At 42.3% G+C, this 72,089-nt stretch overlaps 2 long non-coding RNA genes across 2 annotated transcripts; both read left to right on the top strand.

The window, feature by feature from the left end:
- The first annotated feature begins 6,312 nt into the window (after positions 1-6,312).
- On the top strand, positions 6,313-34,828 carry LOC311289379. The gene is made up of 3 exons (XR_014627112.1): positions 6,313-6,360; positions 6,706-6,856; positions 32,785-34,828. It is a non-coding gene; the product is annotated as an uncharacterized lncRNA (long non-coding RNA).
- A 1,588-nt stretch (positions 34,829-36,416) lies between these two features.
- Positions 36,417-37,331, top strand: LOC311289380. Its single transcript, XR_014627113.1, has 3 exons — positions 36,417-36,525; positions 37,019-37,093; positions 37,191-37,331. It is a non-coding gene; the product is annotated as an uncharacterized lncRNA (long non-coding RNA).
- Positions 37,332-72,089: the final 34,758 nt, after the last annotated feature.

Raw genomic sequence — 72,089 nt, forward strand, 5'->3', positions numbered from 1 at the left:
CTGGACGGGACCAGCGGCGAAGAGGGCTCAGTGCTGGACGGGACCAGCGGCGAAGAAGGCTCTGTGCTGGACGGGACCAGCGGTGAAGACTTTGTGCTGGCGGGCATGACGCTTGCTGTCTCAGGCGCGGCGGGCATGACGCTCACAGTCTCAGGGGCGGCGGGCACGACGCATACTGCTTTGGCTTCGGCAGATCTGGTGAGAAGTGCGGTCTTGGCTGGACTGGCGTGAAGTGCAGGCTCGGCTGGACTGGCGTGAAGTGCAGGCGGTGACATGGCGTGCCACGTGAGGAAGCTCTCCAGACAACTGTTGCAACATACGACGGGAGCGCAGACCACCTTGTCGGTTGATGTACGCTACTGTGGCGGTATTGTCTGATCGGACTAATACGTGCTGACCCCTGAGCAACGCTCGTAAGCTGCGCGCACATGGCGACCGAGTCGATTTCCATACCGAGAAAAGAGAATCCTCTGCACGGAGCAGAGTTTGCTCTTCTCCCAGTTGACCCGAAGGCCCAGACAAGCTAGGTGCCGGAGCACTAGGTCCCTGTGTTCGCAATCCTTGTCTCGAGAGTGAGCTAGGATCAGCCAGTCGTCGAGAGGAACAAGAAAGGGAGAACCGCGTACTGGTATGCCTGCCCCTCGAATTTTATATATATATATATATATACTGGTATGCCTCATTTGCATATGTAAACATGACATTTCAGAAAACTTGTAATACAAAAAATGTCTGTCTCTATGTAAGTGAAAAACTGGAAAGGTTTTATGGTGATATCTACAGTATAACTTACATTTTTTACCCTATCCACCTGTAGTGTTTCGGCTGTGAATAATGCACCTATTGTTTCAATAACAATTACAAGAAAATGGGACCCTTATTTCAATGTTATACGGTGGATCCTTATTCAGGAGACATTGAACTTTCTAAAAATGTGGTATAACAACTTTTCCTCAAAAATGCCTACAGGGTTACACAATCTTGAAGATTCGGACCTGACTAGAAGGGTCAGTTCTTACAAACTGCTCTTTCAGGGCCACATCTGCTTGGAGATCAACCAATTGCATCTGGAGAGGCCCAGCATTTACCCATTTAAAGTGCTGTGTGACGGGACCAGCGGCGAAGAGGGCTCTGAGCTGGACGGGACCAACGGCGAAGAGGGCTCTGAACTGGACGGGACCAGCGGCGAAGAGGGCTCAGTGCTGGACGGGACCAGCGGCGAAGAAGGCTCTGTGCTGGACGGGACCAGCGGTGAAGACTTTGTGCTGGCGGGCATGACGCTTGCTGTCTCAGGCGCGGCGGGCATGACGCTCACAGTCTCAGGGGCGGCGGGCACGACGCATACTGCTTTGGCTTCGGCAGATCTGGTGAGAAGTGCGGTCTTGGCTGGACTGGCGTGAAGTGCAGGCTCGGCTGGACTGGCGTGAAGTGCAGGCGGTGACATGGCGTGCCACGTGAGGAAGCTCTCCAGACAACTGTTGCAACATACGACGGGAGCGCAGACCACCTTGTCGGTTGATGTACGCTACTGTGGCGGTATTGTCTGATCGGACTAATACGTGCTGACCCCTGAGCAACGCTCGTAAGCTGCGCGCACATGGCGACCGAGTCGATTTCCATACCGAGAAAAGAGAATCCTCTGCACGGAGCAGAGTTTGCTCTTCTCCCAGTTGACCCGAAGGCCCAGACAAGCTAGGTGCCGGAGCACTAGGTCCCTGTGTTCGCAATCCTTGTCTCGAGAGTGAGCTAGGATCAGCCAGTCGTCGAGAGGAACAAGAAAGGGAGAACCGCGTACTGGTATGCCTGCCCCTCGAATTTTATATATATATATATATATACTGGTATGCCTCATTTGCATATGTAAACATGACATTTCAGAAAACTTGTAATACAAAAAATGTCTGTCTCTATGTAAGTGAAAAACTGGAAAGGTTTTATGGTGATATCTACAGTATAACTTAAATTTTTTACCCTATCCACCTGTAGTGTTTCGGCTGTGAATAATGCACCTATTGTTTCAATAACAATTACAAGAAAATGGGACCCTTATTTCAATGTTATACGGTGGATCCTTATTCAGGAGACATTGAACTTTCTAAAAATGTGGTATAACAACTTTTCCTCAAAAATGCCTACAGGGTTACACAATCTTGAAGATTCGGACCTGACTAGAAGGGTCAGTTCTTACAAACTGCTCTTTCAGGGCCACATCTGCTTGGAGATCAACCAATTGCATCTGGAGAGGCCCAGCATTTACCCATTTAAAGTGCTGTGTGACTTCCTTCGAGAACCCCCTGACATCTGTGATCAGAAATGGATTCTGAATGAACATGGTGAGCTGCTCTCCAAAGCTGAAGCTGTCAAAACGGTTGCTGAAGTTTACAATCAGCTTATCAATAAAGTTAACAAAAGAAGACAAATCTCTCTGTCCCTGAACCTGTTCCTGCACTGCTGGGAAGTGCACACAGTCTCCCTGCAGGTCTTCCTTGAAAACCCCAAGTTTCCTCTGAAAGGAGGGGACAGCTGTCATCAGTTCACAAATTGAATTGTCCTTGCCCTGTAACCTCAAATTCAGTTCATTCAGATGTGAAGTGATATCAACCAAAAAGGCCATATTATCCATCCATTTCTCATTTTCTAAAAAGATAGAAAACTGTGTTGCCTTCTGACTTCTTAGCTCTGCCAAAAAAGATGCTAATTCCCTCCTGATGGACCAAAAGCGCGCTTCCTGGTAGGAAGAGGATGCTCTGAGAAAATTGATCATTTTCATCATTGTATTCATCACCTCAGCATGCTCATCTGACAGGGAGGCACAGAGGACAGATTGATGAATGATGCTATGAGCTCAGGATTGTCCTCTTTCAGTCTTGCTACAGCTCCTTTCTCTCTCCCTATCATAGCAGGGGCTCCATCTGTGGTTATTGAAACCACTTGTTTTGGCTCTATTCCTCTTTTTGTTAACATCTCCTTAATGGCCAGGTAGATGTCTTCTCCTCTTGTCTTCACAGAATGCTTTCTGGTCTGTGTTGAAAAACCTGGCATACACTAACAGCTGAGCATTGTCACACATGTCAGTGGACTCATCCACAGCTAAGCCTACACATGGTGCCTTATGCATGGCTTCATCTAGCTGGGTTAGCACATCCTGAGTTAATATTTCACTTTTCTTTGTGGCAGATGATGCTGACATGGGTATTTACTTTATTTTATCACAAAGCTCTTGTTTTTGTTTTCCCTCAAGTAGTGTTTCAGCTACTGCACTCATGCATTCTTTGACAACCCCTCCATCAGTAAATGGATTTTTGTGTTGACCCAAAATCCAAGCAACTCTGAGGGAACAATCATGAGCACGTTGTTGGGCAGTGAATGTTTGGCTCAAGATCCTGGTGGACTGGTCATATTGGGCTCTGAGACTACTTATTTTCTGTGATCTTAATTCAGATTTGAGTGGGTATGTTTGTTTGTAACCTTTGTTTTGTCTCATAATGGCGTTTCACATTGCCACTTTTAATAAGTGCCACGGTTTCTGAACATATGAGACACACTGGTTTAGTCGGAAGTATGAACAGAAATGAGCCTGTCCATTCTGGATTAAATGCTCTATTTTCACTGTCCACTTTTCTTTTTTTGGAGAGCACCATTTGTTCCTTATTTTTCTCTACCTTTCTCTGTCTCACTCGTCTGTTTCTCTCCCTTCCTTAATCTCACTCGTCTTTTCTTGAACTTTCTCCGCCTCACTCTTCTGTATCTCTCCCTTTCTCCGCCACACTCTTCTGTATCTCTCCCTTTCTCCGCCTCACTCGTCTGTATCTCTCCCTTTCTCCGTCTCACTCGTCTGTATCTCTCCCTTTCTCCGTCTCACTCGTCTGTATCTCTCCCTTTCTCCGTCTCACTCATCTTTTCTTCAACTTTCTCCGTCTCACTCGTCTGTATTTCTCCCTTTCTCCGTCTCACTCATCTTTTCTTCAACTTTCTCCGTCTCACTCGTCTGTATCTCTCCCTTTCTCCGTCTCACTCATCTTTTCTTCAACTTTCTCCGTCTCACTTGTCTGTATCTCTCCCTTTCTCCGTCTCACTCATCTTTTCCTCAACTTTCTCCGTCTCACTCGTCTGTATCTCTCCCTTTCTCCGTCTCACTCATCTTTTCTTCAACTTTCTCCGTCTCACTTGTCTGTATCTCTCCCTTTCTCCATCTCAGTCTTTTCCTCAACTTTCTCCGTCTCACTCATCTGTATCTCTCCCTTTCTCCATCTCACTCATCTTTTCTTCAACTTTCTCCGTCTCACTTGTCTGTATCTCTCCCTTTCTCCGTCTCAGTCTTTTCCTCAACTTTCTCCGTCTCACTCATCTGTATCTCTCCCTTTCTCCGTCTCACTCGTCTTTTCCTCAACTTTCTCCGCCTCACTCGTCTGTATCTCTCCCTTTCTCCGTCTCACTCGTCTGTATCTCTCCCTTTCTCCGTCTCACTCGTCTGTATCTCTCCCTTTCTCCGTCTCACTCGTCTTTTCCTCAACTTTCTCTGTCTCACTCGTCTGTATCTCTCCCTTTCTCCGTCTCACTCGTCTTTTCCTCAACTTTCTCCGCCTCACTCGTCTGTATCTCTCCCTTTCTCTGTCTCACTCGTCTGTATCTCTCCCTTTCTCCGTCTCACTCGTCTGTATCTCTCCCTTTCTCCGTCTCACTCGTCTTTTCCTCAACTTTCTCCGTCTCATTAGTCTGTATCTCTCCCTTTCTCCGTCTCAGTCTTTTCCTCAACTTTTTCCGCCTCACTCGTCTTTTTCTCAACTTTCTCCACCTCACTCGTCAGTTTCTCTCCCTTTCTCCGCCTCAGTCTTTTCCTCAACTTTATCCGCCTCACTCGCCTGTTTCGCTCCCTTTGTTTTCCTCATGTATCGCTATCTTTCTTTTTTATTTCTACCGTCTTTTCCTGTGTAACTTGCCTCTCTCTCATCTGTCTGCACCGTAAACTCGCAATGTTTACTGCCTGGAATGCTCAAACTTGATTGGCTGAGGGTTAAAATTAAGATACAATTAATACAAAACGAAATTCACTGTTTTTTGTTCAAAGGACTTAGTTTGTGGACAAAACGCCTATGGTTTTGGCTGTAGGTCCAGGTCCGTATTGGACGGCTTCTGGGTCCGCGGTCCGCCTGTTAGTGACCTTTTTTTAGGACGTTCCAGTTCAGCCCGCCGCAATTTCCGCCAGTAGTGGGCACTCGTGCAACGTAAGCAATGACGTACATCCGAGTGAACGAGACGGAGGGAAGTTAGCGAGTGAAAGGCATGACAATTTTGGACTGGAACGCAGCACCGAGTTAGCCAGATCATGATTAGCATGATGATATCATCTTGGATGTGTCATTTGATCTCGGATGTAATAAGCAACGTACGAAGAACGAGCCCCAGGTCTATTAATTTGTAGTTGTTTGTGTGTGGGTTGTGAAATGCTTAAAAACCGCAAAAATAAAGTCTCAAAATCCAAATGAATCAAATGAGATTGACATCAATGAATGAACGCGTGTCACCTGATCCACAAATGCACTTTGCAAATGGCATTCTGTCCTATCCTTATTTTGACACTGAATTAATCTCACTTCTTAAATCTCTTCGTTATATAAATAATAAAAAATCCCTAAGATTTATAAAAAAAATATGAAGAAATATTTAAAGAAAATACATGCACTTAAAAGCTTTCCTTGTATGTGCATGTTATTGTGTCAATACAATTGTAGGGTATGCCTGCTTGTCATACCTCTTTGTCATATCATCCTTTGTTTTTGTATAATTATGTTTTTTTTTTTTTTATGTATATGTATTTGCATGTAATTCCTTGACAATGTTCTTATTGAGCATAAAAAAAGAGTACTAGTGAAGAATTTTTTTTACATTTTCTTTGTTGCATGCACAAATTATGATACACTAATACAAAAGAAAACATTTATATTCATCAAAAATGTCTCTATTTGTACAAATTGCTACATATTCATTTAATTTTGAATTTTACACACGCAAGTTCAAAGGCATCTGGTTGTGGATAGTAAAACATATCTGCAACATTTATCAAGTTCATGGATAATTGTGCTTGCACGTGTAAATCATTTTGATACTATATTCATCCAATACAATTCCTATCGGAATCATACAGGATATGCATTGTCCTATAAACCTATAGGAATGGTTCCAAAATATGGTAGAAATTCTATTGGATATTGGATATTCTATTCTATTTATTTTTATTGGAATCCTTTAAGGATTTTTTGACAAGGGGTTTTAAAAACTGAACAGGACTTTTATTTTGGTTTGGCGACATGACGTCATAAGGCTGCACCGCTCATTCGTCTTGATTCGGCAGAAGAAAGGGTTTGTGTTTTAAAGCATTTCATTGTTTAAGTCAATGCAAATCGTTATCGTTTTATTCTAACTACGAAGAATGTGTATAATAGTCGTGCTTTATCTAAAATTACTGGTCAAAACTGTGAACATGCAACAACACGTGTAATGATAACTTTTACAAACCAATTGCAAATGTTTTAATGAAACAGGAATCTACTGACGTTTTTAAGGAGGGCTTGGCTAATCGGTTATTTATGATCATCATCACTATGACTGACTCTCTTATTACTGAACTAGGGAGCTGAATGAGATTTAGCTTGGAATTATTATTTTACTTTTTATTCTTCTTTTGTCTCATTTTATACACAACAGAGTATCCAAACACACAGAAAACTCCTGGCGAAGCAACTGAGATCCACGTTACATACTTTTATAAAGATGGCATTTATTAAAGAGGAGAGTGAAGACTTCAAGATTGAAGAAGTATTCAGCATGAAACAAGAAGATACTGAGAAACAAACAGGTAGGTTTCTTTCTCAAAACTGAACTCTGTCATTTGATCCATATTAAAATGCCTTTACAGAAATTAATCATATTTTTGCTGAGTGTCCTTATTAAAGTGGTTTTATTTGACATGGAGCGGGTCACCGTATGTGGACAGACATGTTGAGATCACATGAGACAAATAAGTGCACCTGAGAAGATCAAACTTCCATGTTGGTCATTATTATTTTGACGTCATTCAGAAAACCAGAATAATCATACTGAAGTAGCCTAAGAGCTAATCATTAATCATTTAAGCTTCTCATTAAACATTAAACACAATATCAACTCTGACCATTACAACCATTCTTTTTATCACTTAATTATGCAACCGTATCAAACAAATACACTTATTTAGCATAAAGCAAACTACAAAAATTGAGTAGGGCCGGCAGCTATCAATTATTTTAGTAATCGAGTATTCTACTGATTATTCCATCAATTAATCGGATAAAAAAAAATTGGGATAATAAAAAAAATAGATCCAAGTGAACAACAGCCTTTAAAATTACTTAAATCACAAATTTATAATAACAAGCAATAATAATGGGTTCAAATAGCATATCAAAGTATGTAATTATATTTAACAACAATGTTAAAATACAACATGTAAAATAAATTATATAAACATAACTCAGGGCTCCAGACTAACTTTTTTTTGCTAGGAGCACAAGCAGAAAATTTAGGGGCACACCTTAAATCAACCTGCAACGCAGTTATTCACATTTTCCCTCATTTTGACTGTATTACTAACAAATCCCTTGGTAATAAATAGACTTAATGTTAGGTTAGCCATTTCCATAACACCAAAAAGGAGGACACTATGTGGCATTTAGTGAGGCAAGAATAATTGCATCTCTGGTGTACTTGCAACTACAATACAATTTTGTCCATATTTCGATGGTATCATGATACAGTGATTCTGAAATAGTCTATTCATTGCCAGACAATTTGATCTACAATATATCTTGATGTAGACCTATGTGTAACAGAAGAGGCAAAAAGGTGTTTGTTCACAGTATTTGTATTTATTCAAGACATTGCGATGTCTGTTTTAAAAACTGACCACTGAGATGAACCTGTCTTGAAAAGTGCACAGTGCCTGAAAACATAACATTTCTGGACTTCTGTAAATAACAGAAATACATAAATAAACAAATAATGAATGCGAAAAATAAATAAATACACATTTCAGTTCTTAACAAAGAAGTTCACCCTCTGCAGCAGCTCAGGCAACAACAGCACCTCTAAGGGTCATCATGGCCAAATTCGTGCTCTTTTGTCCATTCCGGATTAAATGAGGTCTGACGTTTCGGCATGTTAATGTTATGTGACATGAGGTAGCCAGCACGTGGACTCCATGACGTGGAGGCTTGTTTACGTTTTTAACCAATGATATATCAGATATTTATTTGACACCACTTTTAGACAATCATTTGTTTGACCAGAGATCTTACGGCATTAGACGCTATGCTGCTGCGTCCCGATAAAGAGCGGGGTTTTTTAGGCTGATTCAGCGCAACTCCAAAAAGGAGGACAAATGAGTGTCCGGCTTTAGGCTGCGCCAAAATCCGGACGTATGGCCACCCTACTTAATGTACAGAAATTACAACTTGCAGAAGATGAGACAGAGTTCTTTATTAAACTCATAAAAGTCCAAATAATTACGGCAGTACTATATTCTAAACCACAAAGAAATGCCACAATCAAGAGCTTGAAGCAGAAATGAGGGAGAAACACCCAGAAACGCTTCATATGTGCCGCTCACAAGTATAAGGGGATTTTCCTTACCATTAATGCTTGGATAACACGCCTACGTCTCCTTCGATTTAAAATAATGGTTAGTGCAGTGGCTTGGATGTAGCCTATGTAAATCTACCAATATCTGTTGGCATAATTATTGTAATGGTTTATCGCAAGAGGAAAAAAATTACGTTTCAGGCGAATAACATCGGTTAATGGAAACACCCTCATTTCGCAATAGTTTTTTTATCTGCATTTAGAAAATATCGCAACTATTTGTGCAAATCTATAGGCTAATGGAAACGCGGCTACTAAAGCACAGCCTAATTTGGTGTAGATAAAATTAACTTTAATTATTATCATTCATAATGTCTTAATATCAATTCAAAAGCAAAACGAGTGAAAAAAATAGATATTGTGGAGTGAAAATAGCCAATAAGTGTTCTCTGCAGCAACTCTGTTTACAATGGTAATTTCATCTTTTTTATTATTTTTAAATAAGTGTGAGGTATTCCTACATCTTGAAACTTTTAGTTTTAAAAAAGCTTGAAAAAGATGTGTAGTACTCGTAAGCGCATGACTATTTCTGTCACAATCTAATAGTTACGGTTAGTGTTACTACATTAAATCCATGGTGAATGTTGCTGATTTGTGGACTTAAAGCCTTCTATTAGTGCTACTTGTTCATTCACAGGACTATGTTTCTCCTGGTTTCCACTATATATTCCACTAAATATTACAGGTTAAATGTGTTTCTTTTAGAGATGCACCGATTGATCGGCTGGTGACCGGAATTGGCCGATTTTCACGTGATCGGCCATGACCGGCGACCGGCCGGTCAGTCTGACATATGCCGATTTTATGCCGGTCAAATGCACTCGGGTGCCGCATGATTAACCTTTTGAGCTGTACGGTCTCATATATGGGATTGTTATGTCTGTGGCCCTGAGAGTACGGTGCGGCGCCACATTTATAATGTTCAGTGACGTCGCATAACTGCCAGATTCAAACTGTGCTTTCGCGCGTTGGCTGGCGCTGAGCCAGAGTCGGACGCGTTCAGCGCTGTCATATATCACAACTACCGTTAGGCAGGGTTTTCAACCTCATAATGTTTATTTTAGGTTTCAGATATTTAAATACACATAAGCACGAGTAAAACAATACATTTGGAGTTTGTAAAATACACACTGATGTCTGTGGAAGCAGCAATAACAATCTATTCAAATATAATTTGCCGACATGTGTTATTCATATCAGACAAACATAGTGGAAGTAACTATAAAGTTTACTCTATTCTTCTCAGTTCACCGGCCACTTTCTTGCATTTATTTCGGGAGAAACTGATAAATTCACGTGCTGTAAATCCGACTGACATGACAACATTGCGGCGCGCCCATCTCATATAGATCAAGATTATTTATAAAGGTTTTTAAACGACCAAACACACTCACTTAAACGTATTTGAGAATCGGAATATCAGATAGGCTAGTTGATGACATGGTAAGCAAGTTTGTGAATATTTTGAATAAAAAAGGAAAAGCGAAATAAAAGCGACACATCTGTCATACAGTATTATTGTGGCTGCGGTGTATGGAGTGACGCGTCGCCATGGAAACATTAAAGGGAACGTTCGCCTTAAAAAAAACTCACTCTGGGGGTGGGGGTGTCAGTTAGAATATTTTAAACTTAAGCGTGAAAGGGTTAAAGAAAATATCGAAAATAAATATTTGTGTGTGCTGTAAAGTGGTTAGAAAAAAATTAAATCGGAATCGGCTAAAATCGGTATCGGCAGGTCAAACTCAATGAAAAATCGGAAATCGGAATCGGCCTAGAAAATTGTAATCGGTGCATCTCTAGTTTCTTTAGCTATAACCTAGAAACATACTTATTGTTAATTTCGCGGCTTTACTTCCTGCTCACTACTGCGCAGGTCTGGTCCCGAGATCGCTACTGCGCAGACTTAAATCCCAAGATGTCAGCGCCATATCGGGATACTGGCGGCTTCAGTTCTCACCAATGGAAGAGAGCGAAAGGGGTGTCGTCGTCCATCTTTTTTTACAGTCTATGGCAGGGGTGGGCAACTTCGGTCCTGGAGGGCCACTGTCCTACAGAGTTTAGCTTCAACCCTAATCAAACACACCTGAACAAGCTAATCAAGGTCCTCAGGATTACTAGAAAATTACAGGCAGGTGATTTTTTTTCAGGGTTGGAGCTAAACTCTGTAGGACAGTGGCCCTCCAGGACCGAAGTTGCCCACCCCTGGTCTATGGTATTAATATATGAGCAATATAATTGTACCTTGATCATTCATGTTAGTTCACAGTACATTAACAAAGGTAATAACAGATAAAATAAAAATGAGAACTCAATTTAAAATGTATTAGTAAATGTTGAAATTAACAAACTAACAATGAACAATACTTCTACATTTATTAACCTTAGTTAATGCTAAAAATGGAATCTTATTGTAAAGTGTTACCATTTCATATAAATCCAAATAGTAATGCTGAAAGATGGCCATCTTTAAATATCTGCAAAGGCCAGAGCATTAAAATTACATAAATGTAGGCCTATATTACATGTACAGTCTCACTGTATTTGCTTTTATTTTAGAACACTTGATGATTATCTAATCAAAATAACAATATGTATTTTAGTGATAAAAAAAGAACTGAAATCGAATGCGTTTCGGATTTGTTTGTTTCTGTCGGCTGCATGAACATATCAATGTTGAGAAAGCAATCACGTCACTAGCTTTAAATATGCAACTTCGGCAGCTAATGAATGCACAAAAGTGACCAGCTGGATATAAACTAATGCAAATAGATGGTAACAATTGCGACATAGAACATTTGTGTCAGGTTTGCGGGTTTTTTTATCACATTGATTTAACCGCTTGAGGTAGTCACTACTAATGTTAGTCCTCTCAGCCTCGACGGCAAACATACTGCTGTTTTCTCTCTGCTAATGCAGCATCTAGCCAACTAATTAATTACTTTATAATGATATGGCAATATGTACTTTAGTGTTCTGTATTCATACCGTTTCGTTGTCGGAGTTTTAAATGCACATCTGAAGGTTCAGCGCTCTCCTTGTAGCTTGTGATCTCTGTGCAGCCTCACGTGTTCAAATAAACAACGTCTCGGTTACATATGGTAACCCTCGTTCCCTGAGGGAGGGAACGGAGACGTACGTCGTGGTGAACGACGAATAGGAATCTCGCTAGAGAGGCCAATCTACTTCGAGTGAAACTAAACGAGCCAATGCATATTGGCGTGCAATCATTTGCATCAGCTGTGCAGCCTCGCAGCGCGGGTATTTAACGAGCAGCTGGTGCGATTGCACTTCAGTTTTTTGCTGAGGAGCCGAGCCGGTGAGCTGGCTGCCCCGGCGGGTCGCAGCAGATGTGGCGACGGGACGTACGTCTCCGTTCCCTCCCTCAGGGAACGAGGGTTACCATATGTAACCGAGACGTTCCCTATCGTCCGGTCACTACGACGTACGTCGTGGTGAACGACGAATAGGAATCCCTACCAAAGCGCCACAGCTGCTGCACCCCATCCAGCGCCCTGAGCAAGCCTCTACACCTTCTTGCCTGGAAGGACGATAGGAGAGGGCTTACACCGAGAGTATCCTTCACTGTTGTTCCGTGATAACCCATACAGTGAGATTATTGGATAACACTGGGAAAGCGTGCCCGATCTGAGGGAGGGGAACGCTGCGGGAGCCACATTCTTAAGAAGAGTTATGTGGGAATACACATATGGACTAACCCAAGGGTTGTACTGCATATGAATAGTGGGTGACTTAGCCCAAGGGAAAGACACGGGCTTCCGTTTAGGAGCAGCCGTGGAAGATATACACATATGGGATCCCCGTAGGGTCACACATATGGGACCCAGCCTAGACCCGGTTCTCAAGGATTCAGCGGATAAAGGCCTGGCACCGGACGCTCCGCTACGTCCGGGCCGAGGGTGTTTGGAGGACTCGACAGGTTTTGACTCTGGAGCAATAAGGGTGCACAGTAGGGTGCAGCAAGCCGACAGAGCCGGTACTCACAGTGCTTCTACCCGTTTAGGGCGAGGACACGGGCTCTACACGTAGGCTATAGTATCTAGCGAACGTGTTAGGTGTCGCCCAGCCCGCAGCTCTACAGATATCTGTTAGCGAGGAGCCACGTGCCAGCGCCCAAGAGGATGCAACGCCTCTCGTGGAGTGTGCATGCAACCTGAGCGGGCAGGGCACGCCTTGAGCTTGGTAAGCCAAGGCGATGGCATCCACTATCCAGTGGGCCATCCTCTGCTTGGAGACAGCCTTCCTTTCTGCTGGCCTCCGTAACAGACAAAGAGCTGGTCTGAGGTCCTGACGCTTTGAATTCTGTCCACGTACATACGCAGAGCGCGAACGGGACAGAGCAAAGCCAGGGCTGGGTCTGCCTCCTCCAGGGGCAGCGCTTGCAGGTTCACTACCTGATCTCTAAAGGGAGTGGTAGGAACCTTGGGCACATAGCCAGGCCGGGGTCTCAGTACAACATGGTTGTCACCCGGCCCGAACTCTAGGCAAGATTCGTCGACCGAAAATGCAGGTCCCCTACCCTCTTGATCGAGGCCAGTGCAATCAGCAGCAAAGTCTTCAAGGAGAGAAGCTTTAAGTCTGCTGACTGCAAAGGCTCAAAGGGAGCATCCTGAAGTGCTCGGAGCACCAGGGAAAGGTCCCAAGAGGGTATGGAGGGGGGACGAGGAGGATTTAATCGTCTCGCCCCCCTAAGGAACCTGACGACCAGGTCGTGCTTTCCAACTGTTTTACCATCTATGTGGTCATGATAAGCTGAAATAGCGGCAGCGTGTACTTTGAGGGTGGAGGGAGACAGCCTTCGCTCCAACCCTTGCTGCAAGAAGGAAAGCACTGACCCTATCGAACATCTTCGGGGGTCCTCTCTGCGAGAGGAACACCACTTGACAAACAGGTTCCACTTCAAGGCGTACGCACGTCTCGTAGACGGCGCTCGCGCAGAAGTGATGGTGTTAAGTACCTCTGAGGGTAAGTCACCTAGAACCTCCGCGTCCCACCAGGGACCAGACATGGAGTTTCCAGAGGTCCGGACGCGGGTGCCATAGGGTGCCCCGTCTCTGAGTCAGAAGATCCTTCCTCAGAGGAATGGGCCAGGGAGGGACCGTCACGAGGAGCATGAGTTCTGGGAACCAAGTCCGGGTGGGCCAATAGGGAGCCACCAGAAGGACCTGCTCCTCGTCCTCCCTGACTTTGCACGGAGTCTGTGCAAGTAGGCTCACTGGGGAAAACGCATTTTTGCGAAGGCCCCGGGGCCAGCTGTGAGCCAGTGCGTCCGTGCCGAGTGTTCCCTCGGTCAGGGAGTAAAACAGCTGGCAGTGGGAGGTCTCTGAGGAGGCAAACAGGTCTACCTGAGCCTCCCCGAACTCTCTCCAAATCAGCTGAACCACCTGGGGGTGGAGTCGCCATTCTCCCGAAGCACAGCTCGTGATAGCTCGTCGGCCACACGGTTGAGCACACCGGGGAATACATGGCTCGAAGCGACCTCAGATGCTTCTGACTCCAGAGGAGGAGATGGCGGGCGAGTTGCGACATGAGACGGGAGCGTAGACAACCTTGTCTGTTGATGTACGCAACGGTCGCAGTGTTGTCCGTACGGACCAGCACGTCTCTGCCCTGAAGCGGCTTTTTTAAGCGGCTCAGAGTGAGACGTGCTGCAAGCAACTCAAGGCAGTTGATGTGCCAATGCAGTTGGGGGTCCGTCCACACCCCTGACACTGCATGCCCGTTGTACGTGGCACCCCAGCCGGTGGGAGAGGCATCTGTGAAACCACAGCATGCCTGGACACCTGTTCCAAGGGGACTCCTGCCCGAAGGAACGAGGGGTCTGACCACGGACTGAAGGTCTGGCGGCACTCCGGTGTGATTGTCACCCTGTGAGTGCCGTGATGCCACGCCCATCTCGGGACTCGGCCGAAAGCCCGTGCTGAAGCGGTCTCATATGGAGCAGTCCAAGCGGGGTTACCGCTGCTGCCATATGCCCCAGGAGCCTCTGAAAGAATTTCAGTGGGACCGCCGTCCTGCCTTTGAACGTGTTCAAGCAGTTCAACACCAACTGAGCGCGCTGCTCTGTGAGGCACTCTGTCTGAGTGACCGAATCCAACTCCATACCGAGAAAAGAGATCCTCTGCACGGGGGCGAGTTTGCTCTTTTCCCAGTTGACCTGAAGGCCCAGCTGGCTGAGGTGCCTGAGCACGAGGTCCCTGTGTTCGCATAACTGATCTCGAGAGTGTGCCAGTATGAGCCAGTCGTCGAGACAGTTGAGGATGCGAACGCCCTGTTCTCTCATGGGAACAAGGGCCCCCTCTGTGACTTTCGTGAAGACACGGGTAGACAGGGACAGGCCGAAGGGCAGGACCTTGTACTGATATGCTCGACCCTCGAACGCAAGCACAGAACGGCCTGTGTTGAGGAAGAATTGAGACATGAAAGTACGTGTCCATCAGGTCGATCGCTGCAAACCAATCTCGGGGACGGATGCATTCGAAAATGCGTTTCTGCGTGAGCATTTTGAACGGTAGCTTGTGAAGGCTCTGATTCAAAACTCGCAGGTCCAAGATTGGTCGTAACCCATCACCTTTCCTGGGTACAATGAAGTAGGGACTGTAGTGCCCTGACCTCATATCGGCTGGAGGGACTGGCTCTATCGCGTCCTTCGCCAGTAGGACTGCGATCTCCGCGCACAAGACATGGGCATCGGCTGCTCTCACTGTAGTGGAGTGGATGGCCCGAAACTTGCGGGGACGCCGGGCAAACTGAATCGCATAGCCGAGCCTGATGGTCCGAATGAGCCAGCGAGACGGACTGGGGAGCACTAGCCAGGCTCGCAGAGACCGTACAAGCGGGACCAAAGGGACCGTAGGCGTACCCGGAGTGGGGCAGCGAGGTGGAACACAGGGGCTCGGCTCGGGAGGCTCTCTCTGGGAGGCGGCCCGCAGCGGAGTCAGTGTGCTGTGCAACACTTACCCGGTTCCACGAGGCAGGAGGCGGCTTGGTTGCGTTCTCGAACCGCACACTGTTGCCTGCTGGCGATAGAAGAGGCGGATGAGAGTGGTGAGGATTCTCTCCTCCCACTGCTCTCCTGGCCCTCTTCAGACCCAGGGATAGAAGAACTGCTCTTTTTTTTTTTTTTTTTTTTTTGAGAATTTAGGTACCACTGTGACTCCAGTGGTGGAACACTCAAAAGATTTGTTCCCCGGCCCTCACCGGGTGAGAGCAGCTCCACCCATCTCCGGGTCACCCATCTCAGGGATGATTGCTTCACCGACCACTTAAACAGTGGCTGAGACGGGCGGTGTCATCCTCCTGCAGCGGACACAGTAGAGCAGGCTGTGCCGGAGTGTTTTCTCTTTTTTTTTTTTTTTTTTTTTTTTGCAGGGGATGACACCCTTGGCGACGAGTAGACTGAGGGGCGGCCCACAAGGCACTCTGGTGGTGCGTCGGGGAAAGCGCTTCAGTCTGCTGCTAACTGCGGAGAACTGCTGGGCCAATTCTCAACAGTGTCGCCGAAAAGGCCACCTTGTGAGATGGGAGCATCGAGAAAGCGTACTTTGACGACGTCTCGCACCTCTGCAAGGACAGCCAGGGGCGTTTCTGGACCACCAAGGTGGACATCGTCTGGCCGAGGGCCTGCGCTGTGACTTAAACACGGTCAGTCGATAAGTGCAGCTCAACTCCGGCTCAGAACTACCCTCGTGCAATAAGAGTGCCTTGGCCTCGCATGCAGGGCAGAGGTGGCTCGCCAGAGGCACAGCCAGCCCACCATCGAGGGTAGCGAGAGAGGTGAAAACGTATGCAGAATTTGGCACTTTTGGCGTTCCATATTTTGGCACCAATATAGCTCCATACTCCTAAGTTTTCAATGCACATCCGAGAAAGACCCGGGAAAGCATGGCTGTCAGTTCTGAATCTGATTCAGCATAAGCACACACACTATTACAGTGGGAACGCAGCATACCCTCATTTCCAGAACAAAACAGGCCCTCTCTCCGATGCAGCAATCGACATCTGCCCTCAGCTGGAGCCCTGAATGAAACGCTAGGTTCCTCCAATTTTGAAGGACCAGCAATCCCATCCAGATGCTGCACAACTTGTGATGCGCTAGAGAGGGAGGGGCCCTAGGGGGTTGGTTCCCCGAAGGAGAAGCCCTCAGCTCTCAGATCACCCAAGCCATTCTACTGAAGTAGACCTCTCCTGGTGGCCACCAGGGAGGGCGCTACAACAGAGAATAGACAAGGAGACCGCGCACCTAGAGCGCCGAGCGAGCGCTGGGTTGCCGTGACAACCCGCGCTGCAGCCCGGCAGCTCGACGGCACACGACACGCTGAGGAGCGAGAGATCCGTCGGGTTTTCCCCGCGAAGGCTCTCGCCGATCTCCACGGTCCCCCAGAGTGTCGAGCAGACCTGCAGCTGTGCTTTTACACACAAGCAGCGGCTGGCCAACAACAGAGGGGACTCAAACTTTCCGGAGAAAGAAGAGTTGACCGGCGTGCCGACGTGGTCATGTTCCCGTACGAGAACATGAACCACCCACGAACACAGTCTCACATGTTTCCCAGGCATGCGAGACAGTGATCGTGGCCGTCAGTGAGGACAGGAAACGACCGCAACCAGAAACACACGGGTGGAATGTCATCTTTAGAAAGACGCAACTCACACCCATGTAAGCTCTTTCAGGGAAATACTCTCCTTGGTACTGAAGCACGCAGGGGAACGGTCGCAGCGGACACAGACAGGAATATGCAACCTGTCGTGCGCTGTCTCTCTTCACGGCGGTCTTACCAGCCATAAGAACGGCTATTCAGCGCTCTTGGCGCACCGTTACCAGCTGTGAAAACAGCTTTTTTGTTTTGCTCAGTAACACAAAAACAAAAGAGAGAAAAAGAAAGTCGACCCCGCTGCTGCGCTGTATCGCCCGCACCAGACACGAGAGATCATCTTGAAGAGCTTGCTCGTTGTTTGATCACTCAGTAGATTAAACAGCATCGAAACGCTCGGCTCCGAAGCAAAAAGCTGAAGTGCAATCGCACCAGCTGCTCGTTAAATACCCGCGCTGCGAGGCTGCACAGCTGATGCAAATGATGGGCTTTATGCACAGCTGCACTACTTCCTGAACTTCAGGCAGGTCCTTTGTTTCCTGTCTGCCATTATTGGACAAACTGATTAATTCAGGTGGTCAGGCACACCTGGATTAATCAGTTTGTCCAATAATGGCAGACAGGAAACAAAGGACCTGCCTGAAGTTCAGGAAGTAGTGCAGCTGTGCATAAAGCCCATTGCACGCCAATATGCATTGGCTCGTTTAGTTTCACTCGAAGTAGATTGGCCTCTCTAGCGAGATTCCTATTCGTCGTTCACCACGACGTACGGTTTCACCAATCAGCTATCGGTACCGATATATCGGCAAAACCGATGAATCGGTCGACCTCTAATTTTGTTTGCCGATATCAAAATTTGGTCGCAATGGCAGGAAAAATAGTTGCAATTCAGAAGCCCTGTAATTTATGTACATTATGTATTATAACCAATGCCTGCAGAGGCCTGGTGATTGTCGTTGTTACACTACGGCGTGATCAAATACTTGTTTGTTTGGCCAAACAACATTTAATTCAAATGTCCACTTAATCTTTAATATTTGGTCACTTCTGTACGATAGAAATGCAACAGCTGCTGCAATTTCTTGAACAAGAACGTGCACATTAAATGCAAACTCAGTGCAAGGGTTTAAACTTTCATTTTGAAATCGCGATGAACAACAATTCGTATATTTAGAAACATTTATATATTCTCTTAGTTGGCGTAGATTTACAAATGTGTTACATTACAAATCTTGTGAAATGGCACACACTGTGTTCCCAGATGAACGTTATTAGCAAACCAAACTCAAAGCATGCAGAGATGGAGTTTGAGAAACCCGAAACACGCTCCACGCATATATGATAACAGTGCAACTAGGAAACACAAAACATGCAGAGACTGAGTTTGCGTGAAGCACCGTTTACTGTGAACGGAGCTAAGGTACTTTAAACATGTAATCTACATGCATGTAAATAATTAAAGCGTTGTGCTTCTCTGTGGGGGTATCCTATCGAAGGCAGCCCAAACAAGAGTCGTACAATTTGGGATCAGGGAGGCTCCGACTCGATCGGGAACAGTAAAATAATCGTAATGACACCACACAATTGAGAATTTTTGGACAAAGTTGGTTTCGACAAGCCTCGAATCAGGCTGCGTCCTACCTACCCCACTCCTTCCAATCGTTGTGGCGTACAAATCGTGCCCAAAATCGTGCTTAAAATCTTTGTGTGTGACCAGCATTAGCGAATCAGTTCACAAGAATAAAAGCGAAAGTGATGAAAGCGAGTAAACCATGAAGTCAAAAGGGGAACACAATTTTTCTTCTAATCTCCCAGTATGCAAATTCTTCATTCCAGACATTCATGTTTTAATGAAGATAAAGTGATTCATGTTAAAAATTGTAAACAAGTACTGCTTTGATTATGGTTTGTATATCTGGAGTCCTAGTTTCGGTTTCTTATTTTGAATGATGAGTATAAACTACCTGCCACCTGCTGATGCAGTTTCATGTACACGCTGTGAAGGCAGAACTGAAATCAACAAAAAGCATCCTGAAATTGCTGTTGCTATTGTCCAAGTGAGGGCGGAGTGGAAAGCTGAAGTAATGGCGTTCTGTAGGCAAACTGGCATGGGTTCAATGTTTGGGGCAGGCATGTTTTCAGCTGAGAGAGATCCAGCCTCTCAAAACACTGGGCAATGATGGGGGTAAGAATGACATGGCGGAAGTCATTAAGGATCCATCTGAATGTGTTGTTTGCAGCTCGCTAATAACAGTACAAAGATATTTCATGGCTAGCTTAGCATTAGCATCCGGAGGTACATACTGTAGTGATTGTGGTTCTTATAAATAAATTCTTGGGGCAGATTAAAAAAAAGGTCTGCAGCTGATGAAGAGCTACTTGATATCAGTAGAAACGAGGGACTTACTTTGTAATAACAGCATCCGTGCACCAAGATCTGTTTACATAGATGCAAACACCACCACCTTTTGCTTTTACAGCAGTATAGATGCACTGATTGCAATTTGCTTGGTCGATTCCGATGTTTTTTTTGTGTGTGTGTGACCTGCCGATACCAATTTTTGCCAGTTCTGTTTTTCTTTCAAAGAACTATAATTGACAGCATATACAAATAAAAATCTACTTTTCTTTAATGCAAAATTTTAGTTTCTTAAAAAAACAGAGTAATAACATAAGAACATATAAACTAATTTTAAGCAACAGCATAAATTAATGCAAAAAAGAAATATGAAATAAACATGGCTTTAAGTTTTTCAGGTTGGTATACAGTATATTCAGCTAAGAAATACTACAGAAAAATAATCACATGTAAAATAACACTGGATCGTCTTCATTGTAAAATATTAAATGCAGATTAATGCTTACAATTAGTTACAAAAGTTATTCCGTCAAGAGCAGAGAGTGATTTTCTTTGTCTTTTATTCTTTGATTAACATGACAGACAGCAGCAGGAATATTAGACTATTGAGAATATTGAAAGCTATTAAGAATTTTGAATATTGAGAAAGATAACGCAAGTTGTGTAACAGAATATTGGATTTGTGCATATGCTCTTAAAGTGACAGCAGCCTAATATTCCTGCTGCTGTCACTTTAAGAGCATATGCACAAATCCAATATTCTGTTACACAACTTGCGTTATCTTTCTCAACTAATTAGATTTCAAAACTGACTGTTTAACTGAATACTCGCCAAGAAGGGTATTTTGACTAGTCTGGCTATCACCATACCAAGCTCAATCTTTTAAGATTGAACATTAGTCTGGGGAGTCTGCTCTATATTTTCTACTGCACAAGAGGCGTGATCAACGGGCATAGTTCAAATGACTCTGTACACAACTGGATAGTCCTTCAACCAATCAGACCAATGATCCAGATGACGTACTTTGCAGCGAAAACTCCAGGCAGGAAACGTGTCAACAAACTTGTTGGTTTGGAGCATTGATCAGCGGTTTGCAGAAGCAGCAATGGCATCGAGCTATTTTTGCAGGTTGTGCAAAAAAAAAACCATGAAAGTGAGTGGTATTTACACCCACTCAAGCAATTTGTTTGCTAAACTAAAGAAGCCATTGAGCATCGTCGAGAGGTTAAAAGGATAAAAGGACTGGATTAAACCCGCCAATAGCGCACCAGGTGGATAAGCCAGTTTGTGATTGGTCCCCGCAAATTTGCAACGGAAGCAGGATAGAAGAATGTACAGGTTTCCAGCCTGAGCTGCAGGGCGAAATCAAATTGCCAGTCTATATTTTGACAGTTTTGTGTGTATTTGGCCATTTAAGTGCAGTAAGCCCTCATTTTGGTACCTGTGACTCACAAGCTGCTTGAGACTGACAGGCGGCTTTGTGCAAGCCCCTTATCTGTGGTGCGCCCGCTTTTGGTGTGAGCGCAGGAATTAGTCAAATTATGCGCAATACAAGCACTATTTACCCCGAGCGAATGAGATGATTGAGTGAGTGAGTGAGTGAGAGGAGGCGGGTGTGTGTCACTTTGCCATCGGAGAGAAGAGAGTGAGAACACGCAGCTGGCGTTATTGCCTCGGAATTGATCACTGGTCCGGGCCGATCATGCGGGAAAAAAATGGCCGGTCGATCGGTGCATCTCTACACATCTCTACACGCTGGCGATACGTCCGCGATTTTAATGCGATATGGCTCAGCTTGTCAGTTAACTACGGCTCTTTGTAGTAAATGCCGCTCCATCTGAAAGCAGGTGATGGCGATTTACTACTAATCAAGGAACCGGCTTTACTGATGAGATGCGCATAACAATCTCACGATTTAAATCGCCCAGCCCTAATGTGCAGTTTACATGTTTGCATACAATATTTACCAACTGAATTTGGGCTAATAGTTTGGGCTCTGTTGTTAACCTATTATAGTAGCTAATGTGCAAGTAAGGGCTCCCCAAGTAAGGGCTCCATAGTTTACTGCATAAAAAAAATTATCCTGAAGAAACTTTTAATTATAACTGAAACCGGACATGTGCATGGAAAATTACGTCAAAATGCCGCCTCAACGAGTTTCCTCATAAACGCAGTCGGTTATGAGTTGTAAACGGATGTAAGATAATTTTGTAATTTTAGTGATTCTAACAGGTCAATTTAGCTCTAAGGAATTATTAATTCATTTATAGGGAATTCGAAAGAATCACTTATTACAACCGAGCAAATGACTCGTTCGCGGTTCTTTTGAACTGGCTGTAACTATCAGCTCTGCAATATATAAATATCCAAACTATAGTGAAACACTATAGTTAGCAAGGTAACTTAGATCAGCAGTTTAAGACATTAAATTCGTAAGCACATAACACAAGTAACACTTCTCTTTAAAAATACAAACAAGACTTTATTGATTATTCTGACTAACACATAAAACTAATATCTAACACTAACACACACACACACACATTCATACGAGTTGCAAAAAGAAAGAGAGAGTGAGGAAAGAATGAGTTTTAAGAGTGAGATGATTCAATCCCAAGTTTGTATATGCACTTATAAGACATAACCTGAACGAACCATCAAGCATTAATTTAACCCTTGTATCGTTTTTAGGCAGGTTATTAAATCTATATCAATGCACCAGTTCAGCTTAAGAGTCTGGAGGCAGTACTTGCTTGTCTTTGCTTTGGGGATTCCCTTTGTCTGCGTAAAAGGGGTTTCCCGAGTTCTAGTGCCTGGGTCTGGGGCGGCCAATCACGTGGTGTGCTGGCGGATGGATGGAAAGTCTTTGTTGAAGCTGGCTTTGCAGAAGAAACGTGGACCGAAATCTTGCCGCAACACTTAACTTAGAACCGAGACTCAAAACGGAAAAGAAAGGAAACTAAGAAAAGAAAGGAAATTGAGACGAGAGTAGATGATGGCTTGAATGAAGCTGTTGAACCCGTTCTTCTGATCTTGATTTGGGTTCTTTTATCTCTGCGCGTCTACATGGTTACTAGTCTGTCTGGTTTATCCGTCATGGCTTCTCCATGATGGTTTTCGAATCTACTTTTTCATTTTTCTCTTCTGCTCCCGCTGCATTTTTGTTCTGCACTAAACTTTAACTTTGTTCTGGTGTTAAGATTTTAAACTCAAATGTCCGCCCAGCCTCCTGCATCAGTTCTGACCTTTCTGACCATCAGTCTTTATTTAGGAGGTGGCGTTCTCTTCACTTCTTATCATAAATCAAGCTTATCTGTGCTCTCCTTACTCTCTAAGCTCTAGCAGAGAGGAAAGAGGCCACAGTTTAGACATTATTACTATTATAAGAATACGGAACATTTCACACAAATTTCACTCAAGCCATCTTTTGAATTAAGAACATACGATCGTACTGATAGGAAGCACAACACACTTTCATTCAAGCATCTAATAGTTATAACAATTACATGAATTATATGGGATCTAAGCATATTAGACACACACATATATTGTAGACACAAAATATAATCAAACATCATGCAACTACATGATTCTAAGTCCATCGAGAATTGTTCTGGGATGATTTTATCTATTGTTTTAGGTAAAATCTCAGTTCTCTGGTTTGAAGTGATTTCAAAACTCTGGGTCATTCAGAGGTCCTTAAGGAGACTGGGGTCTGTTTTGTGTCTGTGTGGAGTCCAGCAGCTTCTCTGCTGTTATCTTGATCGAGCACCGAGCTTTTGCCATCTCTGAACCAATCAGTCTTTGGAACCAATCTAACATTGACACGTTCTTCCTTTAGTTGGGCTCATCTCTTTGAAGCTTGCATGGCCGTAAAGTTCTTAGCTGGGGTTTTTCGTTGGTTATCGGAGACTGGCTGGAGCCTGATTTTATGGCCCTGGACTGGTCATTTGGGGTCTGAAATGTTGAGTTCTGTGTGGAATTATGTTTGAACAAATCACCTGGAAGATTCAGTTGTATTTGATTTGCACTCAATCCTACACGGAGAAAGAAAACGGATGCTTGTCATTACCGGTATTGGATACAAGCATTCGTCTTAAAGTGACACTAGTACAATATACCCGCAGTAGTTTGTGTCAAATAACATAAGGGAAAGAGAAAATCACTTTTGCAGCTTTAAAGCAGAACTTGGTAACTTTTTTAACTTAATAAAACTGTCTAGAAATCATTTGGATGGTTAAACAACCTGTTCTGGTGATATTGGTGACTTTCCCCGCTCCCCCCAGCGTTCCCAGGCGGAAAACCAACCTTGCAACTTGCGGACTACCGTCCCGGCAAGATAGAAATTGGAAGTCTCGTGAGAAGCGAGAACGAGAACGAGCGCGAAACACAAATTGCTTTACGACAAAATGTACATGTCAATGTTCTGTGATAATATGTATGATGTATTACCCACCTCGGTAGACATGATACAGTTGGCTTGCTCCGATCAAAACAAACGCACATGAGCAGCGGTAGAGAGGGGGAGGAGGCTGCTGCAAGTGAGTTTTTTATGACCGTGTTGTGAAATATACGCCCCCCCACAGCTGTAGGGGGAGCTCGTGGGGAAAACATGCTACAACAAAAGGGAAAATCAGCGAAGAAGTGACTAGAGTTCGCTAGAGTTGCCGAGTTCTGCTTTAAAGGTGCAGTATTTGAGAATGGCAGCTAGTGGTTAAAATGGGTACTGCAGTCCAAATTCAAAATATCAGAGATCGTTGTTTCTCCCGCCCTCTCCTGCTCAGACTCGACGGTAACGTGGGTTGCCAGATTGAGAACACGCAACTGGAACGAGCACAATTGACAATGGAATGTGTGGAGACTTGATGAGTTAATTTAATGATTTATGATGAGTTGATATCTCGTTTTAATATGCTCCCGTTCTTAGAGATTTTTAGATGGGTGTGGAGGCTTTTTAAGTTGGGTAGAATCTATCTCTGACCCAGTTTGTTCGCTGGCTTCCATGGCTCCAGTATGCTGTGTTTTCCGCCAATTGGCAACCTGTGGTGGCGAAATACTATTGGGTAAATTGCCAACGGGCAGTATCGCACAGACCAAAACAAAAACTGACATTCCGACACGGAATGCACATTTCAAAGTAAAAGAACTGGCTGTAGCATTGTTTTTCAGAGAAACGAGTATGTGGACTTGGCATGTTTCCTAAATACCGGCAAACATATGGTGTTTTTATGCTTTAGTACAGTGGTTCTCAACTCCAGTCCTCGTGACCCACTGCTCTGCACATTTTGTATGTCTCTCTTATCTGACACACTCAGTTCAGTTCATGGAGTCTCTCCTAATGAGCTGATGATCTGGTTCAGGTGTGTTAAATAAGGGAGACATACAAAATGTGCAGAGCAGTGGGTCACGAGGACTGGAGTTGAGAACCACTGCTTTAGTACAGTTAAAAACTTACATACAGCACCTTTTAACTTAGATCAACTGTATTCATTATATTAATCATATTCAGTGAAGACTATGCAGTGTTATTTTACATTTAATTATTCAATGACTGTACCTGAATACAGTTGTAATATTGCAATATATGTCGCAGAAAACAAAATCGCAATGGCAGTTTTTTCCAATATCGTGCAGCCCTATTGAGAACTCATGTTTATTGTGATAGTTTCATCCTTACATCTACTATATCTATAATACAATATATTGTAAGTCCCGAGATTCTTCACATTAGTGAATAAATACATAGATACGCAATTAGCATTTGGATTCCCTAATGGACTGGTGGTACAACTTTTAAGCGTGTCAGAGGTTCCAGGTCCTAATCCACCCTTGTATAGTATTTTTTTTTTTTTTTTTTTTAAATCAAAGATGGTCATCAATGATTGTTTATCAAGAGCAGAAACATGTTTGTGTGCATTTTATTTTGTGACTTCACCGGAAAGAATAGAGTCTCTGCAACAAACCATATAAATGTTTCCCCCCCTGTGTGGTGCTCCATACAAATGTTCTTAGTAATTCTGAAATTCTTGACCAAAATCTTTCATCAAAAAGATTTGTAATAATAACCTTCCCAGAACAGTCTCACACGACTGCATTCCTAAACATCAGACATTTCTCCAAAAGCAAGAGAGCATAGAGTTTATTGCATTTTGTTTGCACGCTTTGAGGTGTATTACTAATCAGGGAAAAAGAGCCACAGTGGCCGGTTGTTGTAACTTCCATATTATTAATATTATATTTATTATTGATATTTTATGCCCTAGGAAGTGATGGTTTTGTTCTTTTGTACACATGGGGTGAAAACTGTGTTGTATTTGCAAATTTTTTTTGCCAATATTCCAATTGTTTAATGAGAAATGTGCTTCAAATGGAAACATATCTAATGGTCTGCATTCATAAAATGTTTCTGCACATGCCGCAGCTTGATGTTTTCATTACGGTCTAAGCATCCAAATGGTGTTTCCACTCTCCATCGATATATTGGGCTGTTACCCTGAGGTAGCTGTAATGACTCTAGTGATGTACAGTAGTCACCAGTAAGCAGGACCGTCACTGTGAGCTCTAACTCTTTAGCTAGTTTTGTCCTTTGTTTCATACAGTATCCTACTATTAACTGCTCTCAAGGGCAACTCGTAAGTTGAGTTGTTGGATGCATTTCGAATTGTCACACAAATCTTTGTCCTTCACTATGTAAATCGACCTGCATGCGATAGCTATCCATTTAGCAACTGCTTCTATTAATTCCCAGGAGGTTCCCACATCCGTTGTTTTTAACTGAACACTGCGTTTTAAGAATGTGTTCAGTTAAAAACTTGGTTTTAGATACACTATTGCCATCAGTTTTGGGACGTCTGCCTTTACATGCACATAAACTTAAATGACATCCCATTCTTAATCCGTAGGGGTTAATGTGGAGTTGGCCCACCCTTTGCAGCTCTAACAGCTTCAACTCTTCTGGGAAAGCTTTCCACAAGGTTTAAGAGTGTGTTCTTCTAAGTAGGTCATTTGTAAGGTCAGACACTGATGTTAGACGAGAAGGCCTGGCTCGCGTTTGCGTTTGGGTTCGCACGCTCACAAGGTTTGCGAAAAGTAAAGGCTACAGGCTAAAACACTCGAGGTTAGAGTCAGGGTAGACGACAGGATGAAGCCTGCAAAGAAAAGTAGTGTGTGGGACCATTTCACCAAAAAGAATGACACAGATGTAAGTTGCAACTTGTGTGATACAGTGCTTAAATACAGTAGTAGCACATCATCTATGATGTAAGGTGATGATGATCATCATCTTTCTTTATTATTGTTAGCACTAACGTTACCTCAAACTAAAGCGCCGTCTCTTCGGAGCTGTCATTTTCTTAAATGAGCCGCGGCAATGTTTCAAATGAGCTTCTAAAGCTAGACAAACACCTTTATTTTCAACGCGATCACCTTGTACCCAAACCATTTCGAAACTAAGGAGCCATTTGTCCTTCGATTACATACAAGCTCCTCGGCGCCGCGTTTGCGGGACTCATGTTTCGCGCTGTAGGGGATTTTAAAAAAGTGACGTGAGTGGAAGGGCGGCTGTGTGTGTGTGAGCGGGAGGCAGAGCGGCACAGAGATGCGACAGAGTTGAGAAATTGCAGGCGCGGCTCGAAATGGCTGTTATTTCAAATAGCGTAGCATATTTTAAACTAATCGGTCAACCGGCTAATGAGGCTCAGTGGTCGGTCAAGAAAATGTTACGTTTTCGTCATCCCTAGTGTAGGCCAGTCAAGTTCCTCCGCACCAAACTCGCACACTTTACTTTACACCTTACTTTGTACACTGGTGCACAGTCATGTTGGAACAGGAAGGGGTCATTCCCAAACTATTCCCACAAAGTTGGGAGCATGAAATTGTCCAAAATGTCTTGGTATGCTGAAGCATTAAGAGTTCCTTTCATTGGAACTAAGGGTGCCCGACCCAACCCCTGAAAAACAAACCCACACCATAATCTCCCCTCCACCAAATTTTGCACTTGACACAATGCAGTCAGGCAAGTACCGTTCTCCTGACAACCGCCAAACCTAGACTCTCTCAGAATATAGTTCATCATAACATTGTTATATCATACACCCGCTATATTGCTAAATATACCCGATTTTTCATATCAACAAAAAAACATACCGGGCTAACCTGGCTTCTCTCGAGACTCAACTGCTAGTTCGGTTTTACTGAAATGCTGAAGCCTGCCCGCACGGTTATGTGATTGATTACAAGGTAGTTATTAACCCTCTGAGGTCGGCAAACGCGCCCCCGCGTTTTGCTGGATTTTTTTCACATAGAAGCAACATAAACTTAAAAAAGTCCGTCATTTACGGTCATATTAATAAAATAAATACATGATTATAAACTATAGAGGGTCTTCTTTTTTTGTGTACACTCACATTAACATCAAAACCTTGTTTTTATTTTTAAATAAATAAAATAAACAGGGTGCGCTTTCAGCTCACTCTGTCTCCGCAAAAATCTTTTTGAAACAAGTCTGGAAAATGAACTGAAACTCAGCTAATACTTATCACACAACCATGAAACATGCGTCTAAAGAAAGCTTTAAATTTCTACTTTTAAATAAAACAATTCACATTCAAAACAAATATTCTCCTGCAATGTAATCTGTAAGAAACTAAAGAGAAGTACAGTTTCTCCCGTCTCACCTAATTATCGGTAATGAGTTCACACCCACTCGCAGAGCGCGCTATTCATAAGATAATGAGCTGAGGTGATCTATGCAAAATAAGGTAAACGCCCCCTGAAATGCCTTAAAACCAGCAAGTTTCATTTATTCACTTTCCTGTGCTGTTGGAAGATGACACGAGGTCAAATTTTGCTCAGAAGAAGAGCAGGACTCTGACGACGAACGTTTGTATTTTGAGCGACGAACGTTGAGCGACTTGATCCAGCCGTGGATAATATTTCGGGTAAGTCTTTTTAAATTTACTTGCATTAGTTGACACATGTTCGCATTTATGAGGAAAAAACAATATTACGTGACAGTTCTCCATTATGGACGCGAGCGCTCTGAAGCAGCACTAAAAGACTTTCAAACTTTCACAGAGACTTCAAAACAGAAAGCACAAATCCATTCTTTAAAACGAATTTCGTTTTGTTTTAATTGTATCTTAATTTTAATATTATTTTCATTAACAAATTTCCTGGATTTAATACATAATAATACCTAGTAAATAGGCTAGCAATCACAACATAAGGTGCTTGAACTGGAGATCATCATGAATGATGAGGAAGATTGTAACTCAGACGAACGGCAGCATGTTCAAGAGTGAATTGATCACGCCGAGTAAACACCGAGTTTTCACGTGAGTAAATACGTGAACTCAAGTGGTCTAGTGGTAGAACATTTGCCTAGCGTGTCAGAGGTTCTGAGTTCGAGTCTGCACTCATAGTTTTTTTTTTTTTTTTTTCAAATCAGATTATGTTTATCAGTGGTTGTATATCAGGCAGAGACATGTGTGTGTGTGTATTTTGTTTTGTAATTTCACTGGAACGAAAAGAGAGTCTCCACAACGGATTGAAGCGCGCGTCCGAGTGAAGACTGCGCGAGCCTAAAACAAACACAGTATCCGCGTCTGACTCGCGGGAATCCACGGCGCAAACCTGTGAGGGGCTGTGTTTTCTCGGGCCCCATATCAGCTCAAGAAAACAAGTTTATTCAGATCATTACTTGTTTACACCGTCTCGCAGCGCTGTGAGGAATAATAATAATAAGGGAAAATGTCCCTCAAAAGGTAGATGTAAACAAACTATTAAAAGGTAAATATAATTTTTTTTTCTTTAAATAATTTTTATTGTGTTTTATTAGTAACAAATTTGGGGAGAGGATAAATATTCCAAAACTGAAAATACAGTATGAGAATTTACTGCACAATTACTAGACATGTTTACCTTGGATATTATACAATTTACAAGCACAATTTGTGGAAAAAAAAATGTATATAAAAAATATAAATAAAATTTATTTTTGTGTATAAATATATACACATGTATATGTGTGTGTGTGTATGCACATATATATATTTGTATAAGCAACGTATTAAACTGCAAATTAGCATTTATATTCCTTATAATAAAAATGAAAGACCTATGTTACAGACATATGAAAGACAACATTTCGTTGATTAGTTTTGGATAGATTATACATTTTTACTGTAAAATATCTGCCACCTCAAATAAGCTTTTATTTGCCAATTTTTTTGTCAAAAATAATCAAATAATCAATCAAATCCTTAACTTTGAAATATGTATGATAAAATGTATACTTTAGTTTGTACAAAGAAAGATTACACTTGAATTGTTGTTTATTTAAATATTTACAAGGTAGATGTAAACAAACTATTAAAAGGTAAATATAAGCCTTTTCTTTAAATAATTTTTATTGTGTTTTATTAGTGACAAATTTGGGGAGAGGATAAATATTCCAAAACTGAAAATACAGTATGAGAATTAACGGCACAATTACATGTTTTCCTTGGATATTATAGGCCAAATTGCAAGCACAATATGTGGAAAAATAAAAAAGAATTGAGATGCTTCCAACTGTTGCTCTTGCATTCTTGTGGCTCAGTGACTCACCTGAATGAATGGCTCATTAAGTATGCGGTCCTCAGGTGTGAACCACTACATATGCATGATCTGTGACGCCCACTCCGCATATGGCCTTTCCAAACAGAAAGTGCTTTGCAAAATTCAAATCAATGTATTGTGTTATGTGAAGGATTAGGCAGGGTGATTTTCACATAATTTTGAAGAAAAAACACTAGGCGATGACATCCATTAGACAAAAGTCTTATTGGCACATATTTAGTGTGTGTTTTGTGGTCTTATTTCAGAAACTTTAGTTTTTAGTTTTTTCAATAACCACGCATAAACATTATTCTCTCAAAAATGCAGACATGTACATTCTTGTTGCTCACATATTATGGTAGCCCTGTTTGTGCTAAATAGTGTGTAATTTTTTTTTGCCATTACTATGTTTATAAGCAACTGAAAAAAGCACAAATGTCAGGGCATGTCAGAACATCTCAAGGACCCCAAAAACACCTCAGACCCCAGAGGGTTAACGTCAGAAATACCAGCGATTTGAAACTGGGTTTTTGAGACTTTTTTTTTTTTTCACTGCAGTTTTGAGGAGAAAATACTTCTGAATTTTCACATGGTTTGTCTTAAAGCATATAAAAAATGCCACATAGACATATAAACAACATTTTAAAGGGATACTTCACCTCTGGGAAGATGAATGTGTATTTAAAATAGGTCATTTAAGTAGAAGAAATGTGAAGACATTTTTGAATTTGGAGCTTTCTAGACTGAGAAAAGCCAGAAAATGTATTTTTGGCTTATGTGGATGAAAGACAACAACTCCCAGTATGCACTTGCTTCGCTGCCTTAGGAGGCCACGCCTACCGGTAAGGGAGCGCAGTTTAAAACAACAAAGCTAGCCTACGTGATGAGTTTGCGAGGGATTTAGAGATAGCCCAAAATGTCCGGGATTCGGCTTTTGCGTTCTACAGTCGCCATTCATCATGTTTACTGTGGCGAGCAGGACGAGGCTGACGGCCGCGGGAGAACAGCGCGAGGCCGGTGGCATGATTACTGAGACGCGCCGGGTCTCCCATCTCTCACGGAGGAGCGGGAATTTTTCTTAGCAATGGTAAAACGCACACCAACCGATCACTTGTTTAGCGTTCATGTAAACACTACATTCAAATTCACCAATCGGAATGAATTCAGTTAGATTGAAACAAAAGGTGTGCATGTAAACAAGGAATAGCGACCGCAGAAAGCAAAAGCTGAATCCCGGACATTTTGAACGATCTCGCCCGCCGGACAAGTCCGGGAAAAGGAGGATGGTTACTTACTCAGCTTTCTCCTACTATTCAGCTTTCTCCACAGAACAAGAGCCTGCTAGCTTAGCTTCCAAAGAAAGACGGCTGACACTGTGTACATTCTGACTGAGTGAGATCCCACCCTGTATGGGCGGGCTGAAAACATGCGGAACAACGCCATCTACTGGCTGTAGTCTTTAGCCTCTGGCCAGAAAATCCTCCGATGACGCAAAATGACGATTTTTGCGTCATCGGAGGATTTTTTCCAGACAAAAAATACATAAATCTCTTGTCTCAGGGGGATATGAGGGTGGAAAGCATGGTAATTCTAAAATACTACAGGTTTTCTACTAATACAAAGCTTAATGCTAAATCCTGAAGTAACCCTTTAAATCTTGATTTTCACCATGAGCCAGACAGATTTTTTTTCCCTCTGCATACTCCCTTACTCACTGAACTTTACTGAATCAGATCATCACCTCATTAGGAGGGCTTTCCATGAATTTAACTGGGTGCGTCAGATAAGAGGGACAAAATGCAGAATGAGCAGGGCTGTTTTTCTCAAAAGCATTGTAGGTTTAAGTAGATTATAGAATAATTGCCACCAATAGTCTCTACGATCAACTTGGCTCATGATGCTTTTGAAAAACACAGCCCAGAGTGGTGGGTCTCCAGGACCAGGATTAAAGTCCCCATGAACCGGAAGTTGCAAACGACTTTTCTCCAGTGTTGTGACGCATTTCTAAGTGAAACGGAATAATGAACAGAGGGCAGGGTTTTACTTTAGCACTCCTCCTCTCCATCTCTGCTCATAGCAGATTAACGGTTTGAGGGGAGTGGTTAAGCGATTTCAACCCAAGCCGTCAAACTGACGTCATCAGAAAAGGAACGCCATTCCAGACCGGAAATAACTTTTCAGATTTTGATTAAAGATTACCACGGCAAACAATTTTTTTCTGTGTATTAACTTACACGGATTAATTGTTCACCCACAAGACTAGTAATATGCGCTAACCAAGTAAATAGGGTCAATTTTGATTTCATGTCAACTTTAAGAAGAATGTAATAAAGCATATGTCAACCCTGCTTTGTAGAAAACGTTCTTATTTTTTTTCTATACAAGCTTGAACACTTTATTTTAGAACAAATCCTGAAAATGAAGAAAATATTTTGTTAAATATATTGAAAAGAGGCTTTGGATTTACAGGAAATGCCTTTTCATGTTGTTTCTGTTGCTTTATGCCATTAAACTGAGGTTTTTGTCTCTTTTCACCTTAGACCTGATTCCACTGAAAGAGGAGAGTGAAGTACTGAATGAAATGAAAGAGAAAGATCAGTATGAGAAACATCATGATTTCATGACTGCCGGAAATTCAGTGCAGACCGAAAATATTTCTACACAAAAAAGAGAGCCAAAGACTGACCCTAACAGTTGTTTCACATGCTTTAGGTGTGATAAGAGTTTCAATCAACAGGAAGACCTTAAAGTCCACATCAGAATTCACAAAGGAGAGAAGCCTTATACCTGCAAATACTGTGGAAAAGATTTCCCTAGAAACACACACCTTAAAAGCCACGTGAGAGTTCATACTGGAGAGAAGCCTTTTACCTGCCAACAGTGTGGAAAAAGTTTTGCCCAAAAATCAAACCTTACCAGGCACATGAGAATTCATACTGGAGTGAAGCCTTACATCTGCAAACTGTGTGGAAATAGCTTTACGTGGAGCTTAAGCCTTAAATGTCATATGCACATTCACACTGGAGTAAAGCCGTTCACATGTGATCAGTGTGGAAAAAGTTTCAGACGCAAGGAAACCCTTTGTTACCACATGAGAGTTCACTCAAGAGAGGACTGTTTTAAATGTCATGAGTGTGGAAGGAGATTCTCAGACATTACATACCTTAACAAGCATGTAATCATTCACTCTAAAGAGAAGATTTTCAAATGCCAACATTGTGAAAAGAGATTTAGATTTAAAGTAGGCCTTAAGGTTCACATGAGAATTCACACTGGAGAGACGCCTTACACATGTCATCACTGTGGAAAGACTTTCAGATTTAACGAAAGTTTTAAGACTCACATGAGAATTCACACTGGAGAGAAGCCTTACAATTGCTCTCAGTGCGGAAAGAGTTTCAAATATAAAGCAACCTTTAAAGCCCATTTGAGAAGTCACACTGGAGAGAACCCATACACCTGCAAACTGTGTGGGAAGAGCTGCTCACAAAAAGGAAATCTTAAGACTCACATGAGAGTTCACTCTGGAGAGAAACCATTCAAATGCGTTGAGTGTGGAAAATCTTTCACACGCAAAGAATCCCTTGATTACCACCTAAAGATTCATTCAAAAAAGAACCGTTTTAAATGTCATCAGTGTGGAAAGAGTTTCCCAGACAGACAAAACCTTAAGAGGCATGCAATAATTCACACAGGGGAGCAGCCTTTCACTTGCCAGCATTGTGGAAAGAGTTTCAGATTTAAAGGCAACCTTAAGAGTCACATGAGAATTCACACTGGAGAGAAGCCTTTCATCTGCCCTCAGTGTGGAAAGAGTTTCACATTTAAAGGAAACCTTGAAGTTCACATGAGAGTTCACACTGGAGAGAAGCCTTTTAGATGTCTTCAGTGCAAGAAGAGTTTCACATATCAAAAAGATCTGAAACGTCATTCACTAATTCATTCTGGAAAGAAACTGATGTGTTCTGAGTGTGGCAAGTGGTTTAGAAAAAGGAGCAATTTAAAAAATCACCTGTGTATTCACTCTGAAGGAACGAAACTACAGTGTTCTGAATGTGGTAAGAGGTTTAGAAAAAGGAGCAATTTCAATAATCACCTGCTTATTCACTCTGAGGGAAGGCCATTTAATTGTGAACAGTGTAATAAAATGTTTATTTTGCCATCACACTTACAGATACACCTCAAAAGTCATGCAGATGTGAGACCGTATTTGTGTTCCTTGTGTGGAAAGAGTTTTAAATGGCTCGGCAATTTAAAATGTCACCAGAAAATGCGTATCTGTGTGAGATCAAAGCTACGGTCACGCCGCAGATAAATGTGCGGCAAATATGATTTTCTGAGGCTTTTAAAAAATAATTTTTGTTTACATATGAATGCCTGACCATCTCCTATGCTATAGCTTCCAATATTGAGTGATTGTGGAAGACTGACTCTAAATTCAATTGTTTGGATGCATCTCTCATGTATTTGATTTAGTCTAATACCTTGGAATCAAAATATTAAAAACATTTCCGTCTTGCTGGAAAATGCCACAATGTAAATTAAAATTAAAATAAAAGGAATTAATTATTAAGGAATTAAAGGAATTATGAACATTTTACTGCATTTATTTTTTTAAGAATACACAGGTAAAGGTATGTTGCCAATCTGGTCTTGAATATGGCTGCTGTTTGGGGTACATCTGATTAAATCTGAGAGCTTATTCCAGCCCCCGGTGTATCACTACTGAGACTGTTACACTAATGATTCTAGGTATTTCTAGTTTATTCAGTTAGTCAAGTCAGTGTATTTACACAATACACTTTTTAAACGTACATTTAGGTGTCCTTTGAAAAAAAGTCTAAAGATATACACTGAACAAAATTATAAACGCAACACTTTTGTTTTTGCCCCCAGTTTTATTGAGCTGAACTCAAAAATCTAAGACTTTTTCTATGTACACAAAAGGCCTATTTCTTTCAAATATTGCACAGGTGTGCCTTAGGCTGGCCACAATAAAACAGGGTGTCCGCGGATCCTTAAAAAGTCTTAAATTAGATTTTTAAAATTTAAGGCCATAAAATTATTTTTACTTAAAATAACTTATTTTTACTTAAATTTTGTCTTAAATTTTCGATGGCAATTTGACTTAGACATATCTAAATGTTTTCCAAATTAGAACCATCTAATTAGCGTACTTTTTTATTTATTCTTCTTTCTTTGTGGATTTGCTTGTTCACGTGACATTGCGCATCACATTCGCGGCAGCGTTACGTCTGTCTCCTGCACGCGAAACAGGAGGAGAGAAGGAGAAGCAAGTTGGTAAATGTCAGTTAAATTCTAAGTTCATTTTTTATGTGCGTAGTGGTGTGCGACGTGTATTGTCTATTATGATATTATAATCATTGTTTTAACGATGTAGGAGGCACTGCAAGCTGACATCGCTTTTGTCTCTCGTGCTTTCACTGTGTGATGTGTACGGTTATAGGTATGTTCCCCAATGAGTTTTTGTCTCATATTTATATCATATTATGTTGTTATCATAGGCCTACAATATCACATCAGCAAGAGTGCTGTTTTCCGTGCACAATTGCAAATGTGACTTTTATTTTATATAACAGTTAAATTAACAATAAATTAACATTGTGAGTTACATTTTATAAACAATATTGTCAATATTGTTTGTTTTCCCTTTATTTCACTGATGAGAATTTCAAAATGAAGCCATAGCAGAGTCTCAATGCAACAGACAGCGATGATTTTTAAAAAATAGAATCCTCGTTTTGAACGAATCAATTTAATGATTCAATGAAAAACCACTTGCTTCTTTCCCGAATGAATCAGCCGTTTGATCAAATCGGTTGAATGAATGACTCCCTCAACTCACTTATTAAGACAGTGGCTGCGTCCGAAACCGCATACTTCCCTACTATATAGTATGGAAAAAGCAGTAGGCGAGCGAATAAGTATGTCCGAATCCTTAGTATCCATAAAAGAGTAGGCGAGAATTACCAGAGTGACGTACTAATTATCGCGAGATTCGGGCGTACATATACTTATAGTGCGTCCGAACATTCCTACTTTCCTACTATATAGTATGGGAAAACAGTACATGAACGGAGTAGTATGTCCGAAACCTCAGTACTCATAAAAGAGTAGGCGAGAAGTTCCCGGATGGCTTACTGCTTCAACCCAGATTTTGAAGAGCTCGAAGATGAATACTTTTCTATCCCAGGAGGCCACGTGAGAGGATACGTCATTATCAAACATCGCAGAGATCAGCGACGCGGGTGCTTTCAAATGTGAGTAAACACGGGTCCTTGTGTTAAAATTGCATGTGTTGAACTACTGTAGAGTAAACTGTTGAATTGTTGAAGGTGTAAAGACGTTACACAGTGTAGTATAGTTGTGATTTTGCTGTAAAAACACGTTTTATTATGTATAACGTTAGCTAACAGGGGAGCTCCAGTAAGGACACGTAAGTTACGTCTCTAAAGTGGATTTACATAAACCATATACATCTTAAAGATGCTTATTTTAAATGTCTATTTACTTCTGACAGGAAAATCTTCAGTAAGTATTGCAGAAGAGCACATCACAACATGAAATATACATCTGAGTGATGAATGTGTGTGCTATTATGTAGAACAAATCTATATAGTAACTAAACATAAGTTATCTATTTTATTTGTCCATTAGTACTGTTGATAAATTGAGGAACATTTATGTTGGATAAAAAGTTAAAACAAGCTCATAAATCACAGCGGTAATGTGAATCTTGTCTGGATGTTACAGGGTCAGATGAACAGATGTGTTTTTATCCGGTGGAGAGTGGCTCATGAAGCTGAATGCTGCCATCAAAGGCTTTGAGTGAGTATACCACAGAAATTAATAACAATAACTAATTATTGTAATTTCAAACAGAGCTATTACAGCACTTTTCTGATTCTTGATTTCTGTGCATTAGCTGCAGATCTTCTGTGGTGGAGCAGGACCTGCAAGGGAAGATGATGGCGGCATTTGTGAAAAAAAGTGGTTTTGTCTTCTAAATAATGAAATCATATGACATTGTGTGGTTAAAATGACTGCTTTTGTGTTATGTTTGTGCATTTTGTAGAATCTGAAATGTCAGCAGGCTGGTGTGAGTGCTGAGGATGAAGAGCCCAGAGCTGAATCCTGGAGATGGTGCCATGAGTCCCTCCATCACTCCACCTGCCCTTACGAGACCAGCCCTTACGAGTCCCTCCATCACTCCACCAGCCCTTACGAGTCCCTCCATCACTCCACCTGCCCTTATGAGACCCTCCATCACTCCACCTGCCCTTATGAGTCCCTCCATCACTCCACCTGCCCTTATGAGACCCTCCATCACTCCACCTGCCCTTATGAGTCCCTCCATCACTCCACCTGCCCTTATGAGACCCTCCATCACTCCACCTGCCCTTATTGCCTCAGATTGTGAAGCACAACACAACACGCAACAACCTCAGCGCCTTCAGCCTACATACATGATTGTAGTTTGAATAAAGCTTTGTTTCATGTGTTGACTTGTATATACATTTGTTTGTGTGATGGTGACTTTCATTCATTCTTTTACTAATTTATTAATATTTCTCATTGTTGTCAGTAAATACAATATAATTATTTAATTAATGCTTTATTTAATTGTTTGAATGCAAATGTAGATATGTTCACTATATACTTTTTACTACTATTTTCAGTAAAAAGTAATATAATTAAGTATTGGTCAGCATTTATTGTTGTTATTATTGTATGTTTTGGGGTGGGATATCAATGCAATTCATTCTGGGGTAATATTAATTTTTAATATTAATGATACTTAAATTTTTTTGAGTATAAAATCAACAGTTTTCTCCAAAGGCAAATCTTTGCACAGCTGCCCTTTGTGCAGACATTAAAAACGCTGAGGAAACCCGTTCTAGGTAGGGCTGTTGAGTTGCTGATGTTATGAGGTGTGTATATATATATATATATATATATATATCATGGGTTTGCATACATAATATGAGATTTTTTCACAGGAAAAAATAACCTAGTACATAAATAATTCATTATAATACATTTAAAAATGCATTTAAAAAAATCTATATTTATAGGCCTGAGGGATGAAACGAGAGTTAAATTCAACAAGAAAAAGAGGAAAACATAAAGCAGTAAGCCACTTTTGCTTGTGGATAAAAATGTTTGGATATAAAATAAAGAAATTAACAACATTCAAGAGATGACCATTTTGGGATTTCGTAATAAAAATAAATAATATTGTAAGGATAAAACGGTGGGTCACATTAGTAGGGTTAAGAACTTTAATCAACCCTAAATGTATTCACAAAATAAATGGGGAGCAGTTTCTTCAAAATGAGCAAGTTTAATCAATATCAATATTTACAGATAGATGAATTAAACGTGTCGTTCAAATCTTTTAAGTTGTTGCGCGTGTGATAATGCGTCGTAGGTCACATGATAACGTCAACATGGCAGATGTCCGGTTCGCATTCATACTCAACGAGATTTGGCTATAAAGTACCTACTCTTTTAGCGCTCGTTAAGTAAGTACTCATTGAAAATAAGTACCTACTCATTGAGTACGCGGTTTCGGACGCAGCCACTGACTTGTTGCCACCTACTGGCAGTTTTAGTTTCACATTTAAAGTACCCTTTAATTAGAATTGTTAAATATGAACTGATTTCTAATTTTAACGATCTCATAGCTTTATTTATGCAATTGTAAATGCAGTGTAAATATATTAATGCCAGATCTGATGCCATTTCTGTGTCACCTCTGCACTGCAAAGATGGATTTTGATTTAATTATTTAATTTGACTGGTAACAGTGGTATTGTGTAATTATTCTAATAGAATTTAATTTGAATGTTAGAATTTGACATAAAGGTGATGCATACATCTACAAATGTCCATATATAGGTGAAAATGCCCCTGGAAATCTATTTAAGGTGGAAAATATTACCCCTTAATAAAAAATAATAATTTCTGTCACTTCTGTGAGCTGACCACTGCATAGAATATGAAAAATATCAATATCTTCGTCAGTCAACTGTCAACAACAGGCCTAAACCAGCCATGGCACCAAGCACAAAAACACAATCAGTAAAATATCTAATTATTATCAACAAAACTTTGAAAATATCCAGTCATATTTTGTCAGTATTGCACGGTATTAATTTAGATTTCTCGGGTCATAAAAAGGTCTTAAAAAGCCTTAAATTTTACTTTAAAAAGTGTGTAGAAACCCTGTAAAAGGCCACTCTAAAATGTGCAGTTTTATCACACAGCACAGTGCCACAGATGTTGCAAGTTTTGAGGGAGCGTGCAATTGGCATGCTGACTGCAGTAATGTCCACCAGAGCTGTTACCCATGAATTGAATGTTCATTTCTCTACCATAAGCAGTCTCCAAAGGCGTTTCAGAGAATTTGGCAGTACATCCAACCGGCCTCACAACCGCAGACCACGTGTAACCACACCAGCCCCAGGAGAGGTGTTCTCTTCACGGATGAATCCCGGTTTTCACTGTACAGGGCAGATGGCAGACAGCGTGTATGGCGTTGTGTGGATGAGCGTTTTGCTGATGTCAACGTTGTGGATCGAGTGGCCCATGGTGGCGGTGGGGTTATGGCGTATGTAATGGACAACGAACACGGGTGCATTTTATTGATGGTATTTTGAATGCACAGAGATACCATGACGAGATCCTGAGGGCCATTGTTGTGCCATTCATCCACGACCATCACCTCATGTTGTAGCATAACTTTTTGAAAAAGTAACGATAGAGTCGTTGTACTAAAAGCAAATGACACAATCTTGGAGAGCCCGACTGATGTGGCACAAGCCCTCAATCAATACTTTGTTGAGTCAGTAGATACTATTGCCCAATGTTTTGCAGTACAACAAAATAATGCACATACAGCCAATACTAGAGAGTCAGCATTAACACTAAGACCAGTATCAGAGGATGAGGTTGTAAAAGTAGTCACTTCTCTCAAATCCTCAAGGGCTAAGGATGTCTATGGTATGGATACACTTATGCTGAAAGAGATTAATTCTTCAATAGTTACGCCACTAACACACATAATCAATATTTCACTGGCTCAAGGAAGGTTTCCTGATTCATGGAAGCCTGCTGTTGTGGCCCTTATATTCAAAGGCGATGACCTTCTACTGACTTCCAACTACAAGCCTATCAGTGTTGTACCTATAGTATCGAAAGTATCTGAAAAACTGATTAACAAACAAATCATTGATTATCTCAAAAATAGCTCCTTTCCACTGCACCCAATGCAATTTGGATTTAGGGCTAATTACTCGACAGAAACAGCTACATGTTACTTCATAGAAAAAGTTAAGACATCACTGGATAAAGGTGGGGTAGTAGGGGGCGTGTTCCTTGACTTAAAGAAAGCATTTGACACGGTTAATCATAACATCCTATTGTATAAATTACTGAATTTAAATTTTTCTTCAGAGTTGGTCAATCTTATCAAATCTTATCTCTCACTCCGCTCTCAACATGTTAAAATTGGTAACTATAAATCTAACCCCCTATGTCTTTCAACCGGGGTCCCGCAGGGCTCCATACTTGGTCCAACCCTTTTTAGCATATATATTACAGTTTTTCTCGATTGCTTAAACACTATAACCAGGCTTTTGAACTAAAATTTCAAAACCATAATGCCATTTATCAAAAAGCTCACCCATTTCCCTACACTATAAACACTATTCCCTGTTTTGACACATGAGTCAGATAACTTTGAATTTATTTAAACATAACTTTGAATTTATTGCACCAGTGTCTTAGACTATGTTGTAGTGTGTGTGATTTTGAGGGCTTGTGTGTCCTGTCTGAGGGCAAAGTTTGGTTTTTCAGCAAGAGTGAATGGTTTTGAGTGTAGAGCTTCATTTTGACCTGAAAATAGGATGTTTGGGGAATTGGGTGAGACGTTATGGATTTGTGTTTATAGTTTTGAGAATACGAGGCATAGTTTCAAGAAATGTGTTTAAGCAATCGAGAAAAACTGTAATGATCTACCCTTTGTATGTGAAAATTGTATGCTTATGATACAGTTATTTTTACTCATGGTAAGACTGCTGCAGTGGTTGCTAACAGATGTATTAGTGAAGGTTACATCCTGGCTTAATCACTGTTGTTTACAACTGAATATTTCAAAAACAGTTTGTATGTTTCTTTCCAAAAGCTCCCGCATAGACGCAGAACAAGACATTTCCATTTCAGGACACAGACTTAAAGTTGTCTCAGAATACAAGTATTTAGGTTGTACTTCATACAAGTACTTCAAAACCCACATAAAGAGGGTCTGTAATAAAGTAAAGTTCAGTTTGGCTAATTTCAGGTATATCAGAAACCTCCTATCAACTGAGGCAGCTAAGGTATATTTCTACTCATTGGTTCTCTCCCACATCACTTACTGTTTGATAAGTTGGTCCAACGCACACTCTACAGCCTTAAAGCCACTGAAATCATTATACAAACAAGCACTTAAAATTCTAGACAAAAAGCCAATTCGTTACCATCATTGCCATATTCTAAAGAAGTATAAATGGCTTAGTTGGGAAAACCTCATAAAATACAGAAATGTCTGTTCCCTTTCGTGGTCACTCCAAGTTACGTCGGATGACGACGAATGGGGTTTCGCTTAGAAAGCCTCTCACCTTCAAGTATACAAAACGAGCAAATGGCAATGAAATGCCATGGGTCTGCGGAATTTGCATAGCGTAAGTCCGCCCCACGTCGTGGGTATATAAGGAAGTACGCTGGCAACATGCAGATATGTTTTCGCTTCGGAGCCAAGAGTTCTCTTCACTCCTGCAAGCCATTCTGAATCATCTTCACTCTATGAGACGAGCGGCTCTTCAGTGTGTTGGAGTGATGGCGCGTTCCAGCGAGATCGCATTGCCTGCTGCTGATCTGTGCAGTGATCTGCCGACAGTGTGTGTGTTTCTCCCTGGGCGCTTCAGCACTCTGCTGAGCTTTTTCCTCTCTCTAAAAGAGCTGCACGCAGCACGTCTTTTTCAAGACGGTTCGCCCGTGTATTTCCTGGATGTGGGCGCGTGATTCATCTGCCTAACGGTCACGAGCGCTGTTTCGCGTGTTGGGGTTAATCACGCTCGGCAGCACTCGTGGATAAGTCATGTTTTCATTGCGGGAACATGACCATCGCGATGTTTATAGATCGAGACTCAATGATCTCAGTGTGGGTAGAGTCCCCTCTGCCACACCCCAATCTATCTCTTCCTACGGGATGCTTTGGCTGGTGGCCAGGGTGATCTGAGGGTTACAGTGTGGTAAAAAAAAACACGCCCCCCTCCACATTGCAAACCGTGGGGCTTCCGTGTGTGCCTGGTTCCTCTCGGGGACCCAGTGTTTCATTCGGGGCTCCAGCAGATGGTGTCATGTCACTCACAGCATCACAAGGCGGGCTTGATTTCTCTGGAAATGAGGATTCGACTACGTTGCCTCCCTCAGGAGTGTCAGCGTTAGTCGAGTCAGATCCAGAGCTGATGGCCATGCTTTCCCGGGCAGCTGAAAGCATCGGTTGGAGTGGCGCCGCCCTCCCCCCAAGCGCTGTAGGCTTTCCCGGATGTGCATCAGGACGCTTCCGGCCCGCGGGAGTCCAAGTGACTTTTCGCGGCCCGTGGGCGTCCTCCGCCTTCGCTGCCCTTGATCGTGAGGCGATCTTGGTCTGTATGTTCTCTGTCACTATTGTGACACAGGCATGCAGTCCTGTGTGTCGCCTTCACCTTCGAGGCAGTGCTGACTCGGGAGTTCTGTCGGAACCGGCCGCAGTGGAATGCTAGTCCTTTCCTGGCCAACACTGACAGAACGCGGAAACTCGACCACGCCCCCTTGCTGGGACGCTATGCCTCCCATGCCCGGCCTGGTTGTTCCGCCGCGCACACTACTGACCTCGCTCTCGGGCGACATCGGTACCTGGGTGATCCTGGGTCAGGTGGTGTCCACTAGAGTGGTCCAGACATGGGTTTAGCCAGGTTGATGTGAGGGGGTCTGAGAATTCATTTCTCAGCTCCCCCATGTCCCAGGCTGGGCTCTTCGGCGGGGTGGCTTCGGCCACCAGAAACAGACTCAGGTCCGTCTGCACTGATGGTCATCCATCCGTGTGGTCTCCTTAGTCTGCTTGCCGCCAAGGCCACCTCCATGCGGCTCCTCCCCTCGGGCCTTCACCGGCCCTGAGCAGGAGGAGGTCGCAGGAGAGCGGCGCTGCCCGTCTCCGCCCCTTAGACTGCCACGCCAGCCTAAGCAGCACTCTTGAGACGGGCAGCTTGGTCGGCGGTGTGGTTGAGGACTGCGCCCAACAGTCTTCGATCACTCCAGATGCGGACGGAGGCTTCTGCACTGACGGTCATCCGTCCGTGTGGTCTCCTTAGTCTGCTTCCCACCGACGCCGCCTCCATGCGGCTCCTCCCTCGAGCCTTCACCGACCCGAGCACGAGGAGGTCGCTGGAGGCTGGCACCGCCTGTCTCTACCCCTTAGCTGGCTAACACCTGGCTAAGCAGCACTCCTGAGACGGGCAGCTTGGAGTTATGGCTCAGTTCTTTCAGGAGCTGGTAGCAGGACTACTCCTTCCCCCGGAGGAGGGCTGGGGGAGAATCTCGTTCAAAAAGAACTGATGCTCTTTCTCTGAGCCCCAAGAGGCTGTGGATGACAGCACGCGCCGCCTACGGGCCACGCTCCTCTCATCCACCTCTGTCGCCAGACCCCTGCCAGAGCACGCCCCCGTGGGACGCTGGTCCTCCCCTGGCCTCCTCTGGCAGGATGCGGTTAATGACCGTGCCCCCGCACAGGGCCGCTATGCCACGGCCTGGGCCGGTCATTCCGCCTCGCTGCACCACCGACGGTACGTCTGTGGTTCGAATGACCCTGCTGGTGCAGTTTCTGGAGACCTGGCTAGAGCTTCCCAGACTGTCCCGCTGGGTCACGAGAACCATCAGGCTCGGCTACGCGATTCAGTTCGCGCGGTCTCCTCCCCGCTTCAGGGTAGTCCGCTTCACTATGGTCGGTGCCAATGCCCCTGTCATGAGAGTGGAGGTCGCCACCCTACTGGCGAAGGGTGCGATCGAGACTGTCCCTCCCGCCGAAATGAAGTCCGGCTTCTACAGCCCCTACTTCATTGTACCGAAGAAATCCGGTGGGTTACGGCCAATCCTCGATCTGCGCGTCTTGAACCGCTCCCTTCACAGGCTGCCGTTCAAGATGCTCACGGCCAAACACATCCTCCAGTGCGTGCGGCCCCAGGATTGGTTTGCAGCGGTCGACCTGAAGGACGCCTACTTCCATGTCTCCATTTTACCTCGATACAGACCGTTCCTACGGTTTGCTTTCGAGGGGTGGGCATACCAGTACGCGGTTCTCCCATTCGGGCTAGCCCTGTCTCCTCGCGTCTTCACGAAAGTCGTCGAGGCAGCCCTTGTTCCCCTCCAGGAACACGGGGTTCGCATCCTGAATTATCTCGACGACTGGCTAATCCTAGCTCACTCTCGAGACCAGGTTTGCGAACACAGGGACCTAGAGCTCCGGCACCTAGCTCGTCTGGGCCTTCGGGTCAACTGGGAGAAGAGCAAACTCTGCCCCGTGCAGAGGATCTCTTTTCTCGGTATGGAGATCGACTCGGTTGACCCCGTTGCTTAAGGGTCAGTACGTACTAGTCCGATCAGACAATACCGCGACAGTAGCGTACATCGACCATGAAGGTGGTCTGCGCTCCCGCCGTATGTCGCAACTCGCTCGCCACTTCCTCATTGGAGTCAGAAGCATCTGAGGTCGCTTCGAGCCATTTATATCCCGGGGGACCTGAACCAGGCGGCCGACGAGCTGTCTCGGCTTCGGCCTCTCGCTGGAGAATGGAGACTCCATCCCCAGTCGGTTCAGCTGATTTGGGATCAGTTCGGGGACGCACAGGTAGACCTGTTTACCTCCCACGACTCGTCCCACTGCGACCTGTATTATTCCCTGACCGAGGGCACGCTCGGCATGGATGCACTGGCGCACAGCTGGCCGCGGGGCCTCTGCAAGTATGCGTTTCCCCCAGTGAGCCTTCTTGCGCAGACTTTGCGCAAGATCAGGGAGGACGAGGAGCAGGTCATTTTGGTTGCCCCGTATTGGCACAACCGCACCTGGTTCCAAGAACTAGTACTCCTCGTGACAGCACCTCCCTGGCCAATTCCTCTGAGAAAGAACCTGCTTTCTCAGGGACGGGGCACCCTATGGCACCCTCGTCAGATCTTTGAAATCTCCATGTGTGGTTCCTGGACGGGACGAGGCAGGTTTGAGTACCCTACCACCAGCGGTGGTGGCTACCATCACTTCCGCTAGAGCATCGTCCACGAGACATGCCTATGCGTTGAAGTGGAACCTCTTCGTCAACTGGTGTTCTTCTAAACTTCAAGAACCCACGAAAGGCCCGATCAGTGTCGTGCTTTCCTTCCTGCAAGAAGGGTTGGAGCGAAGGCTGTCTCCCTCCACCCTGAAAGTGTATGGTGCCGCCATTGCCACACATCATGATGCAGTTGATGGTAAGTCCATTGGAAAGCACGACCTGATCATCAGCAGTGTTGGGTATAGTTACTTTGGAAAGTAGTTAATTAGGTTACAACGTTACCATCAATTAAAAGTAATCAGTTACGTTACAGCGTTATCTATTCATAAAAGTAACGCGTTAGAGTACTCATGCGTTACCAAAAATTAAAAGCCGTTTGCAGCGGCTCACACATGACAGACACAGCCCCCGGCCCCTTTAAATGCACCTAGAAGTCGTGACTCCTGACAATGAATAACGTCAGTCATCCGACTAAATTAACACTGCAGGATAACAATAACAGTAAAGACAGTCAGCAATAGGCTATTCCACATGGCGTTTTATTTATTTATTTATTATCACAGAACATATTAATCAAAATTCGCACCTACCCAGCCCGGGTAGCCTAGGCTACTGTATATGAGCACCATACAAGATAACTCCTGATTTTTTCTTTAAATCTAATGCAGTTATCAAAGTGTATCAAGTGTGCTTACTTGTAAAAACAACCTGAGGTAAACAGGCTTGCAGATTTAAATCCATTTAGAAATGAACAACCAGTCAACGATCTAACCAAAATGAACAGCTGCCTGTCAAACAAAAATGATTACAAACCGAATTAAATTTTTGGCGGTCGACAGAAGCTTTTCACCAACGCAGAGTGTGCATTTTCTTTTCCTTTTCGTTGACAAATTCAACATGATGTGCGTACTTCCATAATCCAAACGCTGTCTTGTCTTCTCTGCCATCTTGCCGGGAGTTCAAAAAAAAAAAAAAAAAAAAAAAAACACACACACACAGGGTCAGACTCAGGCGCATGCAGGGCACATACGTATCACAGCCATTGACTTTACGATCACAGCACTTCGGCTCCGCTGATATACCCGCAGGTGGCAAAGTAGACCTAAGCCTACTGTCTGACAAAAAGCAGGCTGCAGTCGGGATTTTCCTTTCCTTAAAATAACGGATTACTTAAAAAAAAAAAAAACGAAGTTACTGATTACTTAACGCAAGAAACTAACGCGTTAAGTTACATATTTCACGAAAAAGGTAATTAGAGTACTCTAACGCGTTACTCCTAACGCGTTACCCACAACACTGATCATCAGTTTCCTGAGAGGAGCGATGAGACTGAATCCTCCTCGCCCTCCTCTCGTTCCCTCTTGGGACCTCTCAGTGGTTTTAACTGCTCTGCAGAGTGCTCCCTTTGAGCCTCTGCAATCAGTGGAGCTTAAGTTCCTGTCAATGAAGACAGTGCTCCTGGTTGCATTGGCCTCCATCAAGAGGGTAGGGGACCTGCAGGCATTTTCGGTTGACGAAGCGTGCCTGGAATTTGGACCGGCTAACTCTTACGTGATCCTGAGACCCCGGCCTGGATATGTGCCCAAGGTTCCTACCACACCCTTTCGAGACCAGGTGGTGAACCTGCAAGCGCTTCCCTCGGAGGAGGGAAGCGTTGGCACTGCTCTGTCCAGTACGCACCCTCCATGCTTACGTAGACAGAACGCAGTGTTTCAGGACTTCAGACCAGCTCTTTGTCTGTCATGGTGGGAAGCTGAAGAGAAAGGCTCTCTCCAAGCAAAGGTTGTCTCACTGGATAGTGGACGCCATTGCTTTGGCTTACCAGCAGCAAGGTCGACCATGCCCCCTTGGTGTGACGGCCCACTCCACCCGGAGTGTGGCATCCTCTTGGGCTCTAGCGCATGGCGCCTCGCTAACAGACATCTGTAGAGCTGCAGGCTGGGCGACACCTAACACGGCCTCTGGGCGACCCCCACGTGTGTAGTCCACTGTAAGCCTCTCTGAGCATGTGTCTTTCCCTCGGCAAGCCACCTTGCCACCCCTGGGTTTGAAATATTCCACCTGTGGCTGGACACCCCAGTGATTCTCAATATGCAGCCCCCTGGGGTCATGTGTATTCCAAGTTCCCCCCTTTGGGCTGGGCATAATTGCATATTTCCACTGATATATGCTTCCCAGTGTACCTTGGTACCTTGGCATAATTCCAGCAGCCATTAAAAACTGTCCCTTTCATGTTAATGTTGTTTTTTCATTGTTTACACGTTTAAATAGTCTGAGAATGCATAGATTAGTTATAATGTTTAATGTTTAAACTGCAATAAATGCATTAAAACGTTTTTTTTTTTTTTTTTTTTTTTTTTCAGCCATTTTGTTTTTGTTTATGCCAAAACAGTGATGTTTACAACTTGTTTTACGGCAGAAATGGATTCAGCACCTAAAAATCATATAGAAACAACACTTGAAGTACTTTTCCTCAAAAATGCCTACTGCATCTTATCCAGGGCTATTTATCTATTTTGGGACTCGACTACCCCCCTTTGGGACTAACTTTAGTCCCACCTTCACTTTTGTCCCAGAATGTATCTTCATGAATACACCTCTCTCTGTTATCTATCAATCATGGCCAATATAGACCATCCATCTTTCTTATCAATAGGCTTTCATCACAAAGGTACACTCTGGAGGAATAGTAAGACCAAACACCTCCACCCCCCTTTGACTGGAGTGGAGTAAAAGATCTCACCTTCCTGTTGGATCATCACTCTGAAGGGATAGATTACTTTAAACATTTGATTTCCAGTATAATCAACATATCTCAGTGTACAGACTTGAAGTTAGGATTGTCCCACGGTGCCAGAGGAACTGCACAGGCGCTTCCGGTGGCCTGGAGCACTATCTGGGTTGCTCCATCGTTGCCAGAGGTGCCCTGATCCTGCCTAGAGCGCTATCTGGTGTTGGAGCAGACAGCGGGTTTTTAACCCCCTGGGGCCGGCGGTATCGCCGGCGATACCAGCTCGCTTTTTTTCTTATCAGTTCAAAAGAAATTAATTTTGCTCTGTTGACTTTGATATTACAAACAAGTTACATACATCAATCGATCCTGTTAAGTGTGTATTATTTTTGTGTATACTCACAATAAAAACAAAGTGTTGTGCTTTTTGCCAAATAAAGAAAAATAAACATGATGCGAGTTCTGCCTTCTCTCTGTCAGTGAAGACCATTCTGAAACGCGTCCAAAAATGAACTGTAACTCAGCGAATACTCAGTCAAACAGGCATACAGACGCACAGGCATGAAGCTTGAATTCTCTTCTTTTAAATGAAGTAATTTATATAAAAAACAAATATTCTCAGCTTGTGAAATCTGTATTAAAAGAGAGCGATTCCAGTCGAGCTCATTAGAGCTCATTCAAATGTAATGTGACCACGCCCCGGAGAGCGCACGCTATTCAAACGCAAATTCTGAGAACCATTTCAGACCTGTGAAACGCCCACACATCAGCTGTAAACACAGCGCGCCGCGAGTGAGGCATAATATAGCCTACACTCTTAAAAGAGATTGAACCTTTGGGGTTCAAAAAAGAACTTTAAAGTGCAAATATGAACTTCTAACTATAAAAAGGTTCAAAGTTGAACCTATAGGTTCTATAATGATCCACTGATTATTTGGCACATGTTGTCAGTTCATTTTAGAACCTTTGTTGTGGCAGAAGGGTTCATATAAGAACCTTGGCCTTTTGTCAGGTTCCTTTTTGAACCTTATAAGATGGACTGTAAAAAAAATATTTTTTATTTTGTTATTAGGCCCTTGCTTTGCTATTAGCCCCTGAACATACAAGAATGGAACTTTTAAATTTGTACACATTCAAAGCACTTGATCAATAAAGATGCTCCATTATTTTTGTTCACCTGTTAGTTTAAAAAATACTTTGCACAATTATAAGCAAAACTACAGCCCCGAAAAACCCCTGCTTTCAGGTTGATAAATGCAAAAAAATTTTTTTATAGAGAAGTCAATAAAATATAATTCAGTAAACATTAATCAAAAAAGAATTTATGTAAATTGCAAAGTGAATTACAAACCTTTGCTCTTATATATATATATTATGTCACATAAAATTTGATGAAAGTGATGCTTTTGAAAACATATTTCTGACAATAAATGAAAGATTTTCGAAATGGCATGTCTATTTTGTCTCGGCGGAGCTGAGATGAGAACAATCGGAACACGGCCGTATTCTTGTTCAGCTGCTTAATCTCGTTGTCAGTCGACCATGATCGCGCACCGCTCGTGCATCCCATGCGCGTATGGCTAGCCTACTACTCAGAACTCCGACACGGATAAATGTACGCAGCAATACATAATGAATGTTCCTGGGAGATCCGTAGTTAGTTGCGCGGGATGTGGAAGCGCCCAAAAGTTCCAGGACCTTTTACTGCCCTAAAAAAAAAAAAAAAAAAAAAAAACTCACGCTGCTGGCCGCTGCTGCAGCAGCAGATCAATTTGGTCAAGTTCAGCACAACGTAAGGAAACAACAAGGTAAGGAAAATAAGACTAAATGTGTAATCAAGTGATTACTGATTAACAGTAGGCCTAATGTAAATGCTAAATGTCCTAAAACCTGTTGATAGGCTACTACAACAATGCAAAGTATATGCTCTTAACCTTGCAGTTTCCTTCTACCAAACTGAACTGTTCATGGGTTTTTCCAGGTTTATATTTGGTAGCCCTCTTGCACTAGTGCCCTCTAGCGGCTTGTAGTGGAATTACGTTAAACCCAGATACTCATTTTTATTCAATAGCCAGATGAAAAACAATAAAAAACACAGGTAACGTTTTATACTCTTACAGTGTGTACACAAATTAAAGTAGGCCCTTTATATTTTCTAAAGATATCTTACGCTGATCTGTATGGCCAAAAATGACAGAGTATGTTTAGTTGATTCCGCTGTCATGTGAAAAAAAAATCCAACAGAATGCGTTTGTCACCCTAGAGGGTTAACTTGGCTAGATAGATACATTTGTAAGGTTAGCTGGCTTTCGTTTCACTGGAAAATTAATTAACTTAATTCACCATAAGTTCACCATCAGAAGACCATAATCTTTAATCTTTATAGGTGCATAATGTTTATTTTTAAGGAATTGTAATTCTGTGTGTTGAATTACTTTTCTAGGTTTTTTATGTCTGTCTGTTTCTTTCACATGTCTTGTCACTACTAGAGAAAGCACGACACTCACTTGGCGAGATATACCCAGCTCACATTGACTGCTCTGAAAAGAAGATCATCAAATCAAGGCCCCTCATCAAATCAAATGAATTTGTGGGAAACCAAGAGGGTCTAACAGCACAGCGTGGATGAAGCTATTGTTAACTTTGTCATTCAGGATCTACACCCTCTATGTGTTGTTGAACAGGAGGGTTTTAAAGCTCTTATGCATCTCCTTCAACTAAGTGTTGTGGTAATGTCTCGTGGCACTGTAAAAAACTAATTTGAAAAGGCAACACAGAGAAGGAAGAGCAACCTGAAAGCTGCCATGAGTGAAATTGAGTTCATTGCGACCACCACTGACTGCTCGACAGCACACAGACGGAACTTTATAGGGGTCACGGCACACTGTATAGATCCTGAAACTCTACAGAGATGGTAGACTGCCCTAGCATGTAAACAACTAAAAGGCGCGCATTATTTTTCTGCACTCGCAGGTGCCTTGAATGAAATTCACACAGAGTTCAACATCCGTGAGAAGATTGTTTGCACACAACAACTGATAATGGCTCCAATTTTCTAGAAGTATTCAGAGTCTATGGTCAGCTTGACATAAACAATAATCCAGAAACTGTGGAAGGGGCCAGGCCAAGCCAATTTGAAGAAAGAGAAAGTGATGATGATGATGACAAAGAAGAAGAAGAAGAAGAGGGTGGAAACAGTGAGAGTATTGAGTTTGTTGAAGCTGAAACCATGTTGGACCAAGATGATGGCCTGGAACATAAACTGTTTGTGGTTTTCATAGTTAACCACAAGGTGGCAGTGTAATGCTTAAGTGTTGAGGTACTGCTGAGGAAGAAAAGAAGTTAAGTGGTCTGTTCGAGAAGACATGTTTGACATGTGTTGAATAAAAGCCTCGAAGGAATTACTCTGGTCTTGTGCTCAGTACTACAAAACACAACAAATTGGCGACGATGGTTTCCGTACCTACGCCTGCATCTTTTCTGCCATTCAGTGGAGAGCCTGTGATTCCTTTTGTTACCTGGCGGAAAAAGTTAGAGAATTACTTGCTTGCTATTAATGCTACAGGAGACTCATGGCCTGATGCCAGGAAATGTGCTATTCTACTACACAGCTTGGGTACTGAAGGCCAGAAGCTGTTTTACACGTTGCCTAATACTGGAACTACATTTGAAGAGGCAATGACAGTGTTGGAGGATCATTTTGTTCGAAAGGTGAATGTTGTGGTCGCTCGACATCGCTTTCGCCAGCGTTCTCAATGTGCTGACGAGACCATTTCACAGTTCCTGTCTGCTTTGCGGGAATTATCTTCATCATGTGCTTATGCTGATATGGAGAGTGAAATGCTGCGCGATCAGCTGGTCGAAACGATCGTATTCCCCAGCAGTGCGAGACAGACTCCTGCTGGAACCATCACTGACCCTGGACACCGCTATTGTTAATGCGTGTCAGGTGGAACAAGCGCTCTCGAATTCGGACATGCTCACGGCACAAAGTTCAGTTCATGCTGTGGCTTCTAAAGCCTTTCATCGGAAGAAGCGTGCTGAACATTTTAACGGAGCAAAATCTGTGGCTGATACTACACGGCGGGTGTTACCATTGCGGAGCTACAAATCATCTGGCTAACACTGCCGATTGCCCAGCCGCTCGAGCCAAATGCTGTACTTGTGGTAAGACCGGACATTTTTCTAAAGTTTTCCGTTCTTCTAAGGATGTTCGGGAAGTGGTCCCTGATGTGGTTGTTCTTTTGATGGATACTGTGAATACTTCTGCAGACAAACTTTTATGCAATGTTCATGTTACAACACCAAATGGTGCTTCTGTTGAGACTGAATTAGTCGTGGACACGGGCTCTTAATTCAGTGTCAATTCTGCCTATGGCTGTGTACAAACGACACGTTTCGGATTATTCTCTTACCGCTCATAAAGTGAAACTGGTCACGTACTTGAAAGAAGATATTCCAGTACTAGGATGTTTACATACGGACATTTCACTGAATGAAAAGGTAACCACTGCTTGTTTTTACGTTGTGAAAGGTGGCTCTGCTTTGATGGGCATGGACTTAATTCGAGCCTTGAACTGTTCTTTTCACTTTGGTTCTGTTACTGCACCTGACGAACTACATGCAGTCATTGGTGAAACTATTCCTGCTCCAGATACTTCTGTGGGGTGCGTGAAAGGCTTTGTTCATGAGCCTACAGTCAAACCTGATGCTACTCCAGTTCGGCAGAAGTTTCGTTTACTTCCATTCTCTGTTCAACAAGCTGTTTCTGCAGAACTGGACTCATCCTCTGCCGCATATGGATGAACTTTTGAGTGAACTAAGAGGCACAATTGACTTAGCGGCTGCTTACCATTAGCTTACCTTACACGAGGAGTGCCGGGACATCACAGCTTTTATTACGCATGATGGTCTCTTCAGATACTGCCGGGTTCCGTACGGCCTTGCTTCCACGCCATCTGCATTTCAAAAGATGATGGAAACTGTCCTGAAAGGCATACGTGGGATAAGGAACTACCTGGATGATATTATAGTGTATGGTGCCACCCAGGAAAGTCACGATGCGACGCTATGCTCAGTCATGCAGCGCATGTCAGATGCAGGACTACAACTGAACTGGGACAAATGTACGTTCAGCCAGTCATACTTAAAAGTCCTTGGACATGTTGTTTCCAAACATGGAATTTTCCCAGATGAGGAACACAAGTCTGCGATCATTGAGGCTCCTGCGCCGCATGATGTTGATTCCTTAGGCTCATTTCTGGGACTGATTTCGTGGTACAGCAAGTTCTTGCCGAACTTTGCTTCTGTTGCTGAGCCGTTGCGTGCATTACTTAGAGACGCGTCAGCTACTAAGCTTGAATGGACTGTGTCTGCTGAACACAGCTTAAAAAAGAGCTGAAAGAACTGCTTTCTGGAAGGCAAGCGCTTGCATTGTTTGACCCTTCCCTTCCCACTATAGTGTCGACTGACGCTTCTGACTATGGACTGGGGGGGGGGTTTGACACAAATACACCCAGACCGTGTTGAAAGAACTGTAGCGTTTGCTTCTAGAACCCTTACTGCAGCCGAAAGGAAATACTCTACGGTCGAGAAGGAGGCGTTGGCTTGTGTCTGGGCCGTAGAAAAGTGGCGGCCGTATTTGTGGGGTCGACACTTTACACTCAGAACTGATCATTGTGCGCTCACTACACTATTGGCAACCAAAGGCATTGGCCGGGCCGGTATGCGGGTCGCTCGGTGGTCGGCACGCTTGCTTTGCTACACATATGATGTCATCTACCGACCTGGACGTCTTAATTGTGCTGCAAATTGTTTATCCAGGCTGCCATTACCGACAGGAAATGATAGTGGTGTGGAACCAGAAATGGTTGCTTTCGTTACTGTGCTGCCTACATTGTCTGTTGAGGATTTCATAGCTGCTTCGGAAGCCTGTCCAGAGTTAACCCAGCTGCGCTTGCGAATCGGGCAGGGCTGGCCAAAAAAATCCTGTGACCTGGATCCTGTTCTGGTGCCCTTCTTTTGGATTTGTGATGAACTGTGTGTGGATGGTGTGCTAGTGAGGAGAGGTGAACATCGTGTTCTTGTTCCTTCTACGTTGCGCTGTAAGATTATAAGCCTGGGACATGAGACACACCAAGGAATTGTCCAAATGAAACAAAGGCTGCGTGAATTATTCTGGTGGCCTCAGATGGATGCTCAAGTGCAGTCGGCTGTTTCTTCCTGCTTAACATGCCAACTAAATGACAAATCGGCCAAAACAGCACCGGCTCCTCTTCAGCCTGTCAGCCTGCCGTCTGAACCATGGCAGAAACTAGCGATCGATATCGTTGGACCTTTTGAGAGAGGACCTTCTGACTGCCTTTTTGCCATTTGTCTGGTGGATTATCATAGTAAGTGGCCTGAGGTAGCGTTTTCTCCAAATGTCACTGCTGAGGTGGTCACATCATTCCTCCATCAGTTTTCAGTAGAGAGGGAAATCCACAGTGTATTGTGACTGACAACGGGCCTCAATTCCTCTCCAGTGTGTTTGCAGCATTCTTAAAGGAGAGAGGAATAAGTCACATGCGTAGTAGCGTGTATTATCCACAATGCAATGGCACTGTGGAGCGGTGGAATAGAGTCTTGAAAGAATGCATCCTTTCAGCAGAACAGATGGGGAAACCATGGAAACATGCAGTGACTGAGTTCTTGCAAAGTTACAGAGCTACCCCTCACAGTACTACAGTCGTTTCACCTTCTGAGCTTCTTCATCATCGCAAAATGCGTACAAAGCTGAATGTTTTTCCTGTTGGCCCCAAAAGTGACAAATGTGCTCGAGTGAAAGAGACTGTGAGTAACAAACAGCTCAAGAGTAAAAAGTACACTGACAAAACACGTGATGCAAAGTACCACACTTTCAAACCAGGAGACCAGATGAGAGTGAAACAACCTGGGCATGTGAGGAAGGGTGTTTCTCAGTTCTCACCACCCCTGAACATTGAGCAACAAATCGGAAAGAGTACCTTTGTGCTAAGTGACAAAAAGAAATGGAATGTTTCCAAACTAACTCGCTTTACAGGCCCTGTTACCACTCAGAATGAGAACTTGCAGCCACCAGTGACATTTAATCTTAGGAAGAGTAGTAGAGTGTGTAGAACGCCAGCGTGGTTGAAGGAATATGATTTACAGTGAAGTGAAATTGTACACGCATGGAAAAAAAAGAAAAAACATGCATCTTGTCTTGGTTATGTTGTGAGCTTGTGTACAGTTATACTTGCTGAAATACATAAAACTGTGCATTAGAATTAGTAAAACAATGTCAGTTACATTGGTTAAATTGTTGTAAGGTTAGTAACAGTACACAGTAATGTTACGTAATTTTGTTACCTTAAAAGAGGAACTTTGTTCTGAACACTAATCTGTGATATGAAGAATCTTTCAAGTAAGAGGGGAAATGTGGTGTTCATAGTTAACCACAAGGTGGCAGTGTAATGCTTAAGTGTTGAGGTACTGCTGAAGAAGAAAAGAAGTTAAGTTATCTGTTCGAGAAGACATGTGTTGAATAAAAGCCTCGAAGGAATTACTCTGGTCTTGTGCTCCATACTACAAAACACAACACTGTTTACACAATCGCTGTGCCTGCCACCTTTTCAACCTGGTGTCTGCAGCATTAAAAATTCCCATGCAAGTACCACTTAATTTTCAGAACTTAGCCTTTTGATTGCAATATGAATCTATATTATTTATTAATACTGTACATCTTTGGCTGTTTTGGATGGATTCAAACTGATTTTAATAAATTTCTACTGTGTATGTAAAGTTTTTAGAGTATATATGATATATACATTAATCTCTCACACATACAGACAGTATAAATAATGTAGAACTGCTCATTAACATTACAAAACAAAATCTGTACTGTGGTTTCACTTTACTTGCAACAACACATGACTGTTTTTTGTTTTTTTTGTGTGTGTTTTGACTGCTTCACTCCTGCTGAGCTTCTATTTCTGGAAGAATATGCAAAGACAATGAGCCCATTTGCAAAAAGCACTTGATGTTTTTAGGAAGAGACCACTATGCAAATAGGAGTGATGGTACCTACAGTAACACTTCTAAAAGGGAAAGCTTCACCACATTCACATTTCCTCCAGGTACTGTGGGTCTTTGGTGGATGCTCTTCTAGCAAAAATTGAACAAAGTTTTGGTCAGATGCTTGTTGATCCAGAGCTAATCACTGCTGCAATTCTACTTCCCAAATTCAAGACATGCTGGACAAGTGACGAATGTGTGCTAAAACTTGGTCAGTTTTGCAGTTTGCTTTATGCTTTACTACTGAAGATAATAGAGGACAAATTCACCCAAAAAATAATTTTACATTGAAAAAAATCCTTGTTTGGTTTTGTATTCCATTGGTCTTGACTGTATCAAAAGCCACTTGAAACAACAAATGTAAGTGTATAAAGGTAAGGCCTCACATTCCTCAGAAGATGAAGACTTTTTCAGCGATAAAAAAAGTTCAGTTCCCAAGATGACACCAGTCAGCTGGAGACCTACCTCAACTGCCCCGCTGACACAGTGGAGGCAATAAAGTCCTTCTCTGCAGTAGGCCACTTGTCATTAAGGCTTAACACAAGGGGTGGGACAAAATATCAATAGGGCGATATATCATTGTCCTACTCTGTGTGATATGAGAATCCATACGCTGGCACCAAATATCAATATTTCAATTAATAAAATAAGGCATTATAAACAGATTTCCCTGTTCCCAGCGACGCTACTTCATGGCTCCTCGAGGTAGCACAATTTTAACCAGAAACATCACAATTAGATTTTTTCCCCAAATCATGCAGTCCTAGTTTCTCCTGGTATCAGCATGTTCACAGTTGTTTTGTTGTTGTTTTTTACAGGGACCAGATACCACTGATGAGTCCTGCTGACGTAAACATTCACACTGTTTACATGAACATGGTAAAAATGAAAAAGAAAACACCTTGGAAATGACAGGTATGTTGAACAGGAACTGTTTCAGGAATGGCACAAAGGTGTGTGACTGTTCATGCCTCTCTGTTTAGATTAGTGTGTGTCAATAATGTGCCTTTTTGTCCTTCATTATGTATCTTTGGATTATGTTGTGTTGTAAATAAATCCAAACAATCAAAAAGCCATTCTTTTAATCTCTCCACATTCTTTGTTCAAGTCCCACCTGATAGGGCCATTAGGGGACGGTCTTTGTCTTCCCAGGTGTGAAACAATATTCATGATGATTCACACCCTCCCCACATACAGCTTTCTTACACAAAACATTTCTTACAAATTTTAAATAAAATTTTAAATGTATGTGAATGAGTGGGCAGGATGATTTTCACATAGCAAATATTTTAGGCTACGTGATTCAGTTTTCAAAAGTCTTGAGAACAAATAATCAGTATAGGTTTTATGGCCTTATTTCAGTGACTAAAATGTTTTGTTTTTTCACAAACCACGCATAAATGTCATTTTCTCAAAACTACAAACTTTTATATACATGCTGCTCATATTTTATTGTAGCAGAGTTTGTGCTGTATACAGTGTAATCAGACTTTAGCAATGAAAATGTTACAAGTAACAGAAATAAGCACAAATGTCAGATCATGTCAGAACACCTCCAGGACCCAGAAAACGCCTCAGACCCCAGAGGGTTAAGAATCCACTCAACAGCGCTCAAAATGCTAGGGGGAAATGCTGGTATCGTCACATTTTTAAAGTCCGGTACCTTTGACAACACTATTCTAAGGTTTATTTTGAGGAAGCTGGTTAACACAAATATTCCCAGGTTTAAATAAATATAAATATAATAATATAGCTGCAAGCAGCAATTATCGGGGCCAAGCGCAAGCAGACGACAAGATATGCCAACATGGCTGGGAGTGTCAGACCAACTGCAACAAGGACCAATTAAAGACATTTAAAGATGAATTTAGGCAAAAATCACATACAGTAACTAAAAATATGATTTAATGGATTATCACTTTCGACCAATAGGTGGCACAATTACAGAATTGATGTGATGTGGTCAGAGTGAAGTGACAATGACACATACAAAGTATGGTGTCAATATGTCAAGTCATTGCAGATATAAAGCCAGAATAGTCATTTTGGCATAATACCTCAAATTTGCTGCTGCGGTATACGAAAACGGTTTTATCTATCAACACGAAATCCATAAATTTTAGTTGGCATGGTCTGGAGATGATACGATTCAATTTTGGTGAAAATTGGACAATCGTTCTAGGAGGAGTTAGAAAAAGTAGGTATTGAATGAAAATCAAGATGGCGGACAGGAAGTTTGGGCAACTATGGCAAACTTGGTATCTTCATTCTCGGCGTGACCCAAGAGATCTATTAAGACCAGTGTCATTGCAATAGGCTAATTTATTTCAAATTTATTAGCATTTTTGGAAATTCCATTATAACTTTTGACCAAAAGGTGGCGCTGTCTTGAAATCTTTTCAGCACCTTCAGGGCATGGTGCTGATGGCACATACTGAGTTTCGTAATCATTAAAAAGAGACTTAAAATCGACACCAATAAAGAATCCTGCTCGATCCCTCTTCCACTCCCGCCGTCTGGCTGATTTTAGAGGACAGTCCAGTAGTCACGGTACTTCTAACTCCTGAAGGTAAACGGCCTGGGGTGGATGTGGAAATTTGAAATATTGTATTGAGTTATCTTAATCTGTATTCGATTATCACACGGGAGTGATTGCATGGATTATCTTAAAATACTCCGTCATTCATTAATGGTTACTCAGATGAGAGGAAGACATCATTCAGCCATGCAAATTATAAAATATTCAAGTAATGCTGAACAATAAATCTAAATAAAATTGAAATCGATATGGCTCGGTGATTATGAAAGTGCTGTGATTTGTGGATGACTGATAAGTGCGAATCTGGAGAAACAGGTGTTTATTTATTCATTCTCAGTGTTGAGAAACGTAGCCTGCATGTGTTACGTTATTGTGTTAATAATAACTAAAGTACCTATTTATGTTACATATTTATTTTGTATGAAAACTAGCGCGTTAGTTACTTATGGATTACAAAGTAGGCTACCGTTGTATCAGTGCTGCGCGAGCTCTCTCTTACAAACACGGACGTGCGCACACAGAGAGAGAAGATAATTGTAAAATGAAAATTGACAGGCTAAGTTTAAATTTTGTTCTTGCTTGTGTTTTTCAGTCAAAATGTCAGAAAGCATTTTTTATTATCCATTCGTGTTTTATAAATTCGTTAAATGACGGACGCTTTACCGTTAACGCTGCCCTCATTATATGTCGGATTCGTCTTATTCGAACTTATAGGCTACTTGATATTCTTTTTAGAACAAGTGATTCGTTTTCCTGTCTATTCATTGTCAACTGTTTTCTATAAATACGTTTGTATTAGCTAACGTTTATTCAGCTAATGCGTGTCCTGTTTAAAATGTGCAATGTTCAAATGCAAAGACAGCACGTCACAAATGAAAATCCAATTTAAAATAAATCACATGTAGACACAATGTTCCTGTTTTTTTATTTATTTTTTACTGTTTTCTAGGGGTTTCTTAATTTTAAAATTATTTACCACTAGGTGGCGCTGGTCCAAAACTTGCTGATGACCCATACCAAGTTTCGTAACAATCCGTTCATGCGTTCATAAAATACAGCATTTTGGTACAAAATTCAAAATGGCTGACGCCTAAAATGGTTGATATGGCAAAATTGGATATCAGTAAAATCGACATGATGGCCTGAATCTAATGAGACCTCTTTTAAGATTTTTGGACAAATCGTTCAGAAGTTATAAGCAAAAATAGTCATTTTTTAAATCTCCGGACCAGTAGGTGGCGCTGCACCGAAACGCAGCATGTTGCCTCAGGTCATGCTTGTGATGACATATACCAAGTTTGATCTGAATACGATAAAGCGTTGCGGAGATACAGCCTTGTGTCCAATTTGGGGTGCTCTACGTCAATTTCATTTGCGTGTAATTTGATAACGGTTAGGTTTATCAAAAAGCTTTTGATAACTTTTTGCCAGCATAGTCTGGTCTGAAGATGATCTGATTCAATTTTAGTGAAAATCAGAGCAACAGCCTAGGAGGAGTTCGAAAAAGTAGGTGTTTCAGAGAATTCAAAATGACATTTCATGACAGAGAATTTTGTTTGTAGCCCTTATGGTTCAAAAGTTATTAGCATAAACATGAGTACAACTTTGGACAGTTGGTGGCGCTAGAGGGATTGAGTTAGAGACTCCAAATTTGCCATGTTGACAGATCAGACTGTCCTCTATCAGTGTGCCAAATTTCATAACTTTCCTGCAAGCGGTTCTATGGGCTGCCATAGACTTCCAGAGCGAAAGAAGAAGAAGAAAAAGAAGAAGAAGAAGAAGAAGAAGAAGAAGGAAGAATAATAATAAGAATGCCAACAGATACAATAGGTGCCTCCGAACCTTTGGTGCTTGGCCCCTAATAATAAAAACGGGAACGGATACAATAGGTGCCTCCGCACCTTCGGTGCTTGGCCCCTAATAATAAGAACGCCAACAGATACAATAGGTGCTTGGCCCCTAATAAGAACGGGAACGGATACCAAAGGTGCCTCTGCACCTTCTGTGCTTGGCCCCTAATAATAAGAACGGGAACGGATACAATAGGTGCCTCCGCAACTTCAGTGCTTGGCCACTAATAAAACAAGTTGATAAGCAGGCAAATGTGTCAGTTTATACACAAAGAAACATTTAAAAAGTATATGCATAAAATGTTTAATTTACTTAAAACGTTTTTCAGTGTGTAAATAAATTGTTACATTTTGTGCTGTTTTCTAACAGCTTGGATTTTCTAATAGAAAACCAGCACTTAACCTTTTCATGGACATTTTGTTTTCATAGTTAGAGACTGGTTTGACTGATTTTTAAAAAGGGCACATGTGGTTTCCAAGAACTGCTTCTCAGGCTAAACAAAGACTTGACAAGGGTGTGTATGACAGTTTATGCCTGAATTCACATTCAGAAATGAACACGCACACACACACACACACACACACACACACACACTCAATCAATCACTGTCTCGCACCCACAATAACCTGAGGCTTTAAAGAAGGCTCTCATAGTTCCCTTTCAGTTCCGTCACCCTCTACAAGGTTTTTTCAATACTCGAAGATGACAGGCTCCCTAAGCGTGATCCCAATCAGTACGGTACATCTGATTACGTCTCCGTTCCCTCCTTCAGGGAAACGAGGGTTACATACGTAACCAAGACGTTATGTAGTGTATCCTTTGTCCATTATTCCCCTGTTTTTGGAGGGGCTAAGGATGTTGCCACATGTTGCTAGTGCTGATGGTACACACATTAAAGGTGCTCTAAGCCAGGGGTTCTCAACCTTTTGCAACTCATGGCCCACCAATGAGTGTTTAAAAACATTCCGAGGACCACCTTTCCACATATGATAGTATGAACACAGAATAACAGAAAATTCTAAAAGTACAATGATATACTCTGCTGTTAATCTGTTATGCCACTGTAGCAGAGTCAGCTATATAGATGAAAACTGTCCTTGTATCAAAAAGACTTTGCAGGTTTACTCAGTAACCATTCCTGTAACAATAACAGGCTAACATACCTGTAACAACAGGTCAGACACACAAGAGGGGATTCTCTCTATTCGCTGCAACACGATCACTATAACACAAATGTTATTTCTCGTGCCATTTATACGCCAAAAATGTTTTTTGTTTTTGTTTTTTTTGCGTGCATATAATTAGGATTAGGGGTGGGAAGTGCGTGCGTATTACACGCCATACAGTGCGTATCATATGCACGCGAAAACTGCATATCATATGCACGCCAAAATATTTTGCCATTTAAATGGCACGAGAAATAGGCCTAACATTCGTGGTATAGATACGAAATGTTCAACAAAGTTCATTCACCCCAATTTACATAGCCTATACTGTAAGTGTAATTTATCAAATACAGTTAGTGATATGAACTTGACTGTTTAAAACAATATTAAACAGCCCAGTTTTGTTCAAATGTCTCTGAAGCTTTGGTTTTAGCGCCTCGTTTGACAACATTTCTCCACATTCAACACCTGAATCCACATTCAACAACATTTCTCCACACGCGCCTTCGACTTAAGGGGGTCGCGCACCGGACGAGAAGCGCAGCGGCACGTCTTTAAAATTCGAACACATTATTTTCTATGAGTGTACACACCGGCGGCGTCTGTCCGCAGCGCCAGCTATGCCTCAATATTCTGTTCAAAAACCTGTCGCGCCACTGAGCGCCATTTACATAGTTTTATATTAAATTTACTACATTATATTTGTAAAGCGTCATTAATGTAGCCTATACTGACTTCACCATGTGCTGCAAGATACATTTAGTTTTATATTCAAATTTACAGAAATCAGCTGCGTGGATGAAAATGACCGGATTTTCAGGTGAGATTCTCAATTAATTCAGTTAATGTACGTCCTGAGGTAAAGTGTTCAGACTGCAGACTCAGCAACGATTGTATTTAATTGTAATTGAAAACTGAATTGCAATCATAACATAGTACAGACATTATCTTAATTTCGTAATGTCCTTAAACATAACAATATTGCTGGCCATAAACTGAGAAAGTGCGCGTGTTCGATACCTCGAGTTGTAGACGCAGCGCTGCGCTTCTCGTCCGTGTGCGACTCCCTCAGTACCTGCCCTTATAAAACCAAATTTAATGTATTCAGCGTCGTATTTTCTCACCACACACTTCGAAGCTTTTCCCTGCACAGGTCTGTCTCCCACATCTGCTTTTCTTTTCAGAAAACGATTAACGATATTACAGTAACGTAATGTTACTGCGTCTGATCCGATCTGACATGATTGGTGTTGTGATATTTAAACCTAAATTTGCTTTTAGATAATGCATTTTGACTTGACTTGAGTGTTTTTGATCATATAAATTCATAAGAACAATTAGATAATTAGAAAATAACAAGATTTGTAAATAAAAAAATAAAAAAAAAAAATAATTTGGGGGTAGTCTACCACTGCCTACACGGCCCACCAGATGACGCTCCGAGGCCCACCAGAGGGCCGCGGCCCACCGGTTGAGAATCACTGCTCTAAGCGATGTCACACGTTTTTAAGGCCAAAACATTTTTTTGTCACATACAGCGAACCTCTCCTTGCTATCCGCTAGTTGCCTGTCCCCTGAACACACTGTAAAAAAACGCGGTCTCTCTAGACACCACAGGTTCCACAAACGGCAACAAAAACAAACTGGGCTCACCCGCACCACAAAACACAACAAACAGTGTTCCTGCCAATCACCGACAAGAAGTATCTGAGGGTGGGGTTAGTGCGCGTACACATGAAGGGGGTGTGGAGGAGAGAGAAGCATGAAGAGGGAAGTTTGAATTATAGCTGACACATGATCAAAGAGACGACGTTCCGATGAACAAATTGCAAAGAAGAGGGACAAGGATACGGAACGCGCGAAGTCCCGAATTTACATCGGAAAAACCTTCGAAAGGTGGCAAGAACTCCGCCGGCAGAAGGGCTTCCAATCCGACATTCAGGTTCCTCTGTTTTTGCTGAACAGGTGGGTAAATCCATTTTTTCTTTCTAAATTGATGTTCATGTTCGCCAAACCAACACAAGAATGTAATTAGCTAGAATGCAGTCTTCGTTAACTTTGGTGAATACAACATATATGTTTCTAGCAGCTAGCGATCAATCTCTATTGTAAATGATCAAGCAAATTCACAGTAGGACGACAATTTGTGTGAATGATTGTTTTCACCCACTGTTTGTTATGAATTTGAATGTTCATTTATAGGCTATTGACAACTTTGGCTAAATTTGTTTACGACGCCGCCGTTGTTTATGCTCACTGGGAAACGCTAAGCTAACGTTATCTTGCTATTATTGCGTCCTTGTATGGGAGCTATAGTTATAACCTCAGGTGGGGAAACGATTTTAAGATAATGTTTCTCTTTTTCTGCATTCTGTTCTGCAATATATAAAAGCATTTATCTAACTTGGCGACATTACACATTGAATGAAGTATCAGTAAAACTCAACTTTGTTTGTAGTGACTACTTTGACTTTCCTTTATGCCGGAAGGGAGGGGAGGAGGGAGGAGACGGGATGAGGAGGAGGGAGGGTCTAGCTAGCCTCCGTTTTGTTTGACAACAATTCAAACGTCAACAAGAAGTTACGTCTCCCGACATCGCTTAGAGCACCTTTAATATTCAGTCTTTAGGACAAATTCTTTAGGCCAGTGAATAGGCTTGTGTCTGGAATGTCTCTGTTCTCAGTTAAGTCGCCAATTTGAGCAGTACTGATTTAAATAAATACTTTTTCTTTTTTTTATATGAAAATGTATATTCTTAATAATTTCTTAAACCATTTTCTTAAACCTTAAACCATTTCACATGGTAAAACACAATTTGCAGATCTCACTTAGACTTTTCAGCAAAACTCTAAACACATTCTCATTCGCAAAACACATTCAGCACTCTAATGCACATGTTATCCATACTGGTAAACACAAGTGGCAACAATCAAATACAAATAGAGAACACACGTCATTGATTGAACACAATCACTCAAAACTGATTTAACCTGTTTCAAACGATGCCCACTCAAAACTGATTTAACCTGTTTCAAACGATGCCCAAAGACAAGAAGAAGCACAGTGATCACGTTTACTCCTTTGATTTTTGTCCCTGGTAGTATTGTACACTGTACAATGAACAAATTGTATGACCCTGAACATTGTGCTTTCCATTTGTTAACTACTGACTGCTCAATAGATTTTGACTGGTTGCAGGTTCATATCAACAAACAACAAGAATTACAGTATCACAGAGACAAAGGACAAGTGTGACCGATCACGGAAAGTAGGGACACAAATCGGTTCTGGGGCATTTTGAGTTATTCACAGATTCTGAAAGTGTAGTCTCCAAGCTTTCCAACGATGTGTAACACATGGAAATCTGATAATATTTGGAGAAGTTGTGGCCATTTGAAGGTAGGCACTCAAAAAAGCTCTAAGGGAAGAAAACAGCCTCTAAAGATTGTGCAGTTCTCACCTCTCTCTCCTGCTGGGAGTGACAATAGGGCTCATTTACATATCATTTAGATAAGCCATACCCCCTGTAAAGCTCCCCCCTGTAAAGCTGTAAAGCAAAAAGGTCAGGAAAATGTGCCATCAAAAAAAAATAAAAAATTTGCAAACAGGTAATATATACATAAATGTCTCTTAGCATCTACCGATAAAACTGTATAGGCAACTCTTATGTACACTGAATAAAAAATAAGATAAACTCTAGACAATGTTCAAATCAAAAACAGGATGTGCTATGTGATATAGGCTATATATATATATATATATATATATATATATATATATATATATATATATATATATAGTATGAGTATGAATCCAAGTATGAATCAGAATCAGAATAGATTTTATTGCCATTGTCAATGAAAGGTTTCACAGAATTTTCTTCGGTGTACTTGTGCAACATGAAACAAACTTTTGCTAATGATAAATAATAAGCAATAAACTATGGAAATAGGCATAGGCGTAATTTGCGGATGGGACATGTTCCCACCACTTTTTGCCAGGGTCGATATTGTCCCCACCACTTTTTAAAACATCTCGCGGCACGAATGTACCAATTCTACAAATAAATAAAACATCTCCAGTTAACTGGCAGAGCATTCATTTCGTTCGTTTTTTAAATAAGAGACTAGCGCTGAAAAGTGCTCGTTGCTGCTGCGATCAGTGGCGCGGATACAGTGTGCTACAGTGTGCAATCCGTTGCGTTGCGGATACTCTCTATTCGTTCTGGTGAAACCACAAAACATAATGCAAACGTTTGCGTGTCCCTGCTTGATATACAACCACTGATGAACATAATCGTTTTGATGAGAGAAAAAACTCTACGAGAAAAAAAAATAATCTATACGAGGGCGGGTTAAAAGCACGAACCTCTGACACCATTGGCGAAAGCACTACCACTGGATCATTAAGATACACGTTGTTTCTATGTATTGGCACTGACAACATGTATTAGGCTACATCTCATTAAATGACAAATTAAACCCCATGTAACCTACTATTTAAATCGATTGCTGGACATCGTAATGTTATTGGCGTCCATCTTCATTGAATTTTGAAATCAGATAGAGCCGGCCAGAGCGCTGCATAATAGCCTAAGTAGCCACGCTGTTCCCTTGGAGGGCGGGGGCAATAACAAAAGAAACAAAAGCCGGCTTATTCAGTATGGAAATACGCACCGACAATGACACGCCCCTACTGCGTGCTAGAATCTCAGAAAAACATGCCGATTTCAAGCTCAAAATGTACGCTTTTAAATATACCAATACTGCTATCTCAAACATGGAGAGGCTTCTTCGTGATCTCAACTAACAGATTCTGCAAAAAAAACGATAATCACCAATTTTGAAAAAAAAAAACGCTTCTTTCTCATTTTGCTCGAAAGTTGTGCTGCCGACTTGTGTCTCTGGTTTCCGTGACGGGTCACAAGTTTGTGAGATGCAGGGTACAATACTGTAAAAATAGGAGTACAAGGAGGAGGAAGAACAAAACAAAAAAATTGCAAAGAGCAAAGCAGAGTAGTAATTTCTGATCAATTTTGAGCTATAGAGCGTTTTCGTTCATCAAAAGACAATGACGGAAAAATATGAAATTTGTTTTGAGATTAAAAATGTACTTCTCCCTGAGAACTCTATGTTTTGAACAATGTGTTTTCTATTTTTTTGGTGTATTGTTTACTGACTGCTTGATAGTGTATATCCTTTTGATCACTTTGTTTATGATTTGAGAGCAGTGTTTGATTTTGAACACAGGTAAAACTTTTGAGGCGAAAGTTTCATTTCGCGAGAGGAGTCAGAGGTTTTGTAAATAGTGCTTGAAGATGAAGTTTTGTGTTTAATGTTTTCAGAAAATGGAGCAAGGTTTCAGAAATTGTGTTTGAGCAATTGAGAAAAACTGTAAGCTGTCATCTGAAAACTGACAGGTTTAGTCAGGTAGTTTCCATATGCTGTAGAACCGGTAAAGCAGGTGAAGTGTACGGGTAAACCAGGTGAAGTGTAAAGTATGCTTTCACTTTAATTTTCTTTCTGTTTATTTATTATAAATGAATTATACATTTACAGTATAACTTACCTCAATTTCGTCATTTTTAAAGCATCACAATAATTATGAGTTGTTTACAAGGACAAGAGGCTGTGGCCTAGGTAATGGCAACTACGTGTTTTTTGTTTGTTTTGTTCTTTGTCAACTTAGTCTTTTATCTGCATATGATCTTGTTACATGCATGGGGGGGGGGGGTGTTTTAAGTGTGCTCATTTGCATGTGCAGCTGGATTGGTTTCTGATGAAGAAACTAAGAAAGATTCTTGTAATACTAATATGTTGCGCAGCTATCGGCATATCATGTACACAATCATTTCGATCTTCAAAGTACTATTTTATAGAGACCAAACATGGTATAAGTGAGGTTACATTGACCGATGGTTCTATAATAAAATACATAGTATCAAAGAGATAATAGTATCAACAGATAATAGTATTAAAAGACACAACACAAGACAGTAAATCATACACAAAATGTTCTGGAATGCATGTTACAGTTTTTCTCAATTGCTAAAACACAATTTCTGAAACCTTGCTCCATTTTCTGAAAACATTAAACACAAAATCTCATCTTCAAGCACTATTTACAAATCTGCAGTTTACTGCCATTTGCAGTAGTACTGAGTCTTAATGAGTTAGTGTATGTATAATTATATAAATGTTTACTGGATTAGATGTTCGACTAACCAAGTTTTGAACCCTACTGGGTATGGTGGTATTAGTCTTATTGGGTTAGGTGTTCAACTAACCCAAATGAGTATTGGGAGACAGCCGGGTGTTGTGTAATCTGACTGCCTCAGGGAAAAAACTGTTAAGGAGTCTGCTGGTGGTGGCACAGATGCTCCTATACCTTCTGCCGTGAGAGGGGTCATTCACAATACGAATGGCTTTGCGGATGCAACGGTTGTTGAATAAAGCATCTATAGTAGGTAAAGAGGTCCCAATGATCTTTTCCGCTGTCCTCACAATCTGCTGTAGAGTTTTGCGGTCGGAGGCTGTGCAGTACCACACAGTAAGACAGCTGGTCAGGACGCTCTCTATTGTCCCTCTATAGAAGGAGGTGAGAAAAGTCTGGCTCTCCTCAGCCTCCGCAGAAAGTGGACACGCTGCTGTGCCTTCTTGACTAGGCATGTGGTGTTAAGAGTCCAAGAGAGGTCCTCTGACATGGGCACACCAAGAAACTTGGAGCTTTTGACTCTTTCCTCACTTGTTCCATTGATGTGCAGTGGTGAGTGATCCGCTTGGGTTCTCCTGAAGTCAACAATCATCTCTTTAGTCTTATCAACATTAAGAGATACATTGTTGTCCCTACACCATACTGCGAGTTGGTACACCTCCTCCCTATAAGCTGACTCATCGTTATTGCTGATGAGACCCACAACTGTAGTATCGTCAGCAAACTTGAGGATGTGATTAGAAGTAAACTTAGCAGCACAGTCATGGGTCAGCAGGGTGAACAGCAGAGGACTGAGCACACAACCCTGGGGGGAACCGTTGTTCAGTGTGATGGTGCTAGAGGTGGAGTTGCCGATCTTTACAGATTGGGGTCTCCTGCTCAAAAAGTCCAGGATCCAGTTGCAGAGGGAGGTGTTTAAGCCCAATAGGCTCAGCTTTGTTGTCAGTTGTTGTGGAATGATTGTGTTGAATGCTAAACTAAAATCTATGAACAGCATCCTTACATAATTACCTATTTTATGTAGATGAGTCAGAGACAGATGTATGGTAGCAGATATGGCGTCCTCTGTTGAACGGTTGGGACGATATGCATACTGAAATGGGTCCAGTGTGGTGGGAAGATTGTTCTTTATGTGTTTCATGACTAGCCTCTCGGTGTAAGTGCAACAGGCCGGTAGTCATTCAAACAGGACACAGATGATTTTTTTGGCACATGGATGATGGTAGCTGTCTTGAAGCCCACAGGAACAACTGTCTGGCTCAGGGAAATATTGAAGATGTCCGTGAAGATGTCCGTGTCACATTCTCTAAGCACCCTGCCAGGTATGTTGTCAGGACCTGCAGCTTTCCGTGGGTTAACTCGGGATAGTGAATTCCTAACGTCTACTACAGATAGATGCAATGGGTGATCGGTAGAAGTTGGAGTGGTCTTCCTCGCTGGAATGTTGTTCTGTGCTTCAAATCATGCATAGAAATCATTCAGGGTATTTGGGAGTGAAGTGTCGTCAACACAGACAGGTGGTTTAGCTTTGTAGTCTGTGATGGTCTGAATGCCTTGCCACATACGCCTTGTGTCCTTGATGTTTGTGAAGTGACTGTGGATTCTTTCTGCGTAATTGCGCTTTGCCTCTCTAATGGCCCGGGACAGATTGGCCCTTGCTGTATGGAGGGCCAACTTGTCATCAGACCTGAAGGCAGAATCTCTGGTTTTCAGCAGCAATCGCACATCAGCCGTCATCCACGGTTTCTGGTTTGCACGTGTGATGATGGTCTTGAAGGAAGTCACATCGTCTATGCATTTGCTAATATAGCCAGTCACCGATGCTATATATTCCTCCAAGTCTGTGATGTTGTGATATGTAGCAGCCTCTCTAAACATATGCCATTCTGTGTGCTCAAAGCAGTCCTGAAGTGCTGAGATGGCTCCCTCAGACCAGGTTCTCACCTGTTTCAGAACTAGTTTGACATGTTTTAGAAGTGGTCTATATGCTGGGTATAGCATAACAGAAATGTGATCCAAACTGCCGATGTGGGGGCGGGGTGCAGCCTTGTAAGCACCGCGAATATTGGTGTAAACAAGGGCCAAAGTGTTTTTCCCACGGCTTGCGAAATCCACATGATGATGAAACTTTGGAAGCAGTGATTTCAGATTCGCATGGCTAAAATCTCCGGTGACAATGAAAAATCCATCAGGGTGCGTTGTCTGTAGATTACTAATAGCCCCATAGAGTTCACTTAGCGCTTCTTTAATGTTAGCGCCAGGTGGAATGTACACCGCGATAATAAGCACGGTGGTAAACTCAAGTAATATAGGTGGCATTTCACAGTCATAAACTCCACCAGAGACGAACAGTAGCTTGAAACCACAATGGCATTCCTGCACCATTCATTGTTTATATAAACACACAGACCACCCACGCGAGTCTTACCGGACAGTGCAGCTATCCTGTCGGCGCGATGTGCAGTTAGCCCGGCTAGCTGGATGGCTGCATCCGGAATGCTGTCGTTGAGCCATGTTTCTGTGAAGATTAAAACACAGCAGTCCCTGATTTCACGCTGGGAAGTTAACTGTAGTTAAAGTAAGTCCATTTTATTATCAAGAGAGCGAATATTGAAGAGGAGAATGGATGGTAGAGCTGGACGGCTTGGGTTATCTTTTAGCTTAGTATGGATGCCGGCCCGCTTTCCCCGCTTCCGCAGCCTCGCACAGCGTTTCCGGCACCCTCTATTCCGGCCAGCAGCTTAGAGCAATACCGCGGTCCCCGGGCCTAGCACGCGTAGTAACCCGAGGTCTCGTAGCTCGTCTCGCAGTTCGTCGTTTATTTTTTCTGAGTTTTGTTCTCCGATGTTCAACAGGATTTGGCGATAGTAGACATGTACACAAGTACTTCTGATGTGCATCTGTGCATAAAAAAAAAAAAAGTAGCATAACAAACTTAACATGCACCAAATAGTGGACCGAAGTGGTCCAGTTACCAGCGTGACACTAAAACAAGTTGTAGTAATGGCTACTTTTTACTTGACCATGTCAGAGCCCATACTTCTTTACTTTAACTTGAGTTAAAAAGTGTAGTCAGTACTTCAACTTTTAGCAGAGTCTTTTTAAACACGAGTATCTGTACTTCTACTTGAGTGAAGGATGTGTGTACTTTTACCATCTCTGCAGCTGAGTTTATTAAAATGAAGGCCGAAAATTTGTATTTATTTATCAGGGCAAAAAACCTCGGCCAGCGTGGCTTTGAGGTAAGACAACGACCCATTTGTAATATTTAAAATAGGCTCTCTTGTGTATTATAACATTGTGTTTCCTTTTTCTCTTGTTTTAGGACAATTCTAGAGAAAATGGGTCTGCTAGGGAAGGTCACTCCCTTGCAGGCCAATAAATAAATAAAACTTAAAAAAATAAAAAATAAGTAAGCAAATTAATAGACACACCTTTGCTGAAATTTATTTTGTTGTTATTGTTGTTAACAGGGTATTTGCTCTGACTTAGGATTGTAAGTGTCCTGGGACAAGTGAGGGAGTAAGTGGGGAACCTGGCTGTGGTTTGTTCTCATAGATGAGGTGCTGGGACAGAGGCATTCCAACAACCCCCCTGTCTTAATTGCCCCAATCCCTGAGGACACACCAGGGCCAAATTCAGCAGTGGATGACCAAGATGAGGAGGAGCAGTGCCAGCACCAGCCAAGAGAAAAAGAGACAGAGAGGATGAGCTGATCGAGCTAAGATTCAGTTATAAGTAATTTACAATTGATTAGTTAATGATTAACTAATCATTTACAAAACATGAATATGCGTTTCATAAATGTTTAATAAATGATGTTACTTTTTTTGTGTTTTGCTCACATCAGGTGCACAGTGGTTAAATACTCCATGTGTTTCAGAGAAGACAGCTGTCTATACCC

The sequence above is a fragment of the Rutilus rutilus genome (genome assembly GCF_951802725.1).
Source record: "Rutilus rutilus genome assembly, chromosome: 4".
In the NCBI taxonomy this organism is placed as follows: Eukaryota; Metazoa; Chordata; class Actinopteri; order Cypriniformes; family Leuciscidae; genus Rutilus; species Rutilus rutilus.